Source organism: Antechinus flavipes, chromosome 2 (genome assembly GCF_016432865.1).
Source record: "Antechinus flavipes isolate AdamAnt ecotype Samford, QLD, Australia chromosome 2, AdamAnt_v2, whole genome shotgun sequence".
NCBI classification, from domain to species: Eukaryota; Metazoa; Chordata; class Mammalia; order Dasyuromorphia; family Dasyuridae; genus Antechinus; species Antechinus flavipes.
The window spans coordinates 646,809,579-646,881,667 of record NC_067399.1 but is presented as its reverse complement, the minus strand read 5'-3'; the positions used below and the strand labels follow the sequence as shown (position 1 = coordinate 646,881,667).

At 32.3% G+C, this 72,089-nt stretch overlaps 4 protein-coding genes across 4 annotated transcripts; all 4 read left to right on the top strand.

The window, feature by feature from the left end:
• Positions 1-1,526: 1,526 nt before the first annotated feature.
• On the top strand, positions 1,527-2,756 carry LOC127547194 (olfactory receptor 13A1-like). Its single transcript, XM_051974006.1, has one exon. It carries the CDS (start codon positions 1,827-1,829, stop codon positions 2,754-2,756), a length of 930 nt encoding a protein of 309 aa, XP_051829966.1. The 5' UTR covers positions 1,527-1,826.
• A 15,280-nt stretch (positions 2,757-18,036) lies between these two features.
• Positions 18,037-18,969, top strand: LOC127546985 (olfactory receptor 13G1-like). The gene has a single exon (XM_051973853.1). The coding sequence runs from the start codon at positions 18,037-18,039 to the stop codon at positions 18,967-18,969; it is 933 nt and encodes a 310-aa protein (XP_051829813.1).
• Positions 18,970-36,418: 17,449 nt separating this feature from the next.
• On the top strand, positions 36,419-37,351 carry LOC127546983 (olfactory receptor 13G1-like). Its single transcript, XM_051973852.1, has one exon. It carries the CDS (start codon positions 36,419-36,421, stop codon positions 37,349-37,351), a length of 933 nt encoding a protein of 310 aa, XP_051829812.1.
• Positions 37,352-69,382: 32,031 nt separating this feature from the next.
• LOC127547193 (olfactory receptor 13A1-like) lies at positions 69,383-70,309 on the top strand. The gene has a single exon (XM_051974005.1). It carries the CDS (start codon positions 69,383-69,385, stop codon positions 70,307-70,309), a length of 927 nt encoding a protein of 308 aa, XP_051829965.1.
• Positions 70,310-72,089: the final 1,780 nt, after the last annotated feature.

Sequence of the window (72,089 nt, the reverse complement as noted above, 5' to 3'; positions counted from 1 at the left end):
TAGTCTAGAAGAAAGCCATAACCAGTCACATAAATATCAACATTATGATGGTTAAAAAATATTGGTATAAGAAAAGTAATATAGATACCATACCTATCTGGGCAGATGTAAATTGAATTCACAAGAACATAGTGAAGAATAAAAACATACTTCTGAAAGAATTATGCTACATTACTATAAAAAGATACTGTACAACATTAATTAATCTTATTATTATAAAGTGATTTAAAAAAATTTTTTTTGAACACACCCTGAGAAGAGGGATAGTGAATCTTTTCCCCCTATCCTAGAAGTCAGTATAAATCTACGAAGGTAATGCCATAAGTTCAATAAAAATCCTAAGCAATCTCCAGATGGTTTGAGGTAACATTTATAGTAATCTTGAAGAAAAAAATCACAATATGTATAAGACAAAATTTTGGAATAACATTACAAATAACTAAGTAATGAAAGTCATTATCCATTTTCTTCCTATAACTTCAATTATTCAAAGTGACTCAGAAATAAAAATTGAAAATATATTCTGGATAATAAAAATTTTTCTCTCTGAATGGAATAGAGGGCATTCCTTTTGGGTGGGTCATAGGCCAATACCTTTAAAACATATGGAGGATAAGAACAAAAAGAAGACAAAAGGTTTCCTTTGTAGAACTCTTAGTTTTTGTCCTTAATCTGTGATGACTGCGTATTTAAAATCAGCCGGAATCAGGAATTCAGGTTAAGGGAAAAATCTTCAATCTTTATTGAAGTGAAGAGGTGAATAAGGATTGCGATAGCAATATGGGCAAGAAGGATTGCAATAGCAATATGGGCAGCTGTGACAGGAAGCCAGCTAGCAGAGGGGGATTGGAGTTGAAGAGCCTTTGCAATGGCAATGTGAGCAGCTGTGTCAAGATGCCAGCCAGCAGTCTCTCCTTCCACTTCCCTTCCCACTCCCTTGCCTCCACCCAACAAAAATGTCATTTCCTATACAACACATCAGGACTTGCACAAAGAGTGGGCGGGGCCATTCTTTCTCCAAGCATATATATTAATAGAGTATGGTCCAATTACTATTTAGCCTCACGTGCTTGGGACCTCAGTGCATCAACTCAAGCCTCAGACCATTACATTAATCTATCACCCATATTTTCTGAGACTGGGGGAAAGTCTGAAAAACACTTTTAGTTCATGTAAAATATTACATTTTAACATTTTTAGGTTTACTAAAAATTGTATACTTCCATAATGGCATATATTATGTGAAGGAGATACATCCCTACCTTAATGTAGCAAAAAGGAGGCAAATGATAAAAAGGAGAGGGGGAAAGGTATGCTATGAAAGAAGTGAGTAAAGAGGATAGAAAAAGAGTGACTAATATTGAGAGAAGATAAGATAGATGAAAGGAATGGTTAATGCACTGAATTTTCTATCACCAGATTTTTAATTAATGTCACTCTTTTAATTTTTGTTATTTTATTCTTGGTCAATTAGTAAGCATTTATTAAATGGCTATTATGTGCCTGACAGGGAAATAATTGCTGGGGGTATTTGCAGTGTAGAATTCTCTCATAACAAACTTTTTTTTTTTTTTTTTGGCTGAGGCAATTGGGTGAAATCACACAGCTAGGAAGTGTTAAGTGTCTGAGACCGGATTGGAACTGCAGGGTTGGCACTCTATTATAACAAACATTTTGTCTATGGTTGAAATGTATTTTGAACTTTAATGTAATCCTGTGCATTTTTTTCTTTGTTAAAGCTCAGCTGACTTGTCTACAAATCCCACGAAGGAGCTCATGCTGTGTGGAACCTCCTTTGAATGATATAAGAGACGTTGTCTTGTTGAATGGCTTTGAACAATCAAACACTAGTGACAGAGTTTGTTCTACAAGGTTTTTCAGAGACACCTCAACTCCAGATATTCTTGTTTATCATCTTTCTTTTTCTTTATCTCACAGCCCTCACAGGTAATATTCTAATTGTCATGGCCATCAGTTTGGACTCAGGTCTCCATACACCGATGTATTTTTTCCTTGCCAATTTGGCTATTTTAGATATAGGCTGCACATCCACAGTTTTGCCCAAATTGCTGGAGAACCTTATTGTGGGGAAGAAATCCATCTCCTATGATGGCTGCATGACCCAGCTATATTTCCTTACTTGTTTTTTGGGGACTGAGCTTCTACTTTTCACAGCTATGGCTTATGACAGATATGTGGCCATCTGCCATCCCCTACATTACAGCACTATGATGAGTAGGATGGTTTGTATGTTTTTAGTGAACAGTGTGTGGGGCATTGGTGCCCTCAGTTCATTGTTACACACTGGTCTAATGCTGAGATTAACCTTTTGTGGTCCTAACGAGATTAAGCACTTCCTCTGTGAAATCCCCTCATTGTTGTTGCTCTCCTGTAGCTCCACATATCTGAACAACATCATGATAGTTATTGCAGATGTGTACTTTGGGGTGATTAATTTTGTGCTCACTATGGTATCTTATGGCTTTATCATCTCCAACATCCTAAAGATCCGCACCACAGAGGGCAAGAAAAAAGCCTTCTCTACCTGTTCCTCTCACCTTATGGTTGTCAGCATGTATTATACCACAATTATATATACTTACATTTTTCCAGGTTCTGGATCTTCAATGGACAACGGAAAAGTGGTAGCTCTACTGTACACCACAGTTGGCCCCACATTGAACCCTCTTATATATACTCTGAGGAATAAGGATTTTAAAACTGCCCTCAAGAAAATGTTTCCATTCATTCATTAAATAATTGGAATTGGCAAGATAACTTGCTCAGAATGTTAATTCTGTAGAGTTATTTTGAGTGTCCACATATGAGGGATAATATAAGGTTCTTAAATTTCTTTACTTAAATTTATAGAATTGTCTTTTCCCTATAATTATTTAGGATGCTTTACTTGAATGGAGCAGCTAGGTGGTACAGTGGATACAGTACCAGATCTTCAAATCTGTCTTCAAACATTTACAAACTGTGTGACCCTGAGCAAGTCACTTAATCCTGTTTGCCTCAGTTCCTTCATCTGTGAAATGAACGAAGGAAATGGCAAACTACTCCAATATCTTTGCCAAGAAAGCCCCAAAAGGGGTCATGAAGAGATGATGATTGAAAAGGTCTAAACAACAATAAATACATGGGTGCTTTCCAAAGATACTCAACTCCCACAATAGTGCACATGTACAGAGAATGTCAAGACAATAGATCATAGATGTATGGAATCAGAATTGATTTTCTTAGGATATAATGAATTCCCAGTGTCCAGACAAACAATTGGGTCACAGAAAGGCTTCTTTTTCAGACTGGTCTTGATTACCTCTGAATGTAATTTTTATTCTGAGATGTTTTGATGTTATGAGAACATCGCCTTATTAAAGAAGATGTGAAGATGAAATCAGCATAGTTTGGCAACAGCTTGGATATGAAGGGGGATAGGAGAAATTTAGTGAAGAATGTGGGATGAAAAAGCTCATCAGTGGAGTGCCCTGAGCATCTATGCTTGAAACTGTGCTGTCTTATAGTTTTACCACTGAATCACATGAACACATTAATAACATTTGTATTAGATTTACACATGATAAGAAACTGAGAAGTATATCAAATATATTACAAGAATCACAATTGAAAAAAATTTCAATGTTAGAAAAATTAGCTAAAATAAATTATATGGAACAATGATACTGTATGAGAATGTATTTTGAAGAAAGTGGATTTCTTTGACAAAGAGCTCTAACTCAATTTCAATTGATCAATGATGGACAGAAGCAGCTACACCCAGAGAAGGAACACTGGGAAGTGAATGTAAACTGTTTGCATTTTTTTTCTTCCCGGGTTATTTTTACCTTCTGAATCCAATTCTTCCTGTGCAACAAGAGAACTGTTCAGTTCTGTCCATATATATTGTATCTAAAATATACTGTGACATATTCAACATGTATAGGACTGCTTGCCATCTGGGGGAGGGGATGGAGGGAGGGAGGGGAAAAATCAGAACAGAAGTGAGTGCAAGGGATAATGCTGTAAAAAATTACCCTGGCAAGGGTTCTGTCAATAAAAAGTTATAATTATAAAAAAAATTAAAAAGACGATGGAGACTGTTATATACACATTGAGAAAGAGGACTATGGGGATTGAATATGTATCATAACATAGTATTTTCACCTTTTTTTTTTTTTTGGTTTACTTGCTTTTTTTTCTTTCACACTTTTTCCTTTTTTCATCTGAATTTTCTTGTGTGTCTTGATAAATATGGTAATATATTTAGAAGAACTGCAGACTTTTAATGTATATTGGAGTATTTGGTGTCTAGGGGAGTGGACTGGGGAAAGGCGAGGAGAATATTTTGGAAAACAAGATTTTGTAAAGGTGAGTGCTGAAGAGTAACTTTGCATATATTTTGAAAATAAAAAAAACTATTTAAAAAAACAGGAAAAAAAGAAAGCACATTTGTAAATGATCTGTATTAAAACATAAATTGTATAGAGTGTAGCAAATTATTACATGTGTGGTACAACAGATACTTCCTATTTTGGTTGCTAATAAAGGGCTAAACAACTCAAAACAATGCATAAAGTTGAGAAACCTGAAATGGGTAAGATAGAGTGAAGAGATATTATGCAGAGCAAGAAAACTAAAAACTGATGAGTTTGTGTTTTATCCTAGAAGTAAAAGGAAACACTAATGGTTTTTAATTAACACAAGATTAAAACATGGGTTCTTAGCCTTTTTTTTTTTTTTTGGTATGGATACTTTTGATGTAGCTGATGGACACTTCAAAATAATGTTCTTAAATGTATAAAATAAAATGCATCTGTCAAAGAAATTATATTGAAATAGTTACTAATTAAAAAAAAAAAACCTCAGACCCCAGGTAATAACCTCTCTTTAGGTAAGAACATAAGAAATAGCATTATGGAGGGAACACATTCTTGGCATGGAATAAGTCACCAAAAATTGAGCTGAAAAGAGAGTTTGGATAATTGATAGTAGATGACTGTGCCTGGATCATTGAGTATGTGAAGCAGGATAATATGAAATAAATCACAAAAGGTAGTCTGTTAGGAAAGTTTATGAATTTATATTTGATCTTAGAAGCAATAGAGAGCCACAGACAATTTTTAAATATTGGAATGGCATGCCTTATAATGATTAATCTAAGATCATGAAATCTAATATAAAACATGAAGATCTCTTCTTCCACTTTTGATAGCTGGTCATCCAGACATGGGAAACTCATTATAATCTTGACTGTGCTATTTTTTTAAATGGACATTTCTGGTCTGTTGCCCCAATATTTCTACTTACATGCACTATTGTATAATTTGAATTGTGTGTCAATGAAAGTGACCAACTTTAGCATCCTCAACAATTATAAAGGGAACAACATTCTGCAAATATAAATCTAAAGAAAGATATTTTAAAACTTATATTTTAACCCAGATCTCAAAATAATACTATAGAAAATTCAAATAGATTCTGTTCACTAATTCTAATTATTCAATGAATAGAAACATTTCTTATGGATTGTTTTTAAAATAACTGCTTCTCAGGGTACAGAAAAGAGGGTCTAAATTGAGATCAACTGTGGTGTTTAAGAGAGCCACCATTTAGTCATTACCCATTCAGGTCTCAGAACCCAGAAAAAACCTATGTATATATTTTTGGGGTACAAAACATGATGACCACTTCAAGGTCAAAGTAACAGGTAGAGAATTCCTTATTCTTCACTTGTATGATACAGATTTTTAGACTGGTACAAGTGATGAGGGCATAAGATATTATGAGCACCAAAATGATCAACCTAAAGTATACATTTTTAGTAACTATCATGACCTTGTTCAGATATGTAGAGCTGCACAGCAGAAGTAAAGAGAGGATTTGACATAAAAGTGTTTAATTTCACTGAGACCATAAAAGATTAATTATACTATCAGGCCTGCGTGTATTGATGAACTGATTGTAGTAGTGGCCAATACAATTCTCACCAAGAAAATGCAAAACATGATACTGAAATATAATCCTATGTATAAAGAGTGGAAGATGACAACATATTTGTTAAACCATGAATGGAAAGAGAAAAAGCTCAATATCCCAAAATCAAAAGAATAATAGTTGTCATGTAATCATCAAAGGAAATGACTTTTCTCTCCACAACAAGGTTCTCCAGTAAATTAGGCAGAATAGTATAACTGTAGCCCACATCTAAAATAGACAAGTTGGTAAGGAAAAAAATACATTAGTAAATTATATGAGTCCAGACTGATGCCATGAAAATGAGTAATGTTATGAGAATTATAAGATAAGCAAAAAAAAAAAAAAAAACCAAGGAGCTAAATAAGAAAATCTGTAATTGATGTGATTCTGGAAAACTGAAAAGTAAACATCATTATTCTTTGATTTTTCATTGCTATTTGACCATTTTATTTATGGTCTCTTATTTAATGAATAATTATTTAATTATACCTCTAATTTAATTAAACTAGCAGAAATCTAGTTCAGTAGGGAATTGTAAACGCATCTGTTTTGACTTTAGGAGAAAAATAATGAACAAGTTGTATTAAAATTTAAAATAATGTTTCAATGATAGACAAAATGGTTATCCTGACCCAAATAGTAAGTGTTCCAATGTTCATAACACTCCCCTAGAATCAACAAATGAAAATAGCAATGATGATGATATTTCAAAATTAGAAAATAATCAGAAAATTCAATCCCTCCATCAGTGGCCTTCACAACCATATACAGTTTTTTCACCTTCTTAATTTCTGTCCAACATGTAATTTTCTTAAATGTTTTGGCTTTGCCTTTTTTTCCTCTCTGAAGTTAAGGTTTGTATCATATGTTTTTCTTGTATTTCTGATGGTATTAAAGAGTCCCTGGAATTTGTTGTGTAGAGGGGTTATAGAATCAGACCTACTCTTTAAGAAAAATAACTTTAGCACTTAAGTGGAGGATGGATTGGCTTTTAGTCAATTGGCCTTTAGAGACAAAGAAGATTAATTGGAAGGCTATTTCTTTTTTTTTTTTAATTTTATTTTATTTAATAATAACTTTGTATTGACAGAATCCATGCCAGGATAATTTTTACACAACATTATCCCTTGCAATCACTTATGTTTCGTTTTTTTCCCCTCCCTCCCTCTTCCCCCCCCCCAAGATGGCAAGCAGTCCTATATATGTTAAATATGTTGCAGTATATCCTAGATACAATACATATTTGCAGAACCGAACAGTTCTCTCGCTGCACAGGGAGAATTGGATTCAGAAGGTAAAAATAACTCGGGAAGAAAATCAAAAATGCAAATAGTTCACATTCATTTCCCAGTATTCCTTCTTTGGGTGTAGCTGTTTCTGTCCATCATTTATCCAATGAAACTCAGTTAAGTCTCTTTGTCAGAGAAATCCACTTAATTGGAAGGCTATTTCAATAGTTCAAATAAGAGATAATGAGGGCTTGGAATAGGACATGATGCTAACTAGTTAATGATGGTATGAATAGAGACAAAGATATATATACACACATACATATATACATACACACACATATATATACATATATATGTGTATATATATACGTGTGTGTGTGTGTGTGTGTGTGTGTGTGTGTGTGTGTATGTACAGAAGGCTCAGAATTAGGGTTATGGAGTTAGGAAGAGTGAGAGTGAGTAGTCAGAATGGTAATGAGGTTGTGGACTTACGTGAATGGAGCATGTCATCAGTAGTTGGACCAGATCGTTCAGAATGGGAAAAAGACAATAATTCTGTTTCATACACATTGATCTCAGGTATCTATGAGACAGAAATTGGTATTGCCCCAAAATGCCTATTTTTCGCTACAGGAAGTTTGATTAAGATCCATAGAATTTTTCAGAAACTCCTTCTATGCCATGTGGCTTAGTTCTTGGTTTTTACTCTTTTGGGGGGGGGGAACCACATTCTCTGTTCTTCACTATCTTTGTGGTCTTATAGTTCTTTTTTTTTTTTTTGTGGTCACATGGTTCACTGGAGGTCCCTTACAGATAAACAGATTTCTCCACCCAGGAAACCCATTTCTTTTTTTCTTGTTTTTATTAACGCTTTTTATTCACAAAACATATGCATAGGTAATTTTTCAACATTGACCCTTGCAAAGGCTTCTGTTCCAAATTATCCCCTCCTTCCCCTTACCACCTCCCCCAGATGGCAGGTAGTCTAATACATGTTAAATATGTTAAAATATATGTTAAATCCAATATATGCATACATATTTATGCAGTTATCTTGCTGCACAAGAAAAACCGGATCAATAAGAAAAAAAACTGAGAAAGAAAACAAAATGGAAGAAAACAACAGAATGAGTTAGAATGCTATGTTGTGGTCCACACTCAGCTCCCATAGTCCTCTCTCTGGGTGTAGATGGCTCTCTTCATCACTGAACAATTGGAATTGGTTTGAATCATCTCATTGTTGAAGGGAGCCATATACATCAGAATTGATCATCGTATGCTCTTATTGTTGCTGTGTACAATGATCTTCTGGTTCTGTTCATTTTACTTAACATCAATTCATGTAAATTTTTCCAAGCTTCTCTGAAATCATCCTGCTGGTCATTTCTTACAGAACAATAATATTCCATAGCATTCATATGCCATAACTTATTCAGCCATTCTCCAATTAATGGGCATCAAGGAACCCATTTCAAATCTCTATAGCCTCTTTCTTCTCTGTACCTCTACTTTTATATCTTCTTCTCCTGAAGTTTCATTCCATGAAGTGAAAATGAACATCTAGTCTCCATTATATCCTCCTTCCTCAAATAATTAATGCAAAACATTTATTAAAGACTTCCCATGTGCCATAACTGTCCAAGACACTGAGGAGAGATAAAAATGAATTTCTCGTCCTCAGAAAGCTTACATTTCTGTTGGAATGTAATTTTGCCAGACCATTGGGAAAATATGTTTGTTCTCTGAGATAGTTTCCCAGGATGTGAATTTAATCTTTTCCATTCTTTGATTATAAACAAATATAAATAATATTTGACAATTAAATAGTATACTTTTTGCATAAGGTTAGAATGCTGCTTCAATATATTGACAAAAATATTAATAATACTAGCTATATAACTGTGCCTTAAAATCACAGAGACAACAGAGAATATTTAAAAGAACACTTCTGACAAAATTCAGTAGACAAGAATTAGAAATAATAAAATTAAAATCTGACATTCATATAACCATTTCCCCTTGTTATTCTATTTGATGCCATAAAACCCCTTCTTTGGAAAGATATTGCTATATCTATTTTCATTTTGAAAAATTGAATAAAATGTAATGGAATTAAATAAATTTATATAGATCATTTGGCTACTAAATGGCAAGGTCAGATTTTGAAATATTTGAAAAAAGCGTGGAAGCCAGAAAAATCATACATTTTGAAATATATATAGAATGCTGAATATAAGTAACTTAACTTTTATGAAAAACAATATGTTTAACAATTTTAACAAAGTGGCAGGATATAAAGTAACCCTGTAGGAAGACATAGCAACAGATACCTGTTTTAGAATAAATTCTAACTAAAAAATAGTATAAATTATTCTGAAATATACATATCACAACAAACCCAGGAAATATATAAACATAAACATTTAAAAACCTTTATATATATAAATATAATCAGATATAAATAATTGAAGAAATTATAAGAAAAATAGAAGAACATGGAACACATTACTTATCAGACTTATGCTAGGCAAAAATTTATGAATGAAAAACAAAAGAGAAGAGAGTGAGTATAAAATGGAAAATTTCAATCATATCTAAAAAAATTGTACAAATGAAAAGAGTGTAGCTAAGATGAGAAAGAAAGAAGAAAATTGGGAGGAGGGAATTTTTTAGACAGATAACGATCTCAAATCAAATATATAAAAAAGTTGTCAAATCTAAAAGAATGAGTCATTCACCAAATGATTAATGGTGAAAGGATATAAACAAGCAGTTTTTCAATGAAGAAATTAAAATAATTCATAATCGTGAAAAATTGCTCCAAATCATTATTGCTTAGGGAAATGCAAATGAAAACAATTTTGAGATATCATTTTACATATCATTTTGTACTTATGAAAGTGATCAAAATTATTGAAGGACAAAGCTATAAATGTTGGAGGGGATGTGGAAAAATTTGTCACTAATTCATTGTTGACCTGATCCAATCATTTTGATGACAATTTGGAATTATACCTGAAGAGTTATTAAACTGCCTACACTCTTTGATTCAACAATACTTTTACTAGGTTTATTTCCAGAGATATTTTTTTGGGGGGGAGGAGAATACACATTTTTATATCAATTGTATAGCAATATATATATACATACATACATACATATATTTTATTCACACACACACATATATATTTGTATATATACATATACACATATATACATACATATATATATACACTTATTTGTGTCAATGGTAGCCATTTCTCAAGTCAAGAGAGGGAACCAAAAAAAAGTAAAAAAAAAAAACCCTACATGATAACATGATTATATATTTAAAGGAATAACAAGTTGTACATAATAGATTTGCATTTTCAGGTATAATCTATATATTTTTTGGTAAGCAATTGGGATTGAGTTACTTGCCTAGAGTGATACAGCTAGTAAGTTTTAATTGTCTAAGGTCAGATTTGAACTCAGGTCCTCTTGACTCCAGTGCCAGTGCTTTATCTACTGTATCCTCTAGCTGCCCCATGTAATATTTTTTTTTTTTTGGTAAATTCTACAATGTTATGGAAATGCTTGTTTAAAAGTAAAATGTGTAAAACTGAAAAAAAAAACAGTCTGGTTCAGACAAAGGTGGCTCTTTCAGATAATGGGAAAAAAACATGAATTATCTGAATAGTTAAAAAAAAGCCTTTTCTTTTAATTTTTGAGGAAGAAAATAACTAAATAGCAAAAAATTAGCCTATAACATAGCTCCATTCCTGGGACTGAAACCATTTTGATTGAATACTGATGATTCAAGGACATACAAATACTCGTTAAAAATATGGTTTAGAACTGAAAGGGACCTTAGAGGTTATTTATTATAAACTCTTCCTTTTACAGATAAGGAAACTGAGACCCAAAGAGGTTAAGTTATCTCCCCAATATCCTGTTGATAGTGACAGAACTTGAATTTGAACCAAAATCATTTGATTACAGGAATAGCATTTCTTCCATTGAGCAGAAAGGGAAACTAGAAGTCATTTAAGCCAAGCAAAAATCTCTTTAATATGAAGTTTGTTGTACAACAGCTTAAGTCACTCAGTCTAGAATTTTCCTTTTATATAGAACAGGAAGATTTGGGGAACACTTCTGTTTTTTTCTGGAATAACATTAATGGTTTTACTAACAGCATCCAGAATCTGTCTCTATGCATAGCCATATCAATCATCCTCTGTTATTTAGTCTTTTGGCTTCACTGGATTTGACATTTCAATAAAAGAATCACTCAGGCTGATTATATTATTGATTGTTATGAATGTTTCAGTTGGGGAGAATGAGACCAGCTCAGGTTTCCTGCCTCAGGAATGGATTGATGGGACTTAAGGCAGTGATGGTAGGAAAAGGCTTCCATTTTTCAAGCAGCACAGCTTTTGTTTTATACAGTTTAGCACGCATGATCAGTGAGCATTCTCCAATCACCATGCAAAGAGCAAGCATAAGCACCTCGTGACACCTCAAGGTCAATGAGGGAATATCAACTGGAGTAGAGCCTACCCAATGGGTCAGCTGCTGACCACTAAGCCGGCAGTTCATGAGAACATCCTTGCACAGTCAGCAACTTATTGTGACCCTCAGCTATATCTCTCCCAGAGAAATGTGGTAATTTATCATGTCCGGAAAACAAAGGGTACCTTATACTGCCATGGATTCCCTTCACAACTGATGACATTTCATTTCAGTCATTGTGACCAAAAAAAACCCCATAATAGCTAATAGCTAGCATATATATATATATATATATATATATATATATATAACACACTCAAATATATGATTTTGTATTTTACAAGGAACTTTTCAAGTATCCAATTTTATTCTCATTACAACTTTAAAAGGCAAATGCTATTGTTATGTCCATTACATAGATGGAAAAATTGAGGCAGAAAGAAATTATGTCACTTGCACAGAGGTCACAGCCATGAGTGAGTGAGGCAAACTCAGATCTTTCTGACTCAGCCCTCTACCCACTGTTTCACATAGCTGCCCTGTACAATATTTCAGGATATAGTCAGATACTTGTCCACTATCACTTTGTATATTCTTGGACACCAGGTCAGAAGCTTTAACAAATGCAAACAATTTTCTGTTCTCCTTGATTGATGACTGCATATGATACCACTATTATTAAAATCAACTAAATTGCTGGTCACTTTTTAAGAACAATCTCAGATACATAAATGGGTTTCAGGAAATGCAGTTGACAATTCTATGTAATTAGAGCAGTCAAACTCTGCCTTAATTGATCCTTTAGGACTGAATGTAATATTAATTTTGAAGTGATATCCCAAGTGTCTTTTATAGATGAATTGCTAACTTCTTATCCTCCCAAGTAATTTTATTTTGCCCATGGGTCAAATGCCCACTTAATACTTTCAGGTAATAGACTGCCAGTGCATTTATTAGTAGTGGAGAAAGCTCCTTGTCTAAATAAAGCCAGAGAATGAGTATGAAAGAGTCTTTTTCTCCCTGCCTGGTATAAGATATTTCTTTTAAAAATATTTATTCTATATGATGCTTGCGTATAAAAATAAATTCCTATTGGATGCAATGTTGAATATTTGCATTTGGGTCTAAAATTGGAAACCTGTATCCCTTAAGTTTGATCTCCTTTTTTTCATTTGCAAGGAACAAGCAAGGAGTCACAGGCTAGTATGAAGAAATAGCAGTGTTATGGACAGAGTCCTGGATTTGGAGTCAGAGAACCTGGATTCAAATATTTGTTCTATTAAAAAGCTACTTATATGACTTTGGGTAAGTTACTTAATATCTATAGGCTTCAGTTTTTTTTTTCCACTGAGTAATATTGGATTTATGAGGTTTACAATACTTTTCAGCCTTGAATCTCTTATTGCAAGAGATAAAAAACAGCCTGAGAGAAAGTAAGTTGGAAAAATTTTTATGCTTTAGAAATGAAGAAAATATGGGGGACAAATGGATTATTTTGTTCTATATTATTAAGAATTTCATGAGGAACAGGGGCTAGCTTGCTCTAACTACTGTTCTTTATAAGAATTATTTATATGGCAGTCAGGGAAAAACAAAAATTCCTTCTACAATTAATTGCAAAGGACCTTCTAAAGAAGTGTAGAGGTCATTTAGTCAAATTTATTCCTGAATAGTAATCATTGCTATACCATACCTACCAAATGAGATTTGCTTTAAAAAATCTCAAAGGATGGGAAACCCACTTTAAAGCAATAGGATTCCATTTTTTGATTAAAAAGAGTTCCTGTAAATTAGCATAAATTTGAACTCTTCACAACTTCTTCTCATCACCCTGTTCTGTCTTAAGTAGAACAAATTTCATTCCTTTTATGCAGGTAGCCCTCCCATCTGCCTCTTCTTATTCTTTAGGTCTTTACTTCTCACAAAAAACATTTCCTTTAAATTAATACTTTTTCTCCTCATGTTTGGAATGGTCTCCTTCCTGACCTTTGCCTCCTGGCCTCCTTGGCTTTCTTCGACACTCATTTCCTTAAAAAAAAAAAAAAAACTGAGATATATAATATATACGTTATGTAATTATAATATAAATATAACAATATAACATATTAGATTTGATATATGTATATATTGTAACATATTGATATATATGTATATATATATAATGTTAAAACTTTTATAATATTTTGTTTTTTAAAGGTTTTGATTTCCAAATTCTAGCTCTCTGTTCCTCTTCCCTTCTCTTCCCCTTTCTCTGAAATGGAAAATATCACATATGAGTTATATATCATGTAAAACTCATTGCAAATTCTACCATTTGCAAAAAGTATTTCCTATTCTCTCCTCTTCCCCTCTCCAAATACTGATTGATGCCTTTTCTTTTATTACCTTTAATTTACAAGGCATGCATCCCTGGATGTTAATAGTTATTATTATATAATCAGGGAGTTCTAGGAGGGCAGGGACTTTATTATTCGTTTTTGTTTGTTCCTTTGTTTGTTTGTTTCCCCAGCACTTTAGTATGATGTCTGGTGTAGAGCAGTGCTTATTCAATGCCTGCTGACAAACTCACTGTTATTTATTCAATACCCTTCAATAGCTTATTTGATTTCATGTGATCAAACCAGGGCAGACTGTGGCAATCGTTTCTTTAGTCTAGACATTATGATTGTCCTTGGAGTCTTAGCTTTATTGGTTCTCCCTGATACCACTGATCTGCCTTGAGAATGCAGTTCCATAAACCTACAAGTCTTTGTTAAATTAATTGATGTCTAGCCACAGGTCCCCATCTTGTACTTATGAAGTTGATTTTTTGAGCTTAGTTGTATGACTTAATGTTTTAATTTTTTTTTCAGTTTAGCCCAATGTTCTATCTTGCCAAGATTTTATGAATGTTGACTGCAATCCACTGAGTTAACTATTCCTGCCAGCTTTGATGTCATAGGCAAATGTGTTAAGCATGCCATCAAAATCTTTCCCCAAGTAATTGATTAAAATGGTTCATAACCCAGAGTCAAATAGTAATTCCTGAAGCAAATGATTATTGTTGTGCTTGTCCAGAGTAGTGAATTCTTCATGAATAAATGGGTAAATGATTGCTTATTATTCTGTCTCTGTAGCAGAATTTAATTTGAGTCAAGTATTGTTATCATAACTAGCCACAAGAAGGAAAAGAATAGTTGCACACATATATGCATTCTGTCATGATTTTCCATGCACTTTCCTTATATATACTTTCTGAAGTAGATAATATAAATATAAAATTCTCATTATTTTTAATACTTTAAATGAATACTTTAATATTTTAAATGTAAAACTCCTATTAGAAAAAATGGAATTAACCTTACACTAAGAAACTGAAATGGCCAAAAATGAATATTTTTTAAACTTCATAAATCGATATATGAATGTAAAATAAATTTCAAAGTTGCCTTCTAAATAATTATTTTACTAGCAACACATAATTTTTAAACTTTCACAACTCTTGTTATGATCCTTTGGGGATTTTTTTTTTTTATGGAAGAACCAAAGGAAAGATAGTATGGATTTGGGCAATTGTCATACTTTTCCTTTTTCACACCTCTGTTCATTTCGAGCATATGGAGAATCAGATACTAAATGCAGAGATGAAAAACATTTTTAAAACATCACAGATATAGACAGTCTGTCTCAAAAGTCTTTGTGCAATTTTCAACTTTAAAAGGCTAAGGAGAGAATGACAAATACATAAGGAAAAAAAAAAAGCTTTTTTAAGTTTTAATAGCTTAAAACTATACTATGACTTTTGGAACAGCCCATATATAGGAAAAAACTTCTCTGTTTCATAATTTAATTTAATTTTTCCAGTTCTTTTATTCAGATTTTCCCCTTTAATCTTTACAAAAACCAGAAGATTAGAACAGTTGAGTTAAGAATATAGAAAGCAATAACTTCACCAAACTGCCTTAATGAGGACCTTTATTCTTTCTTATGCAGAGATTGCTTGTATATGATAATAGGAAGGGCTAAAGAAGCTGGTTGATGTTTGCTAGGTTGCACTTTGTATTCTGATGTTCACTATTTGTCTTGGAAAGAGGGAATAATACCAATATAACAGAAACTACTTTGTGATGGAATAACTGGACTTCAGAAAAGTATAATTCTTGATAATTTTTCCAGTGTCTTTTTATTCTATGTACCTGTCTTGAATTGCATGAGTACTTGGAGAGGTCTTCTGTGAACAAAAGAGAATAAAGAATAATGATGATGATTCATTGTTCCAAGGTCATTAGGAGCTCTGTCCTTAGCAAAATCTTTTGGGGACTTCCCTATTATCTCAGGTGTGCTCTTGCCAGATGTAATTACATAATGGTAGCCAGAAAAGTATTGCAACAAATAATTCCATGAACTGTTGGGGAAGCAGAGCCTCATTGATTGGTAAAAGTTTTGTGATTTTGTTGGTGGCATACCAAATGCAGATTAAAACATCTATTTAGTCTCCTAGGGAAATGGAAAAGAATTGTTTGAAATTCATAGAGGTTAGAGTTTACCTCAGTTCAGACACCTACTAAATATCAAAGGCAAAAGTGAACACAGGTCTTTATTATTTAATATTTTACAAACAATACTAGCAGTTCTCAATTTTTTTAAGTCTCTGGAACACTTTCTACTCTTAAAACTTGAGGACTCTGAATGGGTTTTGCATATGTCAGTCTATTTATTTATATTTACTACAATAGATTATTAAACTGGACAAATTTAAAAATACTTAATTCACTCAATAATATACCCATTTTTAACTGCAAGTGACATATTTTTTGAAAATTAACTTTAAAAAAAAGTAATAAAGATTGTGCCTTTGTCTTATAGTTTTTTTTTAAATTCTCTTTAATGTCTGACAATAGAAAATAGCTAACTTTGTATGTTTATTTCTGAATGTAATGTGTTGTGAAAATGGTTTTGATTTTGAAGACTCACTAAAAAGACCTTGGGAAATGCTTAAATGTCTTCAGACCATACTTTGATAACCATTGAGCTCTACCATGTTCCTTCCAGACCCTCATTATCATGTAATTAAATGATAGAATAAAATAAGTAGATAAGAGAAAAGGGATCTAGCCCACAAAGCCCAAGATATCTTATGAGGTTTCATATATCAAAATTTATGATGCTTTGGGCAGAGGGAAGGGTATGATTTTGTTTGTGAATATAGGAATGGACAGAAGTTTGGAGGGAGAAAGATGGAAAAAAAGCAAGGAAGTAACATTGCCCAACTGGAACTGACAATTGGGTTCCCAATAGGATAGCTACTGTTCTTCACAAATTGTTGTTTGTCTCTTGTCCTCAAATAGGATAAAGACATCAGAAAACCATAATTGCAAGTGAATCTGATTTAAATGAGGCAGGGTTATGCAAAATTTCCAGCTTCAGGCTCTCCTCCAGAACTATCTAGGTCTAGAGGTAAGATACAGATCAGGATGATTATTAGGGATGGCCCTGGATGTAGTGGGAGTTAAGGTTAAGGTCTTTCACGGGACTAAGTTTGTTTAAAGTAATACTAATTAGAGATTAAAACTGGGTAAAAAAAATGAGGCTAAAAAGATCTTCTTTTACCAGCTCAAAAATAAACTATCTGGTAAAGGACAATAGATAAGGTTTCTGGCCATACAGAAACATTTGCTATTTATATCTTATTTCATGTTTGATTTCATGAAATAAAGCACTGGAAAAAAAAAGGCTCTGATAAAGCCAACTGGAATTCAAATGAAACTACTTAACTATGCCTTAAAATCAAAATGCTTTGGTTCTCATTGAATAGGCCAACAATATCTCAATTTTAACTTATATGATCTAAAATATATTTTGAAAAATATCCTTTTATTATATAATTCAATACAAAGTAATTAATTCCTATAAATAAAATGAAATAGCTAATTATGAATTATTTTTATATGGCACTTCACAATTTGTAATATGTTTTTTCCCATTCATTATCTAGTTTGATTTTCATAACAATGTTATGAGATAAAGCATTTAATATAATTTCATAATATAATATAATGATAAAAAAACAAACTAAGATTTAAAGAGAGATGATATTGATAATTTCACATTAGGGAATTGTAGAAGTGGGATTTAAGTTAGAAAGCATCTGATACTAATCAAGCTCAATTTTTGTCCTCCCTAAAAACAAACTTGTGAAGTATAATTTAATATGGGTGTATACACATATGCACATAGATATGATTATAACTATATATATATAATATAAAACTCATTTTTCTTTTTTTTAATTAGGCTATAATTAAATTGAAAGGTGATTGGAATATCTAGGACATAGTCAAGATTATTCTACTCAATGGCATGGATGAATCAGACACTGGTGACTGAGTTCTTTGTGAAAGGATTCTCAGAAGCCCCTCACCTCCAGTCCTTGTTTTTTGTCTTTTTCCTCTCTCTTTACACAGTGGCACTCTCAGGGAATATCCTCATCTTTGTTACAATCAGTTTTAATCCCACACTGCACACACCTATGTATTTCTTTCTGGTCAATTTAGCTGTGGTTGATATCCTGTGCACTTCTACAATTTTACCAAAACTGCTTGAAAACATGGTGGGCAGAAAGACCATATCTTATTCAGGATGCATGGCACAACTGTATTTCTTTACTTGGTCTTTAGGGGCTGAGCTGCTGCTTTTCACAGCCATGGCTTATGACCGGTATGTAGCCATCTGCCATCCTCTCCACTATAGTACCATGATGAGCAAGAGGGTTTGTATGCTGTTAGCTGCTGGTGTTTGGTCAATAAGCATCCTCAATACTAGCATTAATAGCAGCCTTATGTTTCGATTGTCTTTCTGTCACTCTAATGTCGTTAATCACTTTTTCTGTGAGATCCCTCCTTTATTGAAACTTTCTTGTACCCCTACTTACCTGAATGAAACCATGGCCTTTACAGCAGATGTATTTCTAGCTGTGGGGAATTTCATGATCACGATGCTCTCCTATGCCTGCATTATCTCCAGCATCTTGAAAATCCGCACTACTGAGGGCAAAAAGAGAGCCTTCTCTACCTGTTCTTCCCACCTCATTGTGGTCAGCATGTATTACAGCACTGTAATTTATACCTACATCCGGCCATCTTCCAGCTACTCTTTGGATAAAGATAAAGTCGTGTCTGTGATATACACTTCAGTGGCTCCCACCCTCAACCCTCTCATTTACACTTTGAGGAACAAAGATGTCAAAGTGGGACTAAAGAAAGTGTTCTCTTTCTTCAAGAGATGTTGAACCTTCCAATGTTGAACCTCTGAATGAAGAAACCTTCAGATGCCCCTCCAATAATCCTGGCTTTGTACTGATGACTGAGCATTATTGATGTTACAAAGTTTTCTAATCCAGGACATACTTTTTGACTTTCAAAAATATTGTTGTTCTTCTGGCCACTTATAGAAATTCAATTTTCTCCCATTCCCTGATATTTGGAGACATCATTTTTCTAGAGCTTTCTTTGTAGGTTCTTTTCCATTATTTTTTGTAATAGGAAAATAAAACTTTTAAGACTTTTATAAGAATGATATATAGTATAGAGGTGAACTTGAATATTTAATTGGTAAAATTCTTACACTTATTTGACCCTTGCAAAGCCTTACGTTCCAAAGTTTCCCCTTCTTCCACCTAATTCCTCCCTTAGATGGCAAGCAATACAATATATGTTATACATGTTAGAATATATGTTAAATCCAATAACATAAATATATTTATACAATGTGCTTATTGCACAAGAAAAATCAGGTCAAAAAGGAAAAGAAAACAAAATACAAGGGAACAACATAAAAAAGAGAATGTTATGTTGTGATGTATACTCAGTTCCCACGGTCCTCTCTCTGGGTGTAGATGACTCTCTTCATCACAAGATTATTGGCACTGACATAAATAATCTCATTATTGGACAGAGTCACATTCATTAGAATTTATTGTCATATAATATGGCCATGTATAAAAATCTGGTTCTGCTCACTTCACTCAGCATCAGTTCAAGTAAGTCTCTCCAGACCTCTCTAAAATCATCCTCTTGATCATTTCTTATAGAAAATAATATTCAATAACATTCATATACCATAACTTATTCAAGCATTCTCCAATTGATGGGCATCCTTTCAGTTTCCAGTTTCTTGCCACTACAAAAAGGACTGCTACAAATATTTTTGCACATGTGGAGTTCTTTCCATCCTTTAAGAACTCTTTGGGATACAAGTCTAATAGAAAGATCAAAGGGTATGCTGGATCAAAAAGGGTATGCACAGTTTGATAACTTTTTGAGCATAGTTCCAAATTGCTCTACAAAATGCCTGGATACATTCAAAGTTCCACCAATAATGTATTAGTGTCCCAGTCTTCCCATATCCCCTCCAACATTTGTCACTATCTTTTCCTGTCATCTTAGCCAATCCCAGAAGTGTGTCTTGGTATCTCAGAGTTTTCGTAATTTCATCAATAGTGATATAGAGCATCTTTTCATATGATTAGAAATGATGTTAATTTCTTTATCTGAAAATTATCTGTTCATAACCTTTGACCATTTATCAGTTGGAGAATGGCTTCAATTCTTATAAATTTGAATCTATTCGCTACATTTTAGAAATGAGGCCTTTATCAGAATCCTTAAATGTAAAGATGTTTTCTCATTTTATTGCTTCTCTTCTAATCTTGTGTGCCTTAGTTTTATTTATACAAAAACTTTTTCACTTAATATAATCAAAATTATCTATTTGATGTTCAATTATGAGTTCTTCTTTGTTCACAAATTCCTTCCTTCTTCACAGTTCTGAGAAGTAAACTATCCTTTGTTCTTCCAGTTTGCTTATAATATCATTCTTTATATCTAAATCATGATCACATTTTGACCTTCTCTTGGTACTGCCCCAATTCCTTGCCCATAGCTCCCTGTGCTGCAGTCTGGACTCAGCAGACTGCCTCCTATCCTTTTGAAACCAACTTGTCCCGAAGTTCCTAATTCCAGAATTTTGTGAGTTCTGTGACTCCAAAACCAGTTTAGAGGCTGAATTTACTGTTGGTTTGAGAGAAAGTCAGAGGAGGTCACAGAGAGTTGTGTCTGCTCTCCTCTTGGTTCTGCGCCTCTAAGGACTCATGTTCTGCCAATTTTGAAGAATATGGATACGGTTCTTGGAAATTTCATACTTATTTCAAATTGTATTTCATCCTAACTGGGGAAAGCAGCACAGGATATATTGCTTTAGAAAACTATGTCTCTATTAAGTTCAGATAAATTAAACCTGGTTTATGATATGGATAATTGCTATGAACTAAGCAGGGTATCTTAGATCTTACTGTTGTTGAGATAGAAGGAGTAAAAAGGAAGTTTTTCATTGCTTTCTCTTGATTCTCTTTATATATATTGCACTTAGCTCTTGAAGAGTCAGAGAGGTCCTGTGCTTTTTATTATTTATTTTATTTTAATTGTTTTCTTAATTGTTTTTTTCCTAGCTCATTTTTTTGTAGGCTTGTTATTTTCATGTTGCTTACAGATTTCACTTTTTTTTTTCCATTTCATACTAGTAGACTGTGAAAATAAGCAATAATCAGGGATGGCATTTTTTTTAAAGAAAGTTCTTTTTACAGGCCAATAGTATGCAACTAAATGTCAAAATGAAAAGATGATGTAATAACAAAATAGGAAGTAGCATGAATTTTGAAAATTACTCTTTGATCTTATGTTATGAGAAGCATTTTATTTTCATTTGAAAAAATGAAAAAGCAAAACAACTCAATATTGAACAACAAAAAAAAAATTCAATGAGTTTGCAGGTTTTGGGGACTTTGTATCAACTAAACCTGAACTTAATAAAACATTTAATATATGAGAATCAACAACAAAGATTAATTTCAAGGAACTCAATAAAGCCAATTTTTAAAATATTTTTACATGAGAATATATACCATATCTCTAAATTTAACATAAATAATTGGGTAGCTCAATAAAAAAGATTGGGACAGAACTGAGCATGGATTATACCCATCCCTCTCTATTTCCTTATAGAGTAATATAGAGTTAATCCAAATCCAAATGAATGTGAACGTGATTGTCTCTTTGAGGCAATTTTGATGAGAATAAGATTTAAACTCTGCCTGCCAAACCTTTCCCCTCTGATTCTAAAAAGCAAAACAGTATAAATAAAGCAGAAAATAGTAATTATGCTACACAAATGAGGTACAAAGGAAAAACCAACAAAGAGGCATTAGAGGGGAAAGGGAAATGCAAGAGGACAGGCAGCCACCAAGGTAGTGTGAGATGGAGTGAATCTGTCTGGCTGAGTTTGTCCCAGCTTATATGCTCTATTATAATTACATTATCATAGATGTGAATCTTGTAGAATATGTGTCAATCTTGTGGAATTATATTAAATACTAAGTGCATATACTGAACTAGAGAACTATTAAGCACCATGCTAAACTAGATAACCATTGTATTATCAATCCCACTGACTTAACACCTTGTAAGAATCCTTGTTTCAAGTACAGAGTTCTGGCCCATAATACTTTGTATTTGGAAGTTAAAATTTTATTCAATTCTGACCTTTTAATGGAAAAAATCAAAAGTTCTACATTTCATTAAATATCAATTTCCCCATCTGAAAAAATGATGCTCAGTTTTGCTAGGTAGATGATTCTTGCTTGTAATTGTAACTCCTTTGTAGAATTTGAAATTGAATGCTGATTCTACCATTTATGACATTGTTACTTTGGCCACATCATTTTTACTGGAACTTACTGTTGTTTCTTATAAAAAAAGGATGCTAGTCTCAGTGATATATTTAGAACTGGTTGACTGATGTCATTTGGAATATTATTAAGTAGTTCAGTGTCAACTTTAATGAAATTCAATAAATACTTAAGTACCCACTATGTGCTAGGCACTGTACTGTTTGCATGTACAAAAAGAGGCAAAGAACAGTTATTCCCTCAAGGAACTTACAATCTAATGGGAGTAAACTATATATAAGACGAAGACAAATAATTATCAGAGAAAAGAGACTAAAATAAAATGAATTGAGGAGGTTTTTTGGAGGAAGTGGGATTTTAGTTATGACTTAAAGGAAGCTAGGAAAGCCCATAATAAGAATGAAGAAGAGAGCATTTCAGGAAGAGCAACAGCCAGAAAGAATGCCCAGATCCAAAATAAATCGAAAACTTTGGTTGTGAAACAACTAAGAGGCCAAAGTCACTAAAACAAATAGTACATGTTGGGAAGTTAGGTTTAAGAAAACTGGAAAGTGACAGAAGGATTGGATATGAAGGGCTTTAAATGCCAAACAGAGCATTTCATAATAGCTCTTGGAGGTGATAGGAAGCCATTGGAGTTTATTGAGTAGGGGATGACATGATCAGATTTACCTTGTAGGAAAATTATTTAGTTTCTGAGGAGAAATTAGATTGGCGTGGGGAGAGATCTGAGGTAGATAGATCGACTTTTGCAGTAATCAAGGTGTGAAGGGATGAAGGTTTGAAGCAGAGTGGTGGCAATACCAGAGGAAATAGGGGAAATTCAGAAGTTGTAAAGATGAAATTAGCAGAGCTTGGCAATAACTTGAATATGAAAGGGGATGGTAAAAGATTAGTGGAGAATGCAGGATGAAAGAGCTCTCCAGTGGAGTGCCCCAAGGATCTGTACTTGGAATTGTGTTATCTTATAGTTTTACCAATGAATCACAAGAACACATTAATAACATTTATATCAGATTTACTCATGATAAGAAACTGAAAGTATATCAAACAAGAATCACATTTGAAAAAAATTTCAATTTTAGAAAAATTGACTAAATTATATGGTTATTGTTCTATAAGAAATGATCAGAAGGATGCTTTCAGAGAGGTAGAGACTTTCATGAACTGATGCTAAGTGAAATGAGTAGAACTAGGAAATCTTTATACACAACAATATTATATGATGAACGATTCTGATGAACATGACTATTTCCAACAATGAGATGATTGAGGCCAGTTCCCATGATTTTGTGATGAAGAGAGTCATCTATACCCAGAGAGAGGACTGTTGGAACTAAATGTGGATCACAACATAACATTCTCACTCTTTTTCTTGTTGTTCACTTGCACTTTGTTTTCTTATTCATTTACTTTTCTTTTTGATCTGACTTTTCTTGTGTAGCAAGAGAATTGTATAAATATGTTTACACATAATGGATTTAACATACATTTTGACATGTATAACATATATTGGATTGCTTGGCATCTAGGGGAGGGCGTATGGGGAAGGAGGGAAAAATCTGAAATACAAGCCTATGATAGGGTCAATGCTGAAAAAATATCCTTGAATATATTTTGAAAATTAAAAAAAAACCCTTAAAAACAGTAAATTAAATTATATGGGAGCTAAGAGTATAAATGCTGTCTTATTTTCAATGAAAAAAAATGACACAATACTCAGTGATTTTTTTATTCCCTGATATAAAAGAAGGTGATATACTAAACTATGAATTGTGATAGAAATAAAGATAAAATACAATACTGTTTGATAAATATTTAAGCATATAAATCTTATGTAGCTCTCAGCCATATATTGATCCAAGACAATTCCAAAAGACTCAAGGTGGAAAATGCTTTTCATCTCTAGAAAAAAAACTATGGAGTCAGAATTCAGATCAAAGATTATTATTTTCATTTTTATTATTTTATTGTTTTTTCTTATGGCTTTTCCCATTTACTTTGAGTCTTCTTTCACAATGACTAATATGAAAATATATTTAACATGGTGGTATAATCAATATCAAATTGCTTGCTGTCTTGGGGAGAGGGAGAGACGGGAAAAAGGGAAGGAAAAAATTGGAGCTGGAAAATATGATACAATGAATGTTGAAAATTATCTTTGCATGTAATTGGAAAAAAGAAAATAGTATTAAGTGCAAAAATTATATGCAGTCTATTTGGACATATTTAATTCAATTCAATAAAATAATTATTAAGCACATGTTAAATTCATGATGTCATTATGAATTCTGTGGTTGCAAATACCAAAGTAAGGGATGAAAAACAGTTTTAATATCAAGGTGGTGCTATTCTTCTGGGGTGGGGTTGAATAAAATATAGGAAAATGTAACTTTTATACAAAGCAATTTGAAATTAAGCAAGAAAAAAATCTACTGAGAATGGAAGGGAGACAAAGGCTTCATATAGTACTTAAGTAGAGCCATGTGTTAAGTTAGGGATTCTAAGGTAATCTCTTTGTTGAAGAATATATTTTTGAATTATGCCCAGTCAAGCCAGTGTAGAAACAGGCAAGACAGTTCAATGAGTTAAGCAGCTAGAACAATTATAGTTCACAAAAGCTCTGAACTTTTGGTATATCACCTGCAAATACTAGATCTTTAAATAGGGTCCCCCTTCACTCTTGCAAAAATACAGTTCTTGGTCTTTGGAGATAATGAAACCTCAAAATTAGTAGAGCTTTCTTCATTTCTTGTAGATATAGTACTTCCTTAATTTCAACTCGTTATAAAGTGATTTCTTATTTAGATAGGAAAACATAGGAAAAAACATAGGAAAACATTGGAAACTCATTATAATCTTGGTTGTGATTTCCTTTTTTCATAGACAGTTGTGTTTGTTGCTTGAACATTCTCTTATATGCAATATTGTTCGATTTGAATTGTGTGTCAATGTAAGTGACAGAGTTTAAGTTTAGCATCCTCAACAATTATAAAGAGAAAAACATTCTATAAATCTAGACAAAGATATTTAAAAACATTATCTTTTACATCTAGATCTCAAACTGACTGATGCCATGAACATTAGCATGTTTCATATGAGAATTATACGACTAGTAAAAAATAAGCAGCTAAATAAGAAAATCTCTGGGAAACTTTGAAAATCAAACCCATCATTATTGTTTGATTTTTCATTGCTATTTGATCACATTATACCTCTTATATAATTCAGAGAAGTCTAGTTCAATAGGGTATTGTAAACAAGTCTGTTTGACTTTAGCAGAAAAAGAATGAACAAGTTGTATTAAAATTTAAAATGTTTCAATAGAAGACAAAATAATTAACCTGACCTAAATAGTAAGTGTTCCAATGTTCTTAAAACTCCTCTAGAATTAACAAATGAAAATACCAACAATGATAATATTCTGAAATGAGAAAATGATCAGAAAATTCAATCCCTCCATCAGTGGCCTTCACACCCATTTTAATTTTTACCTTAATTTTTTTTCACCTTAATTTCTATTCAACATGGTGTAATTTTCCTAAATGTTTTTGGCTTTGCCTTTTTCCACTCTGAAGTTAATATTTGTATCCTATGTCTTTCTTATACCTGTGGTGCTATTAAAAAGTCCCTGGAATTTGCTGTATGGAAAGATTATAGTATCAGACTTACTCCTTAAGAAAAATTACTTGAGCAATTGAGTTGAGGATGGATTGGACTGATGGCTTGAGACAAAGAAGATGAATTGGAAGGCTATTTCAATAGTTCAAATGAGAGATAATGAGGGCCATGGACTAGGAATTGATGTTAACTAGATAATGAATATGTGAGTAAAGAGAAGGGAACATATATGAGAGTCAGAATTAGGGTTGTGGAATTAGAAAGAGAGAGAGTGAATAATAAATGGTGGTAATAAGGCTGTGGACTTCTGAGATTGGAGCATGTCTTCAACAGTGACCTTTCAATAGAAAGTTCAGAATGGGAGAAAAACAATGATTCTGTTTCATACATGTTAATCTCAGATATTTATGAGAGAAATTGCCATTGCCCAGAATACCTATTTTTCTCTGATGGAGGTTTGATTTAGATCCTTAGAATTTTTCATAAATTTCTTCTATCTTCAAAGCCATGAGGCTTAGTACTTGATTTTTACCCTTTATGTGGGACCACATTCTCTGTTCTTTACTATCTTTGAGGCCATGTGGTTCTTTTATTCTCCTGTTGGAGGGTCCCTGAAGATAAATAGATTTCTCCACCCAAGGAACCCATTTCAATTCTCCCCTTTTTGCTCTGTATCTCTGCTTTTATATTTCTGCTCCTGAAGCTTCATACTTACTCTACTTTTCAAAGGCCAATTCCATGAAGTGAAAATCAGCATCTAGTTTCCATTATAGCCTCCCACCTCGGATTATTAATGCAAAGCATTTATTAAAGACTTCCCATGTTATAGGAACTTTGCTGGACACTGAGGAAAGACAAAAAAAAATGAAATGCTTCTTGTTCTCAGAAAATTTACATTTCTGTTGGAATGTAATTACCAAACCATTGGGAAAAATTCTTTGTCCTCTGAGATAGTTTAACACTGGACCAGAATGTCAATTTGATCCTTTCAGGTTTTTGATTACAAACAAGTATAACTAATCTTTGACCATCAAACAGGATACTTTTGTATTAGGTGAGAATGCTGCTTTAATAGATTTAATGCCCTAAAATCACAGAGCTGACAGAGAATATTTAAAAGAAAACTTCCTATAAAATTCAGTAGATGAGAATTAGAAATAATAAAATTAATATCTGACACTCAAATAGCCATTTTCCCTTGTTATTCTATTTGATGCCAAAAAATCCCTTCTTTGGAAAGATACTGTTATATCTATTTTCATTTTGAAAAATTGAATAGAATGCAATGGAATTAAATAAATTCATAAAGATCATTTGGCTTCTAAATGGCAGGATGAGATTTTGAAACCTTTGAAAAATGTATGGAAGCTTGTAAAGGAGCTTTACAAGTATCAAGTATCATACATGAAAAATGTATGAAAAGTATGGAATCATGAATTTTTGAATACATATAGAATATAGAGTATAATGTAACTTAAATTTTATTAAAATAGTATGGTTAATGATTTTAACAAAATAGCAGGATACAAAGTAAGTCCACATAAATTATCAGCATTAATAAGTATTGCAAATATAACCCTGCAGGAAGACATAGCAACAGATACTTGATTTAAAATAACTCTAGACAGTAGAAATTATTTGGAAATATGCCTATCAGAACAAACCTGAGAAATATATAAAAATAAATATTAAAAAAACCCTTTTATATATAAATACAATCAGATGTAAATCAGATGTAAATGAAGAAATTGTAATTGTTCATGGGCACACAGAAAAATAATAAACAACAACGTAATATAAATGATCATTTTGTCTAATTTATTTACTCAATGCTACCTCAATTTAATGACTAAAATCATTTTACTGACAAAAAAATAACAAAATACATTTGGAAGAATAAAAAATTTACTGACAAAAGAATAAAAAATTAAGCTTATCAAAGGAACTAATAAAAAAAGTAAAAGAGGGAGAGTTTAGCAGTAATTATCTTTTTTTAAATATAACTTTTTATTGATAGAACCCATGCCAGGGTAATTTTTTACAGCATTATCCCTTGCATTCACTTCTGTTCCGATTTTTCCCCATCCTCCCTCTACCCCCTCCCCGAGATGGCAAGCAGTCCTTTACATGTTGAATAGGTTACAGTATATCCTAGATACAATATATGTGTGCAGAACCGAACAGTTTTCTTGTTGCACAGGGAGAATTGAATTCAGAAGGTAGAAATAACCAGGGAAGAAAAACAAAAATGCAAGCAGTTTATATTCATTTCCCAGTGTTCTTTCTTTGGGTGTAGCTGCTTCTGTCCATCTTTGATCAATTAAAGCTCTCTTTATCAAAGAGATCCACTTCCATCAGAATACATCCTCAAATAGTATCGTAGTTGAGGTATATAATGATCTCCTGGTTCTGCTCGTTTCACTTAGTATCAGTTCTTGTAAGTCTCGCCAGTCCTCTCTGTATTCATCCTGCTGGTCATTCCTTACAGAACAATAATATTCCATAACATTCATATACCACAATTTACTCAATCATTTTCCAATTGATGGGCATCCTTTCATTTTCCAGCTTCTAGCCACTACAAACAGGGCTGCCACAAACATTTTGGCACATACAGGTCTTTTTCCCTTCGTTAGTATCTCTTTGGGGTATAAGCCCAGTAGAAAAACACTTCTGGATCGAAGGGTATGCACAGTTTGATAACTTTTTGAGCATAGTTCCAAATTGCTCTCCAGAATGGCTGGATATGTTCACAATTCCACCAACAATGTATCAGTGTCCCTGTTTTCCCACATCCCCTCCAACATTCCACATTATCTTTCACTGTAATTCTAGCCAATTTGACAGGTGTGTAGTGGTCTCTCAGAGTTGTCTTAATCTGAATTTCTCTGATTAATAATGATTTGGAGCATATTTTCATATGTCTATAAATAGTTTCAATTTCTTTTTCTGAGAATTGTCTGTTCATATCCTTTGACCATTTATCAATTGGAGAATGGTTTGATTTCTTATAGATTAGAGTCAATTCTCTATATATTTTGGAAATGAGGCCTTTATCAGAACCTTTGATAGTAAAAATGTTTTCCCAGCTTATTGTTTCCCTTCTAATCTTGTCTGTATTTGTTTTGTTTGTACAAAAACTTTTCAATTTGATATAATCAAAATTTTCTATTTTGTGGTCAATAGTGACCTCTAGTTCTTCTTTGATCATAAATTCCTCCCTCTTCCACAGGTCTGAGAGGTAAACTATTCTATGTTCTTCCAATTTATTTATAATCTCATTCTTTATGCCTAGGTCATGAACCCATTTTGACCTTATCTTGGTGTACGGTGTTAAGTGTGGGTCAATGCCTAGTTTCTGCTATACTGATTTCCAATTTTCCCAGCAAATTTTGTCAAATAATGCATTTTTATCCCAGAAACGGCTGTCTTTGGGTTTGTCAAACACTATATTATTAAAGTTATTGGCTGTTTTGTCCTTTGAACCTAACCTATTCCATTGATCAACTAGTCTATTTCTTAGAAGGTTTTAGTAACTGCTGCTTTATAATATAATTTTAGATCTGGTACAGCTAGGCCACTTTCATTTGATTTTTTTTTTTCATTAATTCCCTTGAAATTCTTGACCTTTTGTTTTTCCATATGAACTTTGTTGTTATTTTTTCTAGTTCATCAAAGTAGTTTTTGGGGAGTCTGATTGGTATAGCCCTAAATAAATAGATTAATTTAGGTAGTATTGTCATCTTTATTATATTTGCTCACCCACTCCAAGAGCATTTAATATTTTTCCAGCTGGTCTATCTAATCTAATCTAATCTAATATTTAGATCAGACTTAATTTGTGTGGAAAGTGTTTTGTAGTTTTGCTCATAAAGTTTCTGATTTTCCCTTGGCAGATAGATTCCTAAATATTTTATACAATCAGTAGTTACTTTAAGTGGAATTTATTTTTGTAACTCTAACTGTTGGGTTTTGTTAGTGATATATAAGAATGCTGATGACTTAAGTGAGTTTATTTTGTATCCTGCAACTTTGCTGAAGGTGTGGATTATTTCTAATACTTTTTGGTAGAGTCTCTGGGGTTCTCTAAGTATACCATCATATCATCAGCAAAGAGTGATAATTTGGTTTCCTCATTGCCTATTCTTATTCCTTTAATCTCTTTCTCAACTCTTATCGCCAAAGCTAGAATTTCTAATACAATATTAAATAGTAATGGTGATAGTGGGCAACCTTGTTTTACTCCTGATCTTATTGGTAATGGTTGCAGTTTGTCCCCGTTACATATGATGCTTACTGCTGGTTTTAAATAGATGCTATTGATTATTTTAAGGAAGTTTAGCAGTAATTATCATAACTATCTGGTACTAAGAAATAGAAAGGTAGATTAATGGCATGGAATAAACATGAAATTTACAGCAGCAAATAAATATAGTAGCCTTGTATTTTGCAAGTTTAAAGATAATTTTGGGGGATAAAAATTCATTATTTGGTAAAAAAAAAAGTATTGGGAAAACTAGAAAGCAGTATGGCAAAAATTGAGTATAGACTACTCTTTTACAGAATTTGCTAACGTAAGGTCAAAATTGGTGCATGACGTTAGATAAAGAGATATTATACAGAATTTAGAAGAATATGGAACACATTACTTATCAGACCTAGGTAAACAATTTATGAAGAAAAAACAAAAGAGAGGAGGGTGAGGTATAACATCTATAATTTCAATTATATTAAAAAATGATTGTACAAATTAAAGGATGTAGCTAAGATCAGAAGAAAAGCTGAAAATTGGGATGAGGGAATTTTATAAAGAGATTAAGATCTCAAATCAAATGTATAAAAAACTTTGTCAAATTTATAAGAATATGATTCTTTTACCAAATGACAAATCAACAAGCAGTTTTTCAGTGAAGAAATCAAAATAATTCATACCCATGTGAAAAATTGCTCCAAATCATTATTGCTTAAGGAAATGCAAATTAAAAACAACTTTGAGATATCATTTTATATATCATTTCTATTGTTCCTAGAATAACATTTATAGCTTTACTAACAGCATCCAAGAACTGTTTCCAAGCACAGCTGTATCAATCATCCTGTGTTAATTAGTTAGACAGCTAGTCTTTTGGCCTCACTGAATTTGACAATTCAGTAAAAGAATCACTCAGGATGATTATATTATTGATGACCTTTCATTTCAGTCATTGTGACCAATCCCCCCGCCCCCAATAACTAATAGCTAACATATATGTGTGTGTGTGTGTATACATGTACTCAAATTTTTTTGTGTTGTACGAGGAGCTTTACAAGTATTAACCAATTTTATTCTCATTATGACTTTAAAAGGCAAGTATTATTGTTATGTCCATTACATAGATGGAAAAATTGAGGCAGAAAGAAATTATGTGACTTGCACAGAGGTCACATCTGAGGCAGGATTCAAACTTGGATCTTTCTGACTCAGCCCTCTACCCATTGTATCACGTAGCTGCCCTGTACTATATGTGGGGTACAGTCAGATACTTGTCTACTACCACTTTGTATATTCTTGGACACCAGGTCAGAAGCTTTAACAAATGCAAACAATTTTCTGTTCTTAATTAATGATTGGATATAGTACCAGTATTATTAAAACCACCTGAATTGCTGGTAACTTTTTATGAACCATCTCAGATACATAAATGGGTTTCAGGAAATGCACCTGGTTCTAGGTAATCAGGGCAGTCAATCTGCCTTAATTGTTCCTTTAGGACCCAATGTATATCAATTTTGATGTGATATCCCAAATGTCCTTTACACATGCATTGCTAAGTTCTTATCCTTCCAACTAATTTTGTTTTGCCCATGGGTCAAATGCTCACTAAATACTTTTAGGTAATAGGCTGGCAGTTCATTTATTAGGAGTGGAGAAAGCTCCTTGTCTAAATAAAGCCAGAGAATGAGTAAGAAAGAGTCTTTTTTCTCCCTGCCTGGTATAAGATATTTCTTTTTAAAAATATATTAATTCTATATGCTGCTTGTGTATAAAAATAAAGTCCTATTGAATGCAATGTTGGATAATTGTATTTTGGGTCTAAAATAGGAAATTTGTATTCCTTAAACTTGATCATCTTTTTTTCATTTGCAAGGAACAAGCAAGGAGGAACAGGCCAGTATGAAGAAATAGCAGTATTATGGACAGAGTTCTGGATTTGGAGTCAGAGAATCTGGATTCAAATTTTTGTTCTATTAAAAGCTACTTATATGACTTTGGGTAAGTTACTTAATATCTATAGGCTTCAATTTTTTCACTGAGTAATAACGGATTTATGAGGTTTACAATACATTTCAGCCTTGCATCTGTTATTGCAAGAGATAAAAAAATAGCCTGAGAGAAAGAGTAAGTTGGAAAAATTTTTATGCTTTAGAAATGATGAAAACATGGGGGATAAATGGATTATCTGGTTCCATCTTATTAAGAATTTAATGAGGAATATGGATTAGCTTGCTCTTACTATTGTTCTTCATAAGAATTAATAATATGGCAGCCTCAAACAAATAGTCCTTCTGCAATTAATTTCAAAGGGCTTTCCAGAGATGAATTGGAGTTGGAAAGAAATTCAGAGGTCATTTAGTCCAACCCACACCTAAATAGTGATCATTGGTACATCATACCTACCAAATGACTTTGCTTAAAGATATCTAAAGAAGGAAGACCCACTTTAAAGGAATAGGATTCCATTTTATGATTAAAAAGATTTCCTATAAATTGAGCACAAATCTTCACAACTTCTCATCATTCCTCTTCTGTTTTAAGTAGAACAAATGTAATCCCTCTAATGCAAGTAATCATCCCCTCTGCCCTCTTCCCATTCCTCAGGACTTCACTTCTCCAGATTAAACACAACCCACATCTATTAAATTAATCCTTTTCATCTTCATGCCTGGAATGGGCCCCTTCCTGACTTTTGCCTCCTGGTCTCCTGGGCTTTCTTCAAGATACTCATTTCTTTTCTTTTTAGAAATAATAACATATATATGATATTCAATTATAACATAATAAAATATACTACATATGATATTATATATATATATATATATATTAACATTAAAACATTTTAAAATATTTTGTTTTTTAAAGTTTTGATTTCCATAATCTATCCCCTGGTCCCTCTCTCCTTCTCCTCTCCTCTCTTTGAGATGGCAAGCAGTCACATATAGGGTATACATCATATAAAACTCATTTCTTTTTTTTTTAACTTTTTATTGACAGCACCCATGCCAGAGTAATTTTTTACAGCATTATCCCTTGCACTCACTTCTGTTCTGATTTTCCCCCTCCCTCCCTCCACCTCCTCCCCCAGATGGCAAGCAGTCCTTTATATGTTAAATAGGTTACAGCATATCCTAGATATAATATATGTGTGCAGAACCGAACAGTTCTCTTGTTGCACAGGGAGAATTGGATTCAGAAGGTATAAATAACCTGGGAAGAAAAATAAAAATGCAAGCAGTTTATATTCATTTCCCAGGGTTCTTTCTTTGGGTTATAAAACTAATTTCAAATTCTATCATTTGCAAGAAACCTTTCCTTCCTCCTCCACCTCCTCCAAATACTGATTGATGCTTTTCTTTCTTTTATTACTTTTCATTTACAAGAGATACACATCCCTGTATGTACATAGTTGTTAGCATAGAGTTACCATATAGCATATAGTTCTTGGAGGGCAGGGACTGTATTCTTACTTTTTTGTTGTTTCCCTGGTACTTTAGTGTGATATCTGGTATAGAGCAGTGCTTATTCAATATTTGCTGACTATCTCACTGTTATATTATTTACTCATTACCCTTCAACAGCTTATGTGATTTCCTGTTGTCAAAACATGGCAGACTGTAGCAATCCTATCTTTTCTTTAGTCTAGACGTTATGTTTGTCAATGCACCCTTAGCTTTATTGGTTCTCCATAATATCACTGATTTGCCTTGAGAATACAGTTCCATAAAACTACAATGATGTCTAACCACAACTCTCCATCTTGTACTTACGAAGCTGATTTTTTGAGGTTAGTTGTAAGACTTAATGATTTAATTTTTTTCAGTGTAGTCCAATATTCTATCTTGTCAAGATTTTATGAATGTTGACTGTAATTCCTACCAACTTTGATGTCAGAGGCAAATGTATCAAGCATGCCATCAAAACCTTTTCCCAAATCATTGATTAAAATGTCCCATAACCCAGGGTCAAATAATAATTCCTGAGGCAAATGACTGTTTCAGTTTGTATGAAAAAAAGAGAATAATGAATAATGATGATGACTCAGTGATCCAAGGTCATTAGGAGCTCTATCCTTAACAGAATCTTTTGGGGACTTTTCTATTCTCTTAGGCATGTCTTTGCCAAATGGCATGCCTTATTATACTCTGGTAGCAGGAGAGTATTGGAACAGATAATTCCATGGACTGTTGGGGAAGCAGAGCCCATCAATTGGTCAAAGTTTTGTGATTTTTTTGGTGGCATACTGAATGCAGACTAAACATCTATTTAGCCCCATAGGGAAATGAAAAAGAATTGTCTGAAATTCAGAGAGGTTGTAGTTTACTTCAGTTCATAACTACTAAATATCAAAGGCAAAAGTGAACACAGATCTTTATACTTTAAGACTTTATAAACCATACTAGCAGTTAAAAAGTTCTCAAACTTTTTAAATTCTTTACTATACTTAATAATACACCCATTTTATTACTGCAAATGACATTTTATGAAAATTAACATTTAAAAAAGTAATAAAGATTGTGGCTTTGTCTTATAGATTTTTGTAATTCTCTTTAATGTCTGACTTGATAGAAAATAGCTAACTTTGTATGTTTGTTTCTGAATGTAATGTGTTATGAAAATGGTTTTGATTTTGAAGACACTCTAATAGACCTTGGGAAATAATAAGTTTCTTCAGACCACACTTTGAGAACCATTGAGCTCTACTATGCTTCATTCATTATCATGTAATTAAATGATAGAATAAATAAGTAAGTAAGGGAAAAAAGATCTAGCCCTCAAAGCCCAAGATATCTTGTGAGGTTTTATAATATTAAAATTTATAATCCTTTGTGCAGAAGGAAGGGTATGATTTTCTATATGGACTTAGAAATGGGCAGAGGGATGGAGGGAGAAAGATGGGGGGGAAAAAGGAGAAAGAAGGAAGGAAGGGAGAAAAGAGTAGCATAGCCTAACTGGAACTGACCAGTGGATTCCCAAGAGGATAGCTATTATTCTTCACAAATTACCATTTGTCTCTTGTCTTCAAAGAGGATAATGACATCCAAAATCATGAACTGCAAATAAACCTGATTTAATGAGGCAACCTCAGTCTTTACTCCAGAGCCATCTGGGTCTAGTGCTAAGATATAGATCAGGATGACTAGAGATGGCCCTGGATATAATGGGAGATCTTGGTCTTTTTAAGCTAAGATTTTTCCCAGGACTCAGTTTGTCTGAACCAATACTAATTAGAGATTAAAACTAGGTAAAAATAAATGAGGCAAAAACAGCCTCTTTTACCAACTCCAAAACAATGAGTTTGGGAGAAGACAATAGATAAAGTTTCTGGTCATAACAGAAACAATTGATTGTCACAAACAAAGATGTCAAAGTAGGACTGAAGAAAGTGTTCTCTTTCTTCAAGAGTGTTGAGCCTTCCAAATGCTGAACCTCTGAATGAGAAAACATCTTGTTTCATGTATGATTTCATGAAATATAGCACTGGAAAAACACTCTCATAATGCCAACTGGAATTCAAATGGAGTTACTTAACCATGCCTTAAAACCAAAATAGTCTGGCTTTCACTGAATTGGCCAACAATATCTCAATTTTGATTTATGACATCTAAAATTTATTTTTGACATGAGTCTCCTTTTATTATATTATTCAACACGAAATAATTAAGCCCTATAAACAATATGAAATAGCTAATTATGATTTGTATGTATATGACACTTCACAGTTTGAAACATTTTCCCCCATTCATTATCTAATTTTGTTCTAAAAACAATGCTAGGAGATAAATATTTAATATAATTTTCATTTAACAGATAAAAAAACTAAGATTTAGAGAGAGACGATACTGATGATCCCACATTAGGGGATGGTAGAAGTGGGATGTAAATCAGAAAACATCTGATACTAATGAAGGTCAATTTTGTTCTCATTGAAAACAAACTTGGAAAGTATAATTTAATATGCATTTGTACACGCATATATACTCATGTACACATACATATAATTATAATATTATATATAATATAATGCTCATTTTTTCTTTCTTTTTTTTTTTTACTAGGCCATAATTAAATTGAAAGGTGAGTGGAATATCAAGGACATAGCCAAGTTTATTCTACCCAATGGCATGGATGAATCAGACACTGGTGACTGAGTTCTTTGTGAAAGGATTCTCAGAAGCCTCTCACCTCCAGTCCTTGTTCTTTGTCTTTTTCCTCTCTCTTTACACAGTGGCACTCTCAGGGAACATCCTCATCTTTGTTACAATCAGTTTTAATCCCACACTGCACACACCTATGTACTTCTTTCTGGTCAGTTTAGGATTGATTGATATCTTGTGCACCTCTACAATTGTACCCAAACTGCTTGAAAACATACTGGGCAGAAAGACCATATCCTATTCAGGTTGCATGGCACAAATGTATTTCTTCACTTGGTCCTTAGGGGCTGAGGTGCTGCTTTTCACAGCCATGGCTTATGACCGGTATGTAGCCATCTGCCATCCTCTCCGCTATAGTACCATGATGAGCAAGAGGGTTTGTATGCTGTTAGCTGCTGGAGTTTGGTCAATCAGCAACCTCAATAGCAGCATTTGTAGCAGCCTTATGCTTCGATTGTCTTTCTGCCACTCTAATGTAATTAATCACTTTTTCTGTGAGTTCCCTCCTCTACTGAAGCTCTCTTGTAGTCCTACCTATATTAATGAAATTATGGTTTTCATAGCAGATGTATTTCTAGGTATGGGGAATTTCATGATCACGATGCTCTCCTATGCCTGCATTATCTCCAACATACTGAAAATCCGCAGCACTGAGGGCAAAAAGAGAGCTTTCTCTACCTGTTCTTCCCACCTCATTGTGGTCAGTGTGTATTACAGCACTGTAATTTATACCTACATCCGGCCACCTTCCAGCTACTCATTAGATAAAGATAAAGTTGTGTCTGTGATATACACTTCAGTGGCTCCCACCCTCAACCCTCTCATTTACACCTTGAGGAACAAAGATGTCAAAGTGGGACTGAAGAAAGTGTTCTCTTTCTTCAAGAGATGTTGAGTCTTCCAAATGCTGAATCTCTGAATGAGAAAAATCTTCAAATGTCCTTCCAATAATCCTGGCTTTGTTCTAATGACTGATCATTATTGATGTTACAAAGTTTTCTAATCCAAGACATACTTTTTTGACTTTCAAAAATATTGTTGTTCTTCTGGACACTTATAGAAATTCAGCCTTCCATTTCCTGATATTTGGAGACGTAATTTTCTTAGAGCTTTCTTTGGTACTTTCTTTTCCATTATTTCTTTTAATAAAATAAAACTTTTAAGTTTTACAGTATTAAAGTATTAAAATAAAATAAAACTTTTAAATCTTTTCTAAGAATAATATATAGTACAGAGATGAACTTGAATATTTAATTTGTAAAAATTCTTACATTTATTTGTTAAACCCTATTAAGAGGATAAAGGTATAACAGACAACATTTTTCAGATGTCATTGAATTGCCTTTTTATGCTCTTCCAACTTTCTTTCCATGTAGACTTTTATATTCCACCCTCTTTTCCCTCCCTTCCTCCCTCCCTTTTCTCAATCCCTTCCTCCATCTCCTTCTTTCCTCTCTTCCCCCTTCCTCCCTCTTTTCCTTCCTTCCTTTCTTTTTACCTTCCTTCCTTCTTTTTTTCCCTCTTTCCCTCCCTTTCTCCCGGTTTCCCTTCCTTCCTCCCCCTTCCCCTTCCTTCATTCTTTTCTTTCTTTCTCCTTCCATCTTAAAATGCTGATCTTCTTGAGAAGGGCAATGGATCAGGTCGTTATCAATTTATTAACACTGTAACATTTAATAAGACTAGTTGTAAAATACTAAGTAGAATTCAAAAAAAGATGCTTAGACTGTTCATGTAAAAAAAAAACTTTTTTTTTTAGTGGATGGTAAGCTCATTATAAGTAGGTATTGTGATATAGGGCAATCTTTGAGGGGAAGGGAAAAATAATCCATCAGAGAGCAAAGACATACAGACATATGTTGCAGAGAGGCAGCAACAAAGGAACTTGAAGTAGCTAAGCTCTCATTTTCTATAGGAAGTGTTTCCAGATTCCCTTAATTCCAATAACTTTCTTTTTTTGGTTGTTTCCCCTATATGTTGTCTATAATTTGTGCATATTTTTTGCTTATTATCTCCTCATTCTAGTGTGAGCTTGTTGAGAACAGATTCTTCTACTTTTCTTTGTATCCCAAGTATTTAACATACTTCCTGACACATATTAGGGTTTCTCTCTCTCAACTAGTCTCTCAAAAAGACAATTTAAATCTTTTAGATGTTTCTTTCAATTTTTTTCCTCATGTATCATAATTTTCCACTCCTCATTTGTCTAATAACTTTGTATTTGAACTTTTTAGAAATGCATGAAATCAAAAATCTATTCTGTCTTTTGTTACTAAAAAATAAGAACAAAAACAAAAATAGAGAAAGTGTACCTCAAAGCTAGGAAGGCTCGGGGTCAAGTCATTCTCTGAGATATATTGTCTTTGTGTCTTTGGATAAATCACTTACCTTTTCATGCCCTAAGATGGCAACTGTTTGTGTTGCAATGAAAGTTCTGACCTGTATTGGTAAAGGGAAATTCCTCAACTAGGAGTTACCTATACTAACAATATAATTAATGCATTCCCAGTCAGTAATGCAAAGGACACCTGTGGAAATATTCTTCCTTCCTTCATTATTTTGAAGGAGACCAAAGGAGAGTAATTCTAATCTGATTGTAAAGAGGATAGAATTGGTTTTAGTATCATTGAGTGAACATCCTTTATTTTTTTTATTAAAGCTTTTAATTTTCCAAAGATAAACACAGATTATTTTTCAACATTGATCCTTGCAAAACCTTGAGTTCCAAATTCTCCATTCCTTTCCTCCACCCCTTCTCTAGAAAGCAAACAATCTAATATATGATATACACATTAAATATATGTTAAATCCAACTTACATGAACATATTTATACAGTTATCTCCCTGCAGAAGAAAAATCAGATAAAAAAGGAAAGAAAATGAGCAAGAAAACAAAATGCAAGCAAACAACAACAAAAAGAGGGAGAATGTTATGTTGTGATCCCTACTCAGTTCCCACTCTCTGGGTGTAGATAGCTCTCTTCATCTCAAGATCATTCAAAATGGCTTCAATAATCTCATTGTTGAAAAAAGTCACGTCTATCAGAATTGATTATCATATAATATTGCTGTTGCCATGTACAATGATCTCCTGATTCTGTTCATTACACTTAGCATCCGTTCATGTAAGTCTCTCTAGGTCTCTTCAAAATAATTCTGGTGATAATTTCTTATGGAACAATAATATTCCATAACATTCATATACCATAACTTATTCAGCCATTCTCTCACTCAATTTTCATTTTCTTGACATTACAAAAAGGGCTGTCACAAACAGTTTTGCACATGTGGGTCCCTTTGCCTTCTTTAAGATCTCTTTGGGATATAGGCCCAGTAGAAACACTGCTGGATCAAAGGGTATGAACAGTTTGATAATTTTTTTGAGGATAATTTCAAAGTGCTCTCCAGAATGGATAGACCCATTCACAATTCCACCAACAATGTATTAGTGTCCCAGTTTTCCCACATCTCCTCCAAAATTTATTATCTTTTCATGTCATTTTAGCCAATCTGAGAAGCAGTATCTCAGAGTTGTCTTAATTTTCATTTTTCTGATTAATAGTGATTTAGTGCATCTTTTCATATGACTAGGAATCGTTTTAATTTCTTCATCTGAAAATTGCCTGTTCATATCCTTTGACCATTTATCAATTGGAGAATTGCTTGAATTCTTATAAATTTGAGTCAATTCTCTATATATTTTAGAAATGAGGTCTTTCTCATAATCCTTAGATGTAAAAATGTTTTCCCAATTTATTCCTTCCCTTCTAATCTTGTCTACATTAGTTTTGTTTGTACAAAAAAAATTTAGCTTAATATAATCAAAATTATCTATTTGGTTTTCAGTTGTGAGTTCCAGTTCTTCTTTGGTCACAAATTCCTTTCTTTTCCATAGATCTGAAAGATAAACTATCCTATATACTTCTAATTTGCTTATAATATCTCTATTTATGTCTTAATCATGAGCCCATTTTGACCTTATCTTGGTATATGGTGATAGGTGTGGGTCAATGCCTAGTTTCTCCCATGCTAGTTTTCAATTTTCCCTGCAGTTTTTGTTAAATAGTGAGTTCTTATCCCAAGCTGAAATCTTTGGGCTTGTCAAATAGTAAATTGCTATAGTTATTGACTATTTTTGTCCTGTGAACCTAACTTATTCCACTGATCAACTACTCTATTTTCTTAACCAATACCAAATGGTTTTGATGACCACTGCTTTATAATATAGTTTTAGGTCTTGCATAGGTAGGTCACCTCCATTGATATGTTTTTTATTAATTCTCTTGAAATTCTTGATCTTTTGTTTTTCTGGATGAACTTTGTTATTTTTTTTCTAGCTATTAAAAATAATTTCTTGGGAGTTTTATTGGTAAGGCACTAAATAAATAAATTTATTTAGGTGGTATTGTCATTTTTATTATATTTGCTTGGCCTACCCATGAGCACTTGATATTTTTCCAACTGATTAGATCTGACTTTATTTGTTTGGAAAGTGTTTTGTAGTTGTGTTCATATAGTTCCTGATTTTCTCTTGGCAGATGAATTCCTAAATATTTTATATTATCAACAATTATTTTGAATGGAATTTCTCTTTGTATGTCTTGCTTCTGGACTTTGTTGGTAATATATTAAAATGCTGATAATTTATGTGGTTTTATTTTGTATCGTGCAACTTTGATAAAGTTGTGAATTGTTTCTAGAATTTTAAAAATTGATACTCTGGGGTCCTATAAGAATACCATCATATCATCTGCAAAGTGTGATAATTTGGATTCCTTATGACCTACTCTAATTCCTTTAATCTCTTTTTCTTCTCTTATTGTCAAAGCTAACATTTTTACTACAATACTGAATAGTAATGGTGATAGTGGGCAGCCTTGTCTCACTCCTGATCTTATTGGGAATGGTTCTATTTTGTCTCCTTACATATGGTGCTTGTTGATGGTTTTAAATAGATGCTACTGTTCCAGTCCATTTATTTGATATACCCACTAGTGTTTTTTGATATGAATGGGTATTGGATTTCATCAACTGAAGCCCCTTTACTTTAAAGGGAAGGGAACAAAGATGAAGATAAAGGAAACTTTTTTTTCTAAATTGTTAGGAAACTACCATTAACTTCCTAGATTGAGCAGCTCAGACTAGAGTTAATATTGCTCTTTCCCTAAACAACTATATTTTCTAGTCTATCACAATAGAGCATAAAACCATAATCTTGAACCATGTAGGTCAAGTAGGCCCTTGCAAAGGAAACAACAAAAGCAATATTAGATAAGAAAATCTTACATGAAACCCTTTTCTGCCTCTATTTTTAATTTTAATTTTAAAAATTATTTATTCTGTAAGAACTAAAAAAAAAAGAATTTTTACCATACTAGTACTTTTGAAAAGATACTTTGTAGGAAACTGCAAATCTATTATATAAAATTTGCTATTTTTTAAATATACAAAAAAGTTAATTTGACTTTCTTTCCCATCCTTTTTCCCCCATCCTTCTGAGAGATGACTACAATTAGACACAAACTTTTATATATATTTATCAGTTCCTTTTATGTTTGCAAATAGAGTCTTCCTTCAATGACCATTTGAAATTAATTTGGGTATTTATAAAAGTCAAAATGATTTATTCACTCAAAGTAGTTCTTTAATCAATATTTACCATTTAAATGAGTATTTAGTGTGAGAAAATGAGCAATATGCATCAGTGATGGCAACATCAATTATTCAAGTAGAAACAAACAAACAAAAAAAAACAAACACCATTTTCTTCCTTGTCCAAGTTTCTGAAAGAAATAAACCATGGTAATTAGGATCTAGCCAGAATTATTTATTGCAGGCAGTCTATTATCTAAATGCTCTAAAACCAAATTAATTTTTAAAAGACCCAGATAGACCAACAACTTGGTGATAAGTGAATTATCCCGATATTTGTTGCTCTACTGTTTATAGATCTGGTCAAGTGTGTGAAAAATATAATTTTTATGTTATTAATGTTCATCATTTAGACACCTATGATATGATTCTCTCTTTTTACAATTAAAATTATTCTGTTTTATCTTCCATATTTTGTTTTCTTTATACTTTGAATCTTATAAAAATGTCACTCTTTCTAAATTAGAACCAAGTGAAATAAAATTGATTTAAAAGAAGCTCCTGGATATGACAGCTTCAAAATAGAACTTTGCTGTGAGACTTTTAGAGTATCAAAGAAAATGGCAACATTGTTCCACTATTACTGGAAACATACGCAAATGCAACCAAAACAAGAGAATAAATTTTAAAAATACAGCAAAACTATTTAAGCATATGCTCAATATTTTATAATTATGCTGTAACATCTCTATATTGCCAGGGAAAAAGATGAATTGACTGCAGTGACTTTCCCAACAATGAGTATCACTAATAAAACCATGTAAATATTATCACCCATTAAATTATCTGCTACAAAATTTTAAATAAATTTTTTCTTGATTCTTGGTAATATTTTATTATTTGCCATTTTGGTTATAGAAAGCATTCTTTTAATAGAAGAAAAATGCTTTAATCTTGCCCTATGTCAAAAGTATAAATCTGAAGAGAACTTTTTTGATTCTGTCACCCAGTGAATTATTAAAACAAGGGGGAATACAAATTCTAACGTTTCTTCAAATTCTCATTGACTGATTATGGTCCTGCATTCAACCGTTCATGCACAAACCAATTGTCTCCAAAAATAGCATAATGCAGTTATTGCTATGAACTCACAAGTGAAAAGACATATAAAATGCTTATGCAATTTATGCACTAAAATGACTAGAAAATGATAAAATGCAAATGAAAATAGAGGAAGCTTATGATTTAAGCACTCATTCTTCTGAGGACAACTGCCCTTTATTCTACAATTTTGAATACCTGAAGAATGATTGACTTTCTTCGTTTCTTTTTTAAAAATTAGTATTTTATTTCCCCCCCAGTTACATGAAAAGATAATTGTTAACATTTGTTTTTAAAACTTTAAATTTTAAATTTCCCTTTTCCTCTCCTAGCTTTCACCAATTCATGGAGAAGACAGGTTATACAGGTGTAGTCACATAAAACATTTGCATAATAGTCATTTGTCAAAGAAAACATGAACCAAAAAAAATCCCACATAAAGTAAAAGAAATGTGCTTTAACCTATATTCAGACACCATAAATTCTTTCCCTGGGGATAGACTTCTCAGGAGTCCTTCTGAATTGTTTTGAATCATTGCATTGCTGAGATTAAGTGATTCACAGATAATAAACTTATTAATACTGTTATTACTTTATACAGAGTACATTTCATTTAGCATCAGCTCATGTAAGTCCAGGTTTTTGGGAAAGCATCCATTATTTCTTTTTGCAAAATAGTATTCCAGCATAATCACATACCACAATTTATTCAGCCATTCCTTAATTGATGGGCCTCTTCTCAATTTCCAGTTTTTTGCTCTGACAAAAGAACTGCTATAAACATTTCAGAACATATAGATTATTTTTCTTTTATTAAAAAACTCTGGAGATACAGATCTAGTAGAGGTACTGCTAGGTCAAAGAGTTTGCATTGTTTTATATCTCTTTGTGTAAATTGCTCTGCAGAGTGATTGAATCATTTCACAGCTTTATCAACCATGTGTTAATATCTTATTTTTTCTCATATCCCCTCCAATATTTTCCTTTTTCTGAAATTTTCTGTACTACTAGGCAAACTAATACATATGAGATAGTATCTTGAGATTGTTTTAATTTGTTTTTCTCTAGTAGAAAAAGTGAATAAAATATTTTTTCATATTCCATATCTCTTTGATTACTTCATCTGAAAACTTCATATCTTTAGATCATTTCCTCTCTCACCTCTTAATTTTATTATTTTGATTTCCATTTAATTAACATGTCTTCAAACTCAACTTACATATGTGCCCTCTGTCCCTCTCTATTTTATCCTTTGGTTCTAGAATATCAGAGTCAGTTTTCCTTGATAATTTCTTGATGTCCTTTTTTTATTATGGATTTCTGACAGTTTAGTAATTTTTAAATGATCTTTTCTGGACCTAATTTCCAGGTCAGTTGTTTTTCGGATAAATGATTTCACATTGTGTTAAGAGTTCAAAATGTTGGAGTTTGTTCTCAGAGGACAGCCGGTTTAGAGGCTTAGAGCCCTTCGGATGTCTCCAAATCCAAAGGTTCTGTCCTTCAGCCTCTGCCTCTGCCTTCTTCTGCCTCCAACAGAGATGGAAGATCTCTCTTATCTCCTTCTGGGGGGCCCAGCCACCAATTTGCCGCGGAGAGAGGGCTTCTGGCGTAGCTCCACTGAAGTCCGTCAAAAGTGTTCTCTGCAGCAGAGTCGTTTCTCTTGAGTCTAGCGCGATCAGCCAGCCAAGAGGAAAAAATGTGTATTCTGGAATGGCTGCCTCGCCTTATATGTGAACCTTCTGAGAGAATGGGATTATGGGTTTTCTCCCATAGTGCTCTCTGGCCCAAAGAGCTTTTAAGGTGTGGCGTAGAAAGTGTACTTTTTGAAGCTAGCATACTTGTGGAGTCCAATGAGTAAAGGTGGGAACACAAGCCTTGTCTTGATTAGTTCTACTTAGTACCTTGTTTCAGGTTCTGGCCAAAACAACTTCTTGTAAGATTAGATCAACTCTAATTACTTAGCAGTTAGTAAGGATTCCAACATCTCCCCCTTTCTTTTGTTTTAAAACATAGGGGGTTTCTGAGGGGGTACACATAAATCCATCAATATGGGCCAGAACTTTGTAACAGATAGAATTTTTTTTTTATTCAGTGAATATTTGTTCCTGTTCTTTCCATTTGGCTAAATATGCTTTTAAAACATTCTTCTCCTCATAGACTTACCTTTGTTGACTTTTTTCATAATTTTCTTGAATCATTCTCATTTCTCTATTCAATTTTTGTTCTACCTTTTTTTATTGATTTTTAAAGTCCTATTTGAGCTCTTTCATGGCCTGAGATCAATTCATATTTTTCTTAGAGGCTTTAGATATAGGGGCTTTGGCTTTGTTATCTTCTGAATGTGTATCTTGACCTTCCTTGTTACCATAGTAACTTTCAATGGTCAAAATTTTTTCTATTATTTGCTCATTTTATCAACATATTACTTGACTTGTAATTTTTGATAAACTAGGATGGAATGTGTCCTATCCCTAACATCAGGGTTTTCTGCCTCTGTTTTCAGATGTACTTTTAGGGATCTATCAATCTTCAATTCTTCCAAAGTGGTGTAATCTAAACAGACATGCTTATTATTTTTGTGTCCTGTGCTCTGATGTGTGAGTGATTATAAGCACTCTTTTCTGCCCTTTATGCAATGCTCCATTGTAACTGCAAGCTCCAGTGTGCTAGTTCTCCTTCTCTCCATTGCCATTCAGTTCTGAGTATTGCCGAAGCATCCGAGTCAGGCCTCAGTACTAGCAAAATAAAACCTGTAATCTCCTTCTAACTAGTGTTCAGAACCTTTATAATTATTGGTTGGAAGTTCTAGATGCAAGCACTGCTGCTACTGATTCAGTAACTCCCATAGCCTGTTCCTAGTTTGGTTAGGGGTTTGCTTGAACAGATTGCTCTGGGCTGCACTCCACTCTTACTCCAGTGAAAGAGATAATTCATGCTGACTTTCTAAGTTGTCTTTGGCATCTGTGATCTGAAAGTTCTGAAAATTGCCACTGCTGCCATGGTTCCTGCTTTACTGGGAAGAGATCACTGCTGGGATGGCCCATAATAGATTGTGTTTTACTCTCACCCTGATGGAACAGACCTTTTCTGTTGAGCTTTTATGTTGTCTTGGGCGAGAACATTGTTTCACACTGTCTTTTGTAGATTCTGTTGCTCTATAATTCATTAAGCATCATTATTTAAAAGGTATATGGAGGGGTTTCTGGGAGAGTACAAGCAAGTCCCTACTTTTACTCTCTTATTTTGATTCTGCCTCCTTACTATCTCTTTGTGAAGATTTTGGTGATTATATATATATATATATATATATATATATATATATATATATATATATATATATAATATATATATATATATATATATAAAATGAGAATGCTGATCATTTATGTAGATTTACTTTATATCCTTCTGCTTTGTTAAAATTGTTTCAACTAACTTTTTCATTGAGTCTTTGGGATATTCCAAGTATTTCATCTTATCAGTTACAAAAAGAGATAATTTTATTACTTCATTCCTGATTCTGATTCCTTTTATTTATTTTTCTTCTCTTAATGCTATTTCTAAAATTTCTATTACAATACTGAATAATATTGGTGACAATGAGCATTCTTGTTTCATAACTGATTTTACTGGAAAGGCATCTAGATTATCATTATAAATGATACTTGCAGATGGCTTTAAATAAATTCTTTTTTATCAATTTAAGGAAACATCCGTTTATACCAATATTTTCAACTATTTTTTGTTTAATTTAAATGAATGTTGTATTTTATCAAAAGCTTTTTCTTCACATATATCTGATATATATCTTACATAATCATAGGATTCATTTTTTATTATTTACATAATCAATTATTTTTAAGTTTCCACTATGTCAAAACATCTCTGAATTTTGATATAACTACCACTTGATCATAATATATACTATTTGCAACATGTTGTTGTAATAGTTTGTATTTTATTTAGGATTTTGTGTCCAATTCATTTATGAAATTGGTTTATAATTGTCTTTCTCTCTTTTTGTTCTTCTCCGTTTCTGTACCAGTATTGCATTTGTTTCATCAAAAAGTTAGATAATTTATTTAATATTGGAATTAATTAATGGTTAAAGGTTTCATAGAATTAACTTGTAAATACATTTAATTCTAGGGCTTTTTTCTTGATGCACTCATTATTAGCATAATTTCTTTTTCTTCTTTTCTTTTTTATAAAGCTTTTTATTTTAAAAATATATGAACTTTCTAAAGGAGAAATTAAGAGAGTTGTGAGAAGAAATAGACAGCAAAACTATAATAGTGGGAGATCTCAATCTTGCACTTTCAGATTTAGATAAATCAAATCACAAAACAAATAAGAAAGAAATTAAAGAGGTAAATAGAATATTAGAAAAATTAGGTATGATAGATCTCTGGAGAAAATTGAATGGTGACAGAAAGTATACTTTCTTCTCAGCAGTTCGTGGAACCTACACAAAAATTGACCATATATTAGGACATAAAGACCTCAAAATTAAATGCAGAGAGGCAGAAACAGTAAATGCTTTCTTTTCAGATCATGATGCAGTAAAAACTACATTCAACAAAAAGTTAGGTGTAAATAGACCAAAAAGTAATTGGAAACTAAATAATCTCATCTTAAAGAATGATTGGGTGAAACAGCAAATTATAGACACAATTAATAATTTCACTCAAGTTAATTACAGTGGTAAGACATCATACCAAAATTTATGGGATGCAGCCAAAGCAGTAATAAGGGGAAATTTTATATCCTTAGAGGCTTACTTGAATAAAATAGAGAAAGAGAAGATCAATGAACTTAAACTTGCAACTTAAACCCCCTATCAATTACTAAACTTGAAATTCTAAAATTAAAAGGAGAAATTAAAAATATGGAAAGTAAAAAAAAAACTATTGAACTAATAAATAAAACTAATAGTTGGTTTTATGAAAAAAACAATAAAATTGATAAACCTTTGGTAAATCTGATTAGAAAAAGGAGAGAGGAAAATAAAATTAGTAGTCTTAAAAATGAAAAGGGAGAACTTTCCACCAATGAAGAGGAAATTAAAGAAATAATAAGGGGTTACTTTGCCCAACTTTATGCCAATAAATTTGAAAATCTAAGCAAAATGGATGACTACCTCCAAAAATACAAGCTTCCCAGATTATCAGAGGAGGAAGTAAATTGCTTAAATAGTCCCATTTCAGAAAAAGAAAAAGAACAAGCTATTAATCAACTCCCTAAAAAAAAATCCCCAGGACCAGATGGATTTACATGTGAATTCTATCAAACATTCAAAGAACAATTAGCCCCAATGCTTTATAAACTATTTGAAAAAATAGGGAATGAAGGAGTCCTACCAAATTCCTTTTATGACACAGACATGGTACTGATACCTAAACCAGGTAGGTTGAAAACAAAGAAATAAAATTATAGACCAATCTCCCTAATGAATATTGATGCTAAAATCTTAAATAAGATATTAACAAAAAGACTACAGAAAATCATCCCCAGGATAATACACTACGATCAAGTAGGATTTATACCAGGAATGCAGGGCTAGTTCAATGTTAGGAAAACTATCAGTATAATTGGCCATATTAATAATCAAATTAACAAAAACCATATGATCATCTCAAATGATGCAGAAAAAGCATTTGATAAAATCCAACATCCATTCCTATGAAAAACTCTTGAGATTATAGGAATAAATAGACTTTTCCTTAAAATAATCAGTAGCATCTATTTAAAACCAGCAGTAAGCATCATATGTAATGGGGACAAACTGCAACCATTCCCAATAAGATCAGGAGTGAAACAAGGTTGCCCACTATCACCATTACTATTTAATATTATATATTAGAAATGCTAGCGTTGGCAATAAGAGTTGAGAAAGAGATTAAAGGAATAAGACTAGGCAATGAAGAAACCAAATTATCACTCTTTGCTGATGATATGATGGTATACTTAGAGAACCCCAGAAATTCTACTAAAAAGTTATTAGAAACAACCCACACTTTTAGCAAGGTTTCAGGATACAACATAAATCCACATAAGTCATCATCATTCTTACATATCACTAACAAAACCCAATAGTTGGAGTTACAAAGAGAACTTCCATTTAAAGTAACTACTGATTGTATAAAATATTTAGGAATCTATCTGCCAAGGGAAAATCGGAAATTTTATGAGCAAAACTACGAAACACTTTCCACACAAATTAAGTCTGATCTAACCAACTGGAAAAATATTAAATGCTCTTGGATTGGGGGAGCAAATATAATAAAGATGACAATACTACCTAAACTAATCTATTTATTTAGCACTATACCAATCAGACTCCCAAAAAAACTATTTTGATGACATAGAAAAAATAACAATAAAGTTCATATGGAAAAACAAAAGGTCAAGAATTTCAAGGGAATTAATGAAAAAAATCAAATAAAGGTGGCTTAGCTGTACCAGATCTAAAATTATATTATAAAGCAACAGTTATTAAAACCATCTGGTATTGGCTAAGAAATAGACGAGTTCATCAATGGAATAGGTGAGATTCAAAGGACAAAACAGTCAATAACTTTAATAATCTAGTGTTTGACAAACCTAAAGACCCCAGTTTTGGGGATAAGAATGCATTATTTGACAAAAATTGCTGGGAAAATTGGAAATTAGTATGGCAGAAAGTAGGCATTGACCCATACTTAACACCATACACCAAGATAAAGTCAAAATAGCTTCATGACCTAGGCATAAAGAATGATAGTATAAATAAATAGGAGCACAGGATAGTTTACCTCTCAGACCTGTGGAAGAGGAAGGAATTTATGACCAAAGAAGAACTAGAAATCACTATTGACTACAAAATAGGAAATTTTGATTATATCAAATTGAAAAGTTGTTGTACAAACAAAACTAATGCAGACAAGATTAGAAGGGAAACAATAAATTGGGAAAACATTTTTACAGTCAAAGGTTCTGATAAAGGCCTCATTTCCAAAATATATAGAGAATTGACTTTAAGTTATAAGAAATCAAGGCATTCTCCAATTGATAAATGGTCAAAGGATATGAACAGACAATTCTCAGATGAAGAAATTAAAACTATTTATAACCATATGAAAATATGCTCCAAATCATTATTAATCAGAGAAATTCAAATTAAGTCAACTCAGAGATATCACTACACACGTGTCAGATTGGCTAGAATAATAGGGAAAGATAATGCAGAATGTTGGAGGGGATGTGGGAAAACAGGGACACTGATACATTGTTGGTGGAATTGTGAAAACATCCAGCCATTCTGGAGAGCAATTTGGAACTATGCTCAAAAAGTTATCAAACTGTGCATACCCTTCGATCCAGCAGTGTTTCTACTGGGCTTATACCCCAAAGAGATACTAAAGAAGGGAAAGGGACCTGTATGTGCCAAAATGTTTGTGGCAGCTCGTTTGTAGTGGATAGAAGCTGGAAAATGAATAGATGCCCATCAATTGGAGAATGGTTGAGTAAATTGTGGTATATGAATGTTATGAAATATTATTTTTCTGTGAGGAATGACCAGCAGGATGAATACAGAGAGGACTGGTGAGACTTAAATGAACTGATGCTAAGTGAAATGAGCAGAACCAGGAGATCATTATATACCTCAGCAACGATACTGTATGAGGATGTATTCTGATGGAAGTAGATTTGTTTGACAAAGAGATCTAATTCAGTTTCAATTGATCAAGGATGAGCAGAAGCAGCTACACCCAAAGAAAGAACACTGGGAAATGAATATAAACTGCTTGCATTTTTGTTTTTCTTCCAGGGTTATTTATACCTTCTGAATCCAATTCTCTTTGTGCAACAAGAGAACTGTTTGGTTCTTCACACATATATTGTATCTAGGATATACTGTAACCTTTTTAACATATAGGACTGCTTGTCATCTGGGGGAAGGGGTGGAGGGAGGGAGAGGAAAAATCGGAACAGAAGTAAGTGCAAGGGATAATGTAAAAAATTACCCTGGCATGGGTTCTGTCAATAAAAAGTTCTTTAAAAATAAATAAATAAATAAAAACATATGTACAGATAATTTGACATTGTCCCTTTCATAGCCTTATGTTTCAGATTTTCTCTTCCTTCACCCCACCCCCTTCCCTAGATAGCAAACAATTCAATATATGTTAAACATGTTGAAATATATGTTAAATCCAATATCTATAAATATATATAATTCTCTTGTTGATCAAAAAAAGAAAGTAAATGAGTAAGAAAACAAAATGCAAGAGAATAACAACAAAAAGAGAGATAATGTTATGTTGTGATCCACATTCATTTCCTACAATCCTCTGGGTGATGATGGCTCTCTTCATCACAAGATCATTGGAATTGGCATTAATCATCTCATTATTGGAAAGAGTCATGTTCATCAGAATTGATTGTTGGATAATATTGATATTTTTGTATACAATGATCTCCTGGTTCTGTTCATTTTAGTCAGGATCAGTTCATATAAATTGCTCCAGGTCTCTTTAAAAATCATCTTCCTGATCATTTCTTATAGAACAATAATATTCCATAACATTCATATACCATGACTTATTCAGCCATTCTCCAACTGATGGGCGTCCACTCAGTTTCCAGTTTCTTGCTACTACAAAAAGGGCTGCCACAAACATTTTTGCACATGTTTGTATTTTACTTCCTTTAAGATCTCTTTGGGATATAGCCCAATAGAAACACTGCTGGCCAAAGGTTATGTTTTGATAACTTTTGAACATAGTTCCAAATTGCTCTCCAGAATGGCTGGATCCGTTCACAACTCCACCAACAATGCATTAGTGTCCCAGTTTTCACATATCCCCTCCAACATTTGTCCTTATCTTTTCCTGCCATCTTAGCTTATCTGAGATGTATATAGTGGTATCTCAGAGTTGCCTAAATTTGCATTTCTCTGATTAGTAGTGATTTAAAGCACCTTCTCATATGATCAGAAATACTTTTAATTTCTGCATCTGAAAATTGTCTGTTCATATCCTTGGACCATGTATGAATTGGAGAATTATAAATTTGAGTCAGTTCTCTACATATTTTATAAATAGGAGGCCTTTATCAGAACCCTTAAATATAAAAATGATTTGCCAATTTATTCTTCCCTTTTGATCTTGTCTGCATTTGTTTTGTTTAGTCAAAAACTTTTAAACTTAATATAATAAAAATTTTTATATCTGGTGTTCATTTATGAATTTCAGTTCTTCTTTGGACATAAATTCCTTCCTTCTCCATAGATTTGAGAGGTGAACTAGTCTATGTTTTCTAATTTGCTATGATATCACTCATATCTAAATCATGAACCCATTTAGATCTTTTCTTGGTATGTGGTGTTAGGTATGTGTTGAGACCTAATTAAGTAGATTAATTTAAGTAGTATAGTCATTTTTAATATATTCACTGTCTACCCATGAGCACTTGATATTTTTCCAAATGATTGGGTCTGACTTTATTTGTATGGAAAGTGTTTTGTAGTTGTGTTCTTATAAATTCTGACTTTTTCTTGGCAGATAGATTCCCAAATATTTTATACTATCAACTGTTATTTTAAGTGGAATTTTTCTTTGTATCTCTTGCTGCTGGACTTTGCTGGTAATATATAAAAATGGTGATGATTTATGTGAATTTATTTTGTATCCCCTTGGCTAAAGTTGTGAATTGTTTCTAGTAGTTTTTTAATTGATTCTCTAGGGTTCTCTAAGTATACCATCATATCATCTGTAAAGAGTGACAATTTGGTGTCCTCATGACCTACTCTATTTCATTTAATCTCTTTTTTTCTCTCATTGCCAAAACTAACATTTTGATTACAATATTGGATAGTAATGGTGACAGTGGGCAATCTTGTTTCACTAGTGATCTTATTGGGAATGCTTCTAGTTTCTCCCTATTACATATAATGCTTGCTGATGGTTTTAAATAGATGCTACTGATCATTTTAAGAAAAAGTCCATTTATTCATATGCTTTCTAGTGTTTTTATGAGGAATGACTGTTGGATTTTACCAAATGCTTTTTCTGCATTTATTGAGATAATTATAAGATTTTTTTTTGTTAGTTTGGTTATTGATATAGTTGATTATGCTGATAGTTTTCCTAATATTGAACCAGCCCTGTATTCCTGGTATAAATCCTACTTGGCCTTATATTATCCTAGGGATGACTTTTTGTAATCTCATTGTTAATAATTTATTTAAGATTTTTGCATCAATATTCATTAAGGAAATTAGTCTATAATTTTCTTTCTCTTTTTTCACTATATCTGGTTTAGTTATCAGCACCATATCTGTGCCATAAAAAGGAATTTGGTAGGACTGCTTCTTTTCCTATTTTTTCAAACAGTTTATATACTAATATTATTAATATATATTACTATATGTACTATATAAAACATATTATTATATAATTACAGTAAATTATGTATATATATATATATATATATATATATATATGTGTGTGTGTGTGTGTATGTAGTAATTGGAATTAATTGTTCTTTGAATGTTTGGTAGAATTCACATGTAAATATCTCTCTGGCCCTGGGAATTTTTTCTTAGGAAGTTGATTAATAGTTTGTTCTATTTATTTTTCCAAAATTGGACTATTTAAGTAATTTATTTCCTCTTCTATTAACCTGGGAAATCTATATTTTTTTGTAGATATTCTTCCATTTAATTTAGATTTTTAAATTTATTGGCATATTTTTGGCAAAATAACTCCTAATTATTGCTCTAATTTCCTCTTCATTGGTGGAAAGTTCTCCCTTTTCATTTTTGAGAGTGACAATTTTATTTTCTTCTTTCCTCTTTCTATTCAACTTAACTAAAGGGTTATCTATTTTGTTGTTTTTTTTTCATAACATCAATACTTAGTTTTATTTATTAATTCAATAGTTTACTAATATTTTCAATTTTACTAATCTGCCCTTTTTAATTTGTTCTTTTTATAGCTTTTTTAGTTGTAAGTACAATTCATTGATTTTCTCTTTCTCTATTTTATGCAAGTAAGTATCTAGAGATAGAAAATTTCCCCTTATAATACCTTTGGCTGTATCCCACAAATTTTGGTATATTGTTTCATTATTGTCATTCTCTTGCATGAAATTATTGATTATGTCTATGATTTGTTGTTTCATCCATTCATTCTTTAGGATTAGATTATTTAATTTCCAATTAATTTTTGTTCTATTTTCTCTTGGTCTTATATTACACATGTGACTTTTGTTGTACCATGATCTGAAAAAAAATGCATTTGCCACTTCTGCCTTTCTGCATTTGATTTTGAGGTTTTTATGCCTTAACACGTGGTTAATTTTTGTATCAGTGCCATAAGCCACTGAGAAAAAAGTAAACTCCTTTCTGTCTCCATTCAATTTTGTCCAAACATCTATCATACCTAATTTTTCAATATTTTGTTTACCTCCTTAACTTCTTCCTTATTTATTTTGTGGTTTGATTTATCTACTTCTGAGAGAACAAGGATGAGATTCTCTACTAATATAGTTTTGCTGTCTATTTCTTCTTGCATCTCTCAACTTCTCCTCTAGGAATTTGAATGCTATACCATTTGGTGCATATACATTTAATATTGATATTGCTTTATTGTCTATGGTGCCCTTTAGTAAAATATAGTTTCTTTCCTTATCGCTTATAATTAGATCTGTCTTTTCTTTTGCTTGATCTGAGATCAGGATGGCTATCCCTGTTTTTTTTTTTTTTTTTTTTAACTTCACCTGAAGCATAATAGATTCTACTCCAGTCCTTTACCTTCATCCTGTATGTACCACTGTGCTTTAAATGTGTTCCTTGTAAACAACATATTGTAAGATTCTGACTTTTAATCCAGTCTGTTATCTGCTTCCATTTTATGGGAGAGTTTATCCCATTCACATTCACAGTTAAAATAGTAATTCTGTATTTCCTGCCATCTTATTTACCCTAAGTTAGGCTTTTCTTTTTCCTTTCCCCTTTCCCTCCTCCCAGAATTTTGTTTTTGATGACCACTTCCCTCAAACAGTCCTCCTCATTTAGAGGCCTTGCCCCTTTTTACACCTTTCCCCAAATATGTCTATTTTTCCTTCTATTAGTCTTTCCCTTTCTTTTCCCCTTTCCCTTCTTCTTCCCTATAAGGTGAAACAAGTTTCTTTGTGATACCAAATAGGTCTGATATTTTCTACTTTATTCTCTTGTTCTAGAACTTTAGTGAAAATTTTCTTAATTATTTCTTGTAATATTGTATCATAACTTTGGGTAGTTTATCAATTCTTTTCTTGGGTTTCCTTAATCTGTTTTCCAGAACAATTATTTTTTCTAATAAGATGATTTATATATTTTTCTCTTTGTTAGTTTATTATTTCTTGGTTTCTTATAATACCATTTGGTTTCTTTGCCCAATTCTAGTTTTAAGGAGATTTTTAAAATATCATATATCTTTTTTTCCCCCACTATTAACTTTTTAAAGATAATTTTCTTGGATTGCTTTGGGTTTTTTCCCTGTAATTGTCCTTGATATTTCTTATTTGAATTTAGAATTCTTTTTAAATTTCTTTCAAGAAATCTTATTTTGGGTTTATGACCATTTGGTGTTACTTTTTGGAATAGTTTTTTTTTTAAATCACTATCTTCCTCTGAATATGAGGAATATATGAATATGATTATTGAAGAATATATGGATATCTACCACAGTAGCTATCTATGGATAGATTCTTTTTTCTTTGCTTACTTATTTTAATCTTATTATTATTTTAGCAACTTTTTATTATAATCAGGGTACAATCCCAGATTGTGGGTAATTGCTTGCTCTAGGCCTCAGCACCTTCTTATTGTTATTTTCTGAATTTGATCCAGGGGTCCAAAATCAGGTTATCCTTTCCTTCCCAAATCCATAGTTAAGATTCCTAGCTATACAGTCCCCAATATGCTCTTGTGGGGTACAGAACTCACAAAACATGTATTTACTCCTCCATGTCCATAGCCACAGCCAGAGATCACATCTGCTCAGCACCACCCAACTTGGTAGCCAAAAACAGCAAGGGGTTTGTCAGTCTTCCCTTACCTAGCCATCTGATCTGCTCACTGTTTTATAGATGAAAGTCTGTAAAGTGAAACTGAAGCTGTAAGGTGAAGTTCATGTAGTGAAAGTTCTTAAGGCCTTGTCTGATTTCATTCAAAGGAACTGACTTCAGGACCTACTGTTTCTTGATTCAGCAATTCTGCTGAATTGGAGATCTTAACACTTCATTCTGAATAGATTTTAGCCCTTGGAGGTCTTGTCTTTCCTGAGGTTCTCTCAAGTTGTTTCAGTAAGAAAACTGCTTTTACCCCTCTATTTTTTTTGCTGCTCAACATTCATTTTCCATGTGCTATTTTATTTGTGTACAAAGTTTGGAAATCTGGAATTCTCTCTCCTACTCTGCCATTTTACTAGAATTCCACTAATTTAGTGTCTGACCTTAGATCATGTTATTCATCTGAACCTCCATTTCCTTGTCTATAAAATGAAGCAATTGGATTCAATTCTCTCTAAGGTCTTTTACTGTTCTAGAAACCTATCTATGATCACAGGATTATAGATTTAGAGGTAGGAAGGACTTCAGGGGATTTCTAGCCCAATTGTTTCATTTTACACATGAAGAAATTGGCAGTCAAGAAGGTTGTGATTTGACCCAAGTCACTTATGAAATAGGTGTCAGAGGAAGCAGCTGCTTTGAATACAGGGCCAGGATGTTTCTTACTAAATGTACCTGTCTCTATGCTTTTTTTCTTGGGTTCTTGGCCTGGAAATAAGTTCTATGTCCCTGAAGTCTTAACTATGCTAGTATTGGAACTTAATTGCTCCATTGGCATCCTTCCCAGAAAACCACCCTTCAGAAAGTCTCAAGTGGCACCACTTTGTATAACCCCTTCAGATCTTGTGGCACCTTTCTCTTTAAATATTGGCTCACTATTTGCTCCTTAGCATATTGTTCTGAAGGTGATATTATAAGAATTCATGCAGTTAATATGTCCTCAGTGAACATTGTTTTGGAATCTACTGAAGTACTTTTTATCTCTTTTCCCCGAATGCTGGGAGTTTTTTTTTTTATCAGAATCCATAATTTTGCATCTTTCAGACTGAATAAAAATGTCCTCAGGTGAGCACCTCATTACTATGAGTTTCTATATAAATTTATTCATTTATTATAAATAAAAAACTAACAAGAGGCTAAAATATACTACATCCTGACAGTTAGGTGATAGATTTGAGATGTAGAATGAGACGTCTTTTTAAGTGTCATTGAGAAAATTTGTCTTATTTATGCATATTTATTATAAGTGGTTTGCTTTTCTTTTTCTTTTTTTTTCAAAAGAAATGAAAAGAGAGATAGAAAAATAAATGTTTCTTAATTGAAAAAAGAAGAAAGTTTCCATAGTCATTATTGGACCTTGAATCATAATATTGGGGTTGAATTCCTGAACCTTTTTCTCTATTAAGCTTTGCAACTTTCACATTTTTCTTCTGTGAATCTTAGCATACTTGTTTCCAAAATATGTTTTATAATAGATGATAATTGCCATTTCTTTCAAACTCTAATGTTCACTGACTAAACAGTAGGTTCCTATTGGTGGCTAATGATATTTCATTACATCCTCAAAGTTCTTGGAAATTTGATTTTTACCTGTTGATTGTTATAGAATTAATGATCCCTCTTCAATTGTCCTCATTCTTTAAGTATCTATCTTCTAGTTATATGTCTTTGAGTAAGTCATTTAAGCTCACTGTCTTAAATTTCTCATCTATTAGATGAAATTGAACTAGGTGACTCCTAAGATTCTTTCCACAATGAATTATCTGCAATTCTCCCATTGGGTGATGTAAATGTTTAGAGTCACTGTTTAAGAAACCATCTATACCCCAGCTGTTGCTCCCATTATGCTGGATCATAAGGGGAACTGGGAAGAGAGTTCTCCCATGAATGATAAAATCAATAAAAATAAATAATATTTGATACTGACCAGCAATGTAATACTATCTTTTTCCTCCAGTAATGTCCCATTTCAAATAAATAGCAAAGAAATTTATGGACCTTGATGACCCAATCATTATCAATTTGATGAATAATTTGGTAGCTACCAAGCTACTAAAGCACTAGAGTTCTTTACATATTACTATGCTCTTTCATCTCTCCTTCATGCAATCTTGGGTATGAATATGCTTCTTCAGGTTAAAGAACAAAATCTTTTTCTAGCAAAAGAGATTTTTATTTTAAAATGTTTCAATCCATTTCATCTCAAGTATCAATGATAAAGGTGAGGTTGAAATATGAATCCACCAAAAATTCTCTGGGTCTGGACCCCCTGAGCTTCAGAATAAGTATATTGCTTTTGGGACATATTTGATAGGATTCTCATAGTGCATATCCTTTTTGTTTTCCTAGTGAAGTGATCTTATTCTTCAGTAAATTAGTGCTCATCCAGAATGATTCCAGATAATTTAATATATGTATTTTGATTTATAGTTATAACATTTCAAACTTCTTAGCAGCTTGATGAGAATGCTTATTTTTCTTCAAATATATCTTCAACTTTCTTACCTCTACAACTGTGTTCATACATTTTACTCTGCCTAAATTCCCTCTCCTTCATTCCTGTCACATTTTCCATCTTTTAAGCTACAGGCTAAATTTCTCTTCTCCATAAAGTTTCTGGAGGTTAATTCAAGCATAATTTTTCTCTTCTTCCATATAATTCTCATATCATTTAGTTCTTATCCTGAATGCTTCTTATATTGTGGGCACTTGTATACATGTTACATCTTACTTACTGAAAACTCTTTAGGAGAAGTGAGTATGGTTTATTTTATTAGCCTCAATATGGGACATATAATAGTTTGTAGATTGTATATAAAGTATTGATAGACTTTACAACTAACTTGGAGTGACATCCTCATCCTCAGAAAGTAGGGTTTTATTTATTTATTTTTTTGCCTGAGATAAAGAGAAAGAACATTAAATAAGGAAAACTATAGGTGTTGATGAAATAACATTACAGAAAAAGAAGGACAAAGATTAATAAGGTCCTGGGATGAGGGAAGTCAGAGTTAGATCTAGGCAGAAAAGAAATTGTCCAAGAGGTTTTGCTATTGCAGCTTTATAGGAAGGGCAGGTCAGGGGAAGTAACTGTGATCATCTTCTCAATGCACATATCCTTCTACTTCCAAGTTTAAGTTTCACCCTTCAGAGCCTTTTAGTGACTTAATTTAGTACTAAGGAAACTCTGAGAGATGTAGATTTTTTTTTCTTCATTTGAACTATTCTATGGGGCAAACAATGATGCTCAGAGAAGTAATTTTTTCAACGTTTCACATAAAATGACCTTTAGTTATCTATATTTGAACCTTCCCAATGAGGCAGTAGGGTTCTCTGAAGAATCTTGCAATTTCAGAGTTGTTACTTAAAGCTGCTTTGGGGAATACTCTGCTTTTTTAAATTTAGACTCATATGTTGCTTAAACAAAAAAAAAAATCTTCCAAATGATTTGAATCCTGATCTAACAACATTTCTGAAAAAAACATACAGGAAAAAATGCTCTAAATTACCATTGATTAGAGAAATGCAAATTAAAACAATTCTGAAATACCAGTTCAAACTTATCAGATTGTCTAATATGAGAAAAAGAAAAATTTGGGGCTGACTTTGGGTCTGGGATAGTTTGACTATATAGCAGGGCAAATGCAATTTTATAAAAATTATGTATGACATTTTTCTTCAACAAATTGTCCTGCAACTGGAGAATGGACTTTTGGTTGAGAAGTTGTCATGACTGAAAAATCCATGATTGAAGAGAGTTTTCTTTAGGTCCACAAGATGCACATTTTTATTTTTTCATTTTCATTTTGGTGCTTTTAAAATTATTTGTTTTTCATAATAATTTATATATTTTTTGAGGAATGAATTCCATCCCTGCCCCACCCATTGAGATGGTAAGAAAGGTTATATTAACTGTACTTGTGTTATATTAACTGTACCATATAAAACATTTCAATATTAGCCATATTGGAAAAAGGTGAAAAAAACTGCATTCAACTTCCATCCATTATTTCTTTAAAGATAGATAGTATATTTCATCTTAAAGCCTTTGGAATAGTCTTGGATCTTTGTATTATTCAGAATAAGTCATTAAAATTGATTATTGAACAATATTGCTACTATGGAATATAATCTCCTGATTCTGTGTACTTCACTCTGCATCATTTGATATTAGCTTTTTATGTTTTTACTGATCATCATATTTCATAATATAATAGTTTTCCACCACAATCATATAAAACAATTTATTCAACCTTTATCTGATTCATGGGCATCCCTCAATTTCTTAATCTTAGCAATCACAAAACAAAACAAAATAAAACAGCTGCCATAAATATTTTCACTTACATAGATTCTTTTCCTTTTTCTTTGGTATCAAAGACAGGCAGTATTAGTAGTAGCATTGCTGAGTTGAAGGGCATGAATGCTTTGACAATACTTTGAGAATAGTTTGAAATTGTTCTTCAGAATTGGTTGAATCACAACTTCACTATCAGTGAATTAGTGTTCCAATTTTTCTATATCCCCTTCAACATTTGTCAATTTTCTTTTTGTCATATGAGACAATCTGATAAGTCTGAAGTGGTATTTCAGAATTGTTTTAATTTGCATTTCTCTAATCAATGGTAATTTAGAGCATTTTTTCCTGTAAGTATAAATAGTTTTAATTTCTCCTGAAAACTACCTATTTTTATTCTTTGACCATTTAATAAGTGGGAAATGATTTGCAATCTTATAAATTTTACTCTATTCTCTATTTTTGAGAATTGAGATTTTTGTCAGAGAAACTTGTTATAGATTTCCCCCCCACTTTCCTGTTTTCCCCTCCCCAATCTTTGGTTTTGTTTGGGCAAAATGTTTTTCAAAATTATTCATCTTACTTCTAATGTTCCTCTCTATGACTTGTTTCAAATTCTTCTCTTATTTACAGATTTGTCAGGTAAGATTTCCCTTCCTCCCTTAATTTGCTTTTAACATTATCTTTACTGTTTAAATCATATATGTATTGACTATATCTTTGAACGCAGTGTGAGATGTTGGTCTAAACCTAGTTTCTGCCATACTGTTTTTCAATTTCCCTATGATTTTTGTCAGATAATGAGTTTTTCCCCCAAACTTTAGATCTTTTCATTAATCAAACACTAGATTTCTTAAGTTATTTACTTCTTTTTATTGTATTCCTAATCTATTTCACTAATCCCCCACTTTGTTTCTTAGACAGTACCAGATTGTTTTCATGATTACCACTTTGAAATACAGTTTGAGATTTGGTACTACTAGGCAATGTTATTTCACTTTTCCCCTCATTGATTCTCAGTATTTTTGACATTTTGTTCTTCTATATGAACTTTGTTAATTTTTCTACATCCAGAAATTTTTTTGGAGAATTTTATTGGTATGGCATTGAATACATAAATTAACTTTGGTAGAATTGTCATTTTTATTGTATGGGTTCACTTTATTCATATACAATATTTTCCCAATTGTTTAGATCTGACTTTATTTATGAAAAAAGTATTTTGTCATTATGTTTATATAATTTCTGGGTTTGTCTTGGCAAGTAGACTCTTATGTATTTTATATTGTTTTCAGTTGTTTAAAATGGATCTCCTTTTTCTATCTCTTCCTTTTAGACTTTGTTAACATATGGAGATACTATGGACTTATTTTATATCCTGAAACTTTGCTAAAGTTGTTAATATTTTCAATCAGTGTTTCATTTGATTCTGCAGGATTTGTAAGTATACCATCATCTGTATATCCATATATTCTATCCTGTGTAAGGAATAATAGCTTTATTGCCTAATAATATTTTTATTGCTTCAATGCCTTTTTAAAAAATTTTATTGCACTAGATCATGAAATCAGAAAGATGATGCCATGGCATGTGAGTGAATTGGATATAAGTAATGGAGGGCTGTGCAAGGTCACCTGCCTCCCTCCTTCCCTCCTCCACCCTCCTCCCCCCACCATTACCCACAGAGTCATCTGGGTCTAGTGGTAAGCTATGGATCAGGATGATTGGAGATGGCCATGGATAAAATGGGAGACTGTGACCTTTTTCATTAAGGCTAAATCAAATAGCTAACATTTCTAGTACATTATTGAATAATTCTGTTGGTAATTGATTTCCATACTTTATTTATGATTTTGTTAAGAAAGCTTCTAGGTTATCCTCATTATAAACAACACTTGCTAATGATTTTGGATAGATATTTCTTATTTGAAGGAAAACTTAATTTATTTCTCAGCTTCCTAGTTTTTTTTTGGCAATGAATGTTGACTTTTATCAAAATTTTATTCTGCTTTTATTGGGACAATCATATGATTTTTGTTGATTTATTATTGATATGGTCAATTGTGATGTTAGTTTTCCTAACTTTGAATCAACCATGCATTCCTGATATAAGTATAATCTGGTTTGGGGCAGCTAATTGTCTTAGTGGATAAAGTACTGTCTCTAGAGTCAAGAGGAACGGAGTTCAAATCTGGCCTTGGACACTTAACATTTATGGCTCATTCTATTTCTTTTTCTAAGATAAAGTTATTTAAAAATCCCATTTCCTCCTCTGTTAATCTGGGCATTTTATGTTTTTATAAATATTCATCATCTTTACTTAGACTGTCATATTTATTGATATATAATTCGTCAAAACAATTTATTTTAATTTTATCTTCATTGATAGTGCATTCAGCTTTTTCATTTTTTTGATATGAGTAGATTGTTTTTTATTTCTTTTTGAAAAATAAATGTGCCAATGATTTTTTTTTATTTTTCTTGATTTCTCATAAAATCAGTTTCTACTTTTATTTCTTGGTTGAATAATTTTAAAAATTCAATTTTATTAACCTTTCCTTTGATTTTTCAGATGTTCCAATTTAATAGTTAATAATATTTAATTGATTCTTTTTTCTAGTTTTTAAATTTTGTACTCAAAATATTTACCTGTTCTGTCTATATTTTTATTGAGGTAAGCATTTAGAGATATAAAATTTCATCCCAGCACTTCCTTAGGTATATCTCATCAGTTTGGATATACTGTTTTATTGTTGTCCTCATTAATGAAATTTTTTTTGTTTGTATACCCACTTATTACTTAGGATTAGATGATTTAGTTTCCAACTAATTTTAATCTATATTTTATGAATCTTTACTGAATATAATTTTTATTGCATTATTGTCTGAAAATGATGCATTTAATATTTCTATTTTTCTGCATTTGTTTGTGAGGTTTTTATGCCCTGGTACATAGTTAATTTCTATGACACTATGTAAAGTATAACAAAAGGTATACTACGTTTTAATTTTGTTCAATTTTCTAGAGGTCTATCATACCTAACTTTTATAAAATTCAATCATTTCCTTAATTTGTCTTATTTGTTTTCTTGTTAGATTTATCTAGCTCTGAGAGGGGAAAGTTTCCCCTCCTGTATAATTTTACCATCTATTTCTTCTTGTAACTTACTTAATTTTTTCTTTAAGAATCTGGAAGGTATTTCATTTGCTGCCAATATATTTAGGTTTGATATCACTTCATTGTCATTCATTTTAGTAAAATGTAATTAGGTCTATTTTGGCTTTTGGTTTGTCTTAGATCATGGTGGTTGCTACCCTTGCTGAAGCAAATTAGTTTAAAATTCAGTGCCTTATTTTTACTTTGTGAGTGTATCTGTTTTGAGTGCCTTTTTGGAAACCATATATGCTTGATTTCTCGTTTCTAATCCATTCTGCAGTTAACTTCCTTATAATGGATAAGATCATTCCATTCACATTCAGTTATGATTACTATCTATTTCCTTCCATCCTATTTTCTTCTGTTTCTTCTCATTCTTTTTTTAGGATTTCTCTCCTCAAAAGTCTATTTTACTTCTAACTACTGCCTCCCTAATTCTGTCCACCTTTTTAGTATTCTGATAAGATCATCCTGGATGAGAAATATTCTGATGAGAGGTTCATCATTGTCTGCAAATCACCCATTTTTTCTTTCCCCTGGATAAAGCTATTTCTTGTAATTTTATGTGATAAAAAGTTCTCCATCCTACCTCATCCCTCTCCATTCTCAAAGTGTATTTATTCCTCTTTCAAAAGCCTTCAATTTTTAGAGACCATTTCAACAAAATCAACTCACATCTATGCCCTCTGTCTATGAAAACTGATGCCAGTCTTAAACATATGGTATACATTTCCATGTAAAAACACAAATAAATTCTCCAGATAAGTTCCCTGAAATTGATCTTTGATATTGGCTGTTATATGGTAAATTTTCTATTGAGTTTGGGTTTAGTTGAAAGAAAGTCCTGAAAATCTGCAAGCTTGTTGAATGTCTTTTTTTTTCTTTTTTCATTCAACATTATGGATAATTTTGGTGGATATGATATTTTTGGCTTCTGGCCTAGTTCTTTTGATTGCTGGTATAAATGATTCTAAGACCTATGGTTTTTTATTGTAGCTACTGATAAGTCCTGAACAATTGTAATTGTAGCTCCAGCATATTTGAGGGTTTTTTCTTGTTTCTTGCAAAACTTTCTCTTTGATATGGGGTTTTTGAAATTTGGCAATAGTATTCCTATTTGTTTTCCTCAAAGGAGTGTGTTTAGGTGGTAATGGATGGACTTTTCTCTATTTCTACTTTCTTCTCATATTCTATCACTCCAAGACAGTTTTCTTGGATTTTTTTTGCATTATTGTGTCAAGATTCTGTTTTTTCAGATAGTCCAATTATTCTTATATTTTCTTTTGCTTTCAGGTACTCCAATTATTCTTATATTTTCTCTTGATCTGTTCTCCAGATCTATGGTTTTTCTTATAAGATGTTTCAGATTCTGTCCTATTTTTTCATTCTTCATATTCTATTTTGTTATTTCTTGATCTCCTCTAGCTGCACTGGCTTCTTCTTGCCCAATTAAAATTTTCAAAGGGGTATTTTTGTCTTAAGATTCTGTATCTCCTTTTCTAGTTGGATAAATGAAAAAAAAAAATAATCTTGTTTTTCTTGTTTTTTTAAGTTTTTCATCAATATCTCTCATTTGATTTTTAATTTTTTTTTTGATTTCTTCTATAAATTGTCTTTGGGCAGGGAGCCATTTAATGTTATTCTTTGAGGTAGAAGTTTTTTTTTTTTTTACTTCAGTCTTCCTCTCTGAAAATGAATCCTAATCTTCCCTGTTCTTATAATTCCTAAGTTTGGGTTTTTCTTCTTTGCTAATTCATTGTTTTTTAAATAAGAAGTATTAGTATAAATAGGATGGGGGTATGGGGTCTTTGACTTCACTTCAGCTCTTTCCTCTGATCTAGAATTTCAAATCATAAACTCCAGGCTCCTGCAAGTACCTGCTGCCAGCAACTTCCCTACGTCACTGCTTCTGCACTCCTGGTGTATTTGTTCCTTTTTTGCCTAGGGCCACAGGTGCCCAGTGCTGCACAGCTGTGCCTAGACTTCTTAATCAGCTGAGTTTTCCTCAGTCTTCCTAGGCTTAGACCCAGCAATCAAACAGGTCAAGATTTCCGTGGTTCCTGATGAGGCTCCAACTAAACCCAGCTAACCTTAGGGTTCCCCATTGAATCTCTGAAGAGCTTTCCAGGAGGTGTTTCCAATTCACTCTGGTTAATCTCAAGGGTATTTTTTCTGAACTTCCATGGTTGTGCCAAGAGGATTCCTGTTCTGCCCTAAGTCTTCTTGATTTTTTACCAGTTTATGTTTGTTCTGAAATATAAATTTGTTTCGGGGAAATCTATAGAAATTGAAATTTACTGACCTACTCCACTATTTTCCCCAAATTCTCCAATTTTTCCAATTTTAAAATTTGATTTTATTTAAAAATCTGACCAAATAATATTTCTTCTTTTCTATCAATGCCTTTCTGGAGATGGTAAGCAATCAGATATAGGTTAAACATGTCCAATTATGTAAAACATTCCATATTGATAATTTTGCCCAAGAAGATTCACATAAAATGAAAAAAAAGAAAGAAAATGAAAAATCATGCTTAGTTTGTATTCAATCAATCTTTATCTGAAGGTGAATAGTTTCCTTCATAATTACTAGTTTGGGATTGTCTTATTTTGTTGCTTGCTAAGAACAACTAAATCATCCACAATTCTTCATGGAACAATAATGCTGCTATTGTGTACAATATTCTACCAATTCTTTTGACTTCCCAATGAAACATTTAATAAGTCTTCCTAGATTTTTCTAAAACATTGGCCCATCATTTATTATAGCATAAAAATTCCATTACAATCATATACCACAGTTTCTTTAGTCATTGTCTAATTGTTGGACATGCTTTTGATTTCCAGTTCTTACTACTATAAAAAGAACTTCAATAAATATTTTTATACAAATAGGTCTTTTCCCATTTTAGGGAGGATATCTTTGAGATATAATGCTAGTAGGAGTATCTCTGGATCAAAAGATATGGGCAGTTTTATAACCATTTGAGCAAACTTACACATTGCTCTTCAGAATGTTGGATCAGTTTACAACTCTATCAACAATGCATCAGTGTCTCAATTTTCTCAGAAAATCAGCTTTTAGTTTTATTGATAAGTTTAATAGTTTTCTTCTTTTAATTTTATTAATCTCTCCTTTAATTTTTATGATTTCAAATTGAGGTGGAGTATTTCAACTTGTTCTTTTTATATATATTTTAAAGTTTCAAGCCCTATTCACAGATCTTTTTGTTTTTTCTATTAAAAATTAATTTAAAATAAATTAAATATAACAAATTAAAATAACAATTTTCTTCCCCCCCCCACAATTTTTTTTTCTTCCCAGTACCATTTTGGCTTCATCCCATAAATTTTGGTATGTTTTCTTAATATTGGCATTTTATTTAATAAAATTATCACTTATTTTTATGATTTGTTCTTTGATTCACTTGGATTTTACAATTTATTTAATTTCCATTAACATTTTAATTTCTCTTTTCATTATCCATCATTGAATGCAATTTTTACTGTACTACGATCTGAAAGGGATACATTTGCTATTTTTATTTTTCTGCATTTGGTTGTTAGATTTTAAAAGTTCTTATTTAGGTGCCATGTACTGCTGAGAAAAAGGTATACTTCTTTCTATCCCCATTCATTTTACTCAAGAAGTCTATTATATAAATTAAGTTCTATATAATTTTATTTATCTCCTTAATGTTTTTTGCTTTTTTTTTTAACCTATCTATTCATGTGAGAGAAAAGTAAAGATTCCCCACTAATAGAGTTTTATGCTCTATTTTCTCATATAAATTATTCAATATCTTCAGAAATTTAGATGCTATATCACTTGGTGCATATATGTTTAATATTGTTTTCACTATATTGTCTATGGCACCTTTTCACAAGATATACTTTCCTTCTTTTAATTAGACCTATCTTTGCTTTTACTTTGAGATAAAGATTGCTAATTTGGATTTCTTTGCTTCAGATTAAACATATAGGTTCTGTTGTAGTCTCTTCCTTTACCTTGTGTGCATTTTTGCTTTCAATGTGTTTCTTATAAAGAATATATTATAATTAATCCATTCTGCTATCCACTTTCACTTTATGGGTGAATTCATCCCATTCACATCTATAGTTATGATAACTAACTGAATATTTTTCTTCATGCTTCTTTTTCATATTTATTCCTCTCTCTTACAGCTCATCCTTTCCTTCTTCACTAGCATTTTACTTCTGATCACCACCTTCCCCTGTATACCTTTCTCTTTATCAGGCATCCTTCCCTCTTCTATTTTACCCATTTCTCTCTATTTCCTTGTAGAGTAATATGGATTTCTAAATCCAACTGAATATGAATGTGATTCCCTCTTTGAGGCAATTTTGATGAGAGCAATATTTAAACTTTGCCTATCAAATCCTCCCTACCTCATCTTTCCCTCCTTTATAATAACTCTTTCATTCTTCTTTTATGTGGGATAATTTGCTTCATTCAATGTTCCCCTCCTTCTTTCTATGCAATTTTCTTTCTCATGCATTTTTTTGGGTGGTATCATCCCATTAAAGTCACTTAATATCTACATTTCTGTCTATATATATTCCAATTGCTCTTATAGTAATAATGTTGAGTTACAAATATTATTTTGCACACAGAAATATAGACAGTTTAATCTTATGAATTGTTTATGTTTTTTTCTTGTTTCTTTTTTACCTTTTTCATGCTTCCCTTGAGTCTTATATTTTGAAGTTAAAATGTTATTAAATTCTGGCCTTTTAATAAGAAATAATTGAAAATTCTACATTTCATTAAAATCAATTTCCCTATCTGAAAGATAATGTTCAATTTTGAAAGTAGATGATTCTTGCTTGTAATCTTAACTCTTTTGTAGAATTTGAAATTAAGTCCTGAGTCTGCCATTTGTGACCTTTGTGATGTTGCCAAGTCATTTTTACTGGAGCTTGCTGTTCTCTCCTATAAAAAAGGATGTTCATCTTAGGGATCTCAGGTCCTTTGCAGTTCCAGATCTCTGCTGCAAAATTTAATAATATTTTATTAACAGATGGAAAAAACCAAGGCTCAAAGAGGTCAATTTGATTTGTTTGAGGTCACAGAATTTAAAAGTGTCTAAACTGCCACTCAAAACCAAGCCTTCCGATTCAAAGGCCACTGATTCATTGTTCCCTTTCTTTTTTCTTTACTATTCATGAGTCTTTTTCTTGTCTGTATCTCCAGTGCTTGTCACAGTGCCTCGTACATAGTAGATACTTGATATTTATTTAATTAATTGGAAAAAACAAATAAAAATAAGATGTGATTCTTGTCTTCAAAAAGGAAATGTAATTAAAGGCAAAACAAAAGGTAAAAGCTATAGTGTGAAACACAAAAAGTAAGTGGTCAAAGAAAACAAGGCACATATTTGCAAATTGATATCACTTAGAGGTCAAACATCAATTGAATAGGTACTGAATTTTATGTTAATCTCATTTGTGAAGCAGGTGCTAATGTTCTTTTCAATATACATTTTCATCAGTTAGCAATAATTAAGTTTTGAATATATGTGCTACAACCCCAAGTATTTAACATTTTTAATGGGAATACGTACATTTTTTTTCTGTTAAATTTCAGCTGACCTTATTTATTGCCACATGAGGAAGTCTCTTTTTTGGAAGACATTCACTGGTGGATCAAGGAGTCAACTTCGAATGGCAGAGAGAAATCAAACAGTGGTGACTGAGTTTATCCTGCTTGGCTTCTCTGAGACACATCCAATTCAGCTTGTTCTCTTTTGTATCTTCTTTTTTTTTTACGTAGTAGCCCTAGCAGGTAACACTCTTATTGTGGTGGCCATCGGTGTAGATTCTGGTCTCCATACACCCATGTATTTTTTCCTTGCCAATTTGGCCATCTTAGATATTGGCTGCACAACCACAGTTCTGCCTAAATTGCTGGAAAACCTTGCAGACAAGAAGTCTATCTCCTATGTTGGGTGCATGACTCAATTGTATTTCCTTACATGGTTTTTGGGTGCTGAACTCCTACTCTTCACAGCTATGGCTTATGACAGATACGTGGCCATCTGTCACCCTCTGCATTATACTACAATGATGAGCAGAATGGTTTGTCTCCTCCTAGCTGGTAGTGTGTGGGCCATTAGTGCCATTAGTTCATCAGTGCACACTGGTCTTATGATACAGTTAACCTTCTGTGGCCCAAATAAAATTAAGCACTTTTTGTGTGAAATCCCCACGTTGCTACTGCTCTCCTGCACCTCTACATACCTGAACAATATCATGATAGTCATTGCAGATGTATACTTTGGGGTGATTAATTTTGTGCTCACTATGGTATCCTATGGCTTCATTATTTCCAGCATCCTAAAGATCCGTACCACAGAAGGCAAGAAAAAAGCCTTCTCTACCTGTTCTTCCCACCTCATTGTAGTTACTATATATTATACCACAGTTATATACACATATATTCTCCCAGGTTCTGGGTCCTCCATGGATAATGGCAAAGTAGTGGCTGTCCTATATACCACTATCAGCCCAACTTTAAATCCTCTCATTTATACTTTACGCAACAAGGATTTCAAAACAGCCCTCAAGAAAATGTTTCCATTCATTAAATAAATAATTGTAATTTGTTCATGTGTCTTGGTTATAATTTTATTTCTGAAATTCTAGTATAAAATATGTTGTAAAAGGTAAGTTAGTTTCTAGGAACCTTTGTTAGATTTACTAAGAATCTCAGAACTCAGAACGAATCTCTGGCTAACTTGAGCCTTACCACACTGCTGCTCTATTCCCAACTTATTTCAGTTTTGGGTCATGCAATACTCTCTCAGGCCTCATAAGCTTATTTTTCATGCCTTGTTACCATTTCTTTATCTTGAATCAGTTGCTAACCAAATTCTGTTGATCTTTACTTTACAATACCTATTATACAGTTTCTCTTCTCATTGTTCAAATGATATATCCCAGATCATGATTCCATCATTATATTATTTACAATATATCTAATTATTTGTTTGCCTCCAACGTCTTCCTGTTTTCAATAAAACTATATATATATTTCATACAGAATGATTCTACAGTCAGATTTAATCATAACATTTTCCTACCAAAAATTTTTAGAAGATCCTTATTACAAATGAAAAAAAAAGAAGATAATTTTTTATCTTAAAACTTAGGGCTTTTTATAGTCTCACCATACATAATCATATTTTTATCCACACTTTACATTCATGCACATTCCATTTTATATCTACTCCATATTAATGACAATGTTTCTAAGCAATATGCATTAAAAGTATCTAGTTAGGTGGCAAAGTGGAGAGATGACTAGACTTAGATTTAGGAAGTCCTGACTTTGAATTCTGCCTCAGATATCTATTAGTTGTATATTCCCAGACAATTATCCAAATGAGGATAATAATATTGCCTTCCTCACAGGATCATAGCAATGATCCAGTAAGATAATAGATATGTAAACTGCCTCTGAAATCTAAAAGAGTTATAGCAATATTAGCTATTATTGTTATAGTTGACACCTAACTGGACATAACGTACTGGATTTGAAGCCAAATCATATGGATTCAAATCCTACCTCTTCTAATTAATACTTGTGTGATTGAGCAAATCACTTCATCTTTCTCAGTCTCATTTTCTCAGCTATAAAATAAGTTTAAATAAATTATGTCTGAGGTTTTCTCAGGTATAAATTAATAATACTGTGATCTCTTTCAGCTCCAAGTCTATGGTTACTCTATTTCTACAAATTTATACAGATAGTTTCAAATGCCTGGAATTCACTTTTTCTTCATCTCTATTTTTCAAAATTCTATTCTCCTTTCTCAAATCAGGCTGAACTCAGATATCTCCTTGTCATCTAAACATCTTCACTGATCCTCCTCAGCTGGAAGTAATCTCTCCTTGTTTTTTAAAGTATTTCCTTAAATTATTCTTACTTACATATAAACATTTTAATCTTCATTTTTTTTACAATGTGAGTTCCAAAGGCACTCCATCTTTTTCACCTTTTCTCCCCCTTGAGAAAGCAATTTAATATTAATTATATAAGGGATGTCATGGTTATATTAGCCATGTTACAAAAGAGAACACATAAAGCTGAGAAAAATAAAGAAAAAAATAAAATATGCATTTCAAATTGTATGCAGAATTCATCAGTTCTCTCTCTCTGAAAGTGGTTAGCATTTTTGTTATGGGTACTTTGGAATTCTTAGATAATTCTCTTGATCTGAATAGTTATATTTTTCACAGCTGATTTTCTTACAGTATTCCTGTCACTGTATACAATGTTCTCTTGGTTTTGTGAACTTTTACATCAGTTTATATAGTTTATATCAGGTTTTTCTGAAACAATCATGCTTGTTACTTCTTTTAATAAAAT

Excerpts from the sequence above, each read along its gene's own strand:
- LOC127546983 (XM_051973852.1), top strand. The coding sequence starts at position 36,419 with ATGGCATGGATGAATCAGACACTGGTGACTGAGTTCTTTGTGAAAGGA.
- LOC127547194 (XM_051974006.1), top strand. The coding sequence starts at position 1,827 with ATGGCTTTGAACAATCAAACACTAGTGACAGAGTTTGTTCTACAAGGT.
- LOC127547193 (XM_051974005.1), top strand. The coding sequence starts at position 69,383 with ATGGCAGAGAGAAATCAAACAGTGGTGACTGAGTTTATCCTGCTTGGC.
- LOC127546985 (XM_051973853.1), top strand. The coding sequence starts at position 18,037 with ATGGCATGGATGAATCAGACACTGGTGACTGAGTTCTTTGTGAAAGGA.